The sequence below is a fragment of the Pogona vitticeps genome, chromosome 4 (assembly GCF_051106095.1).
Source record: "Pogona vitticeps strain Pit_001003342236 chromosome 4, PviZW2.1, whole genome shotgun sequence".
Lineage (NCBI taxonomy): Eukaryota > Metazoa > Chordata > Lepidosauria > Squamata > Agamidae > Pogona > Pogona vitticeps.
Window position 1 is genome coordinate 106,052,850 of NC_135786.1, and position 72,089 is coordinate 106,124,938.

The 72,089-nt window shown below is 40.6% G+C and overlaps 1 long non-coding RNA gene across 1 annotated transcript; it reads left to right on the top strand.

Moving 5' to 3' along the window:
- Positions 1-29,375: 29,375 nt before the first annotated feature.
- On the top strand, positions 29,376-53,688 carry LOC144588838 (uncharacterized). Its single transcript, XR_013544569.1, has 2 exons — positions 29,376-31,851; positions 52,722-53,688. It is a non-coding gene; the product is annotated as an uncharacterized LOC144588838 (long non-coding RNA).
- The last annotated feature ends 18,401 nt before the right edge of the window (positions 53,689-72,089 follow it).

Consider the following 72,089-nt stretch of genomic DNA (forward strand, 5'->3'; position numbering starts at 1 on the left):
GTACAATATTCATTTTGATTGTAGCAATTTTACCCATCATTGACAATTGTAAATTTGTCCAGTTAGAAAGGTCTTTCTTAATTTCCTCTATCAGTTTCAAATAATTACCTTTCAAGAGAGTGCTTATTTGTGAAAAATATGTCCAAGTATTTTACTTTCCTTCCTTCCTGGAAGTTTGTAATTTATAATGGTTCATCAGTCTCCAGTTTTTGAATATTTTTAGTCATAATTTTTATTTTCTTGTGGTTTATTTTTAACCCTGCCATTTCACCAAATTCTTTTAATTCCACCATTAGAGCTTCTATTGATTCCTTGGGGTTTTCAACTACTATGAGCAAGTCATCTGCAAAGGCCTGAACCTTGAATATTTCTTCTCATATTTTGAGTCCTTTAATTTTATCTGATATTTGTATCATTACTTTTTTTTAAAAAAGTAATGGTGATAATGAGCAGTCTTGTTGTGTTCCTTTCTCCATTTCTATTTCCTGTGTAATTCTCCATTAATTCTTATATTTGCTATATGTTTGGAATAGATAATCTTTATTATTTCAGTGAAATTCTGACCTGTCCCCATTTCTTCTAATTGTAATATCATGAAATTTCAATTTACATTATCAAATGCTTTCTCTGCATCGATGAAGAGAATTGCTGTCTGTTTAGCTGGGTGTGCTTCATAATATTCCAAAAAGTTAATGAGGTTCCTCACATTGGATCTTAAATACCTCTTCGGATGGAATCCTACTTGATCTTGATGGATAACTTCGACCAATACTCTCTTTACTCTTGTTGCTAATATTGTTGCAAATATCTTATAGTCTACATTCAAGAGAGATATTGGCCTGTAGTTCGAAATTTTCTTCACTTCTGTGTCTTCTTTATGTATAATCATAATGACCACCTGCTTCCATGTTTTGGGTACTTTTCCCTATTGATGTATTTTATTTATTATTTTTTAAAGGGGGTAGCCAACACATCCTCAATTTTTTTTTGTAGTATTCTGCAGGTATCCCATCAATTCCTGGAGATTTCATCAATTTCTGTTTTGTAAATGCCTCTGAAACATCATACATTGAATATGGCTGGTTCAGAATTTCCTGTTGATGTTTTGATAGTTTAATGTGGTTTTTCCTTTGGATGTACTCTTTCTGCTTCATGGATGGTATGCATTCTTCTGTATATAACTTTGCATAGAATTTCTCCCCAATTTCCCTAAGTTCTCTAGGTCCTGTGACGAGTTCTCCTTTTTGGTTTCTGAGGCTTAAGATATAATTTTTTGTTCTTTCCTTTTTTAGCTTGTATGCCAGCCATCTCTCTACTTTACTGGCATTTTCAAAATATGTTTGTTTTGCAAATTTTAATTTATTTGCTAATTTCTCAGTTATTAAGATATTCAATGTATGTTGTATTATCTCTATCTTCCATTTTAATTGTGTCACTGTTGTGTTTTGTTTCAGTTGTGCCTCATCTTTCTTCAGTTCTGCCTTTAGTTCTTTATATTATTTGTTTCTTTCTCACCTCTTTGCTATTGTAATTCTTATAGCCATTCCCCCAAACACCGCTTTGCTGGCTTTCCAAATGGTCTGTGATGACATCCCCTGTGTTGTATTTCTTTGAAACTAGTCTATCATCTCTTTCCTAATCGTCTTCACTACTTCCTCATCTCTCAGTATATTAGTATTCAATCTCCATAGGTCTGGATCTTCAATGTAACTGTGCAGTGAGCTGAGATTGTCCTGGGTAATATTTGTGTTTCTTGTACCTTGTCCACCCATGTTCTAAGGATCCAGTATGCATCAATTCGTGACCATGATTGGTGTCTGTTTGAATAGAAGGTATAATCTCTAGATTTTGGATAGCATTTTCTCCATACATCCACGAGCTCTAATTCATTTTCCAATAAAAGGAATGCTTTAGGAATTAATGTGCATTTTTCTTTATTCACTTTAATAGAATCCAAGTCTCTATCAAAGACCACATTGAAGTCCCCTACAATATAGCATTCCTCATAATCTCTAAATCTTTTTTCCTTATAAAGTTTTTTTTTAAAAAAAGCTTTCTGATTATCATTGGGAGCATATATGTTAGCAACCAATATTCTCTCGTTTCCTTTAGAAACCTCAAACATAATTATTCTTCCATCTTGAGAGGCATATATTAATTTTGGTTGGAGTCTTTCTTTTACATAGATTCCAACCCCTTTCTTCTTTATCCCTTCCACATTGGATGCTGAAAATAATATTAACAATTTTTTATTTTTGATTAGTTTTTCCTCTCCTCTCTTAATATGTGTTTCTTGAAGGCAAATCAGATCCATTTCCAGTTTATGCAAATAGTAAAATAATGTATGCCTTTATTTTAGGTGAGTTGAGACTATGAATGTTCAGGTTACATAGTTTCCATTCCCCCCTTAGACATCTTCAGTTTCTTTACTATCTTTATATTTCTGTCTTTGTTTTCTCCTTGTGGTCATCAGGCTCACAGTTTTTAGTGGGGTTACTGTTCCCGCACCCTCTAGTTCTTCTTCTGGTTCTGAGTCTTTAGCTTGTGCTTCCTCCTCCTCTTTCTCTGTTTCCAGGACCGTCTTTGTCAGTCTTTCCTCTTCTGAATCTTTCCTCTTGTCTCCAAATTGATTAAAAAATTGTTCAACCTTCAGTGTCGAGTTTATATAGCACCTTTTTGCCAGAAATTCAGATTCCTTCCAGAATTAGCCATCTGTAGGTAATTGTATTTGTTCTTAAAAAGGTGAATAACTTCTCATACATTTTCCTTTTACAGTCAACCCTCGACTTACAAACTTAATCTGTTCCGGAAGGACGTTCGTAAGTTGAAAAGTTTGCAAAACCTCTGCCCATTCTCTCCTTCCTGGCTGACCAAGCCTCTCACATGGAGGTCACGGCACCAACACTGATCTCGTGAGACAAACACAGAAACAATCTCCCCCGCGCTCATGTCTACCACAACAACCGCTGCGCTCCCCACACGTCCCCTCACCCCCGTCATCTTGGCCTGAAAGAAACAACGAGAGTGAGGCTGTGGGGGGGAGGGGGCTGACGTGCTCAATCCATATGCATATGCATGCCATGCCCTCGCTCGCCTCTCTCCCTCAAGGCACCAGATCAGAAGTGCATTGTTTTTGTTGATTTGGTTTGGCTGGCATTTGCCAGCATTTTCCATTCCGTGGGCCACTGCAGTCAAGCTTTCCATTCGTAACCCGAAGCAAAGTTTGCAAGTTGAGTCAATATTTTCCTATCAGAGCAGTTTGTAGGTTGAAATGTTCATAACTAGGGTCGTTCATAAGTCGAGGGTTGACTGTATTTCTTATTTTCCAAGGGATATGTTTCAATGTCTTCAAATTCCTTCTATCTTTCATATATTGCTTGTCTTGTGTTGCTTTCAGAATTTTGTCTCTATATGTGGTTTTAATGAATCTAATTTGGATTTCTCTTGAGAGATGATTTTTTAAAAAAAATAAATACTGAGATAGTTCTTCTGGCCGTATCTATATTCCACTTAATTTCATCCTTCTTAAAGTCCACCCAGTCTGATAATAAATAAGTTGTGACTTCTAAGAGGTCTTCATTTTGAGTTTCTGGTACATTCTGTATTCTCAGAATATGTGTTGCATTCTCCATCTGGGTTTGAGTCCTTGATCTCATGTTGGTTTTGTCTGGTTTCAACTCTTCGTAAGTCCTTCTGAAGTTCTATTACTTTCCTCTCCATTTTCTTTGCTAATCTCACTGTCTCCTGTATTTCTTGATTTTGCTGGGTCACATCCTCTTTCATTTGCCCCAATTTTAAATTTATGTCCTCCTGTTGTTTGGAAAGGTCGGACACTTTCGTTTTCAGGGCTGAAATATCAGACTTAATTTCATCAAACTTTCTATCAAAGTGGGCTGTCTGTTGGCTGAACACGGTGCTCATTAGATTCTCAAAATGTTCTTTCATTAATAAAGAAAACTGAGTTTCTTGCATCAATCTCAGTGGTGTAGTTTCTGGTGCCAGACTTCCTTTCCCCACCTTAGGTTTTGCAGCCATTTTTGTATTTCCAGGGGAAGAAACCCTTTTATATGACAGTTCTACAATATTCTCTACTGGTATCTGCTTTTCCCCCCTTTCCCTTATATAGACTTATATAATCTAATACTTTAGGGATATGAAAATATGGAGGGGTATGAGATCAACCAACAAACAGAGATCAAGCAACCAAATGGGGATCACCCAATATACACTGAATCAAACAAAGAGTCAATGTTATTAATGAAGAGGGGAAACTTTCCTTGACCACCTCCAAACAGGGAGAATATATCCTGAATATAATAAGTATTGTAGATATTACTCCGCTTCAAGGAAGCTATTTATATCTAGATTTGACAAAAGAAAAAAGAAAAAAGAGACAAAAGTCAGCTAGTTCAGAGTTCTGGGCACATTTCCAGACTTTGAGGAGAAAAAGATAAAGTGAGATAGTGGAAGAGAAGCTCCTTTTGTCACTGAGTTTTAGGAACATCAGGAAAAGTAAAATAATAAACCCCCAAAACTACTTTTCCAACTCCTCCCTCAACCATGCTCAACAAAATAAATAAAATAAAGAAGAAAGAAAAATAGAATGCAATCTATGCAGCTTCCATTTTCTACTTTCTTTCTTTCTTTCTTTCTTTCTTTCTTTCTTTCTTTCTTTCTTTCTTTCTTTCTTTCTTTCTTTCTTTCTTTCTTTCTTTCTTTCTTTCTTCCTTCCTTCCTTCCTTCCTTCCTTCCTTCCTTCCTTCCTTCCTTCCTTCCTTCCTTCCTTCCTTCCTTCCTTCCTTCCTTCCTTCCTTCCTTCCTTCCTTTATTAATTCATTAATTAATTCATTAATTAATTAATTAATTAGATTTTTATCCCACCCTTCTTGACTTATGCCTACGCAGGGCGGCTCATAATAAAATTATTCATAAAAACAATTAAAACAATGATTTACATTGACAATATTGGTATTAATCAAGATGGAAAATATGAAACAAAAGTTTAATGAAAATATGAAACAAAAGATTAGAAAGTAAAAGTCAAGTATTGACAGGACAGAAGGCCTGCCTAAAGAGCCAAGTCTTTAATTGGCTCTTAAAAGCACCCAGGGAAGTGCATGTAACTTTAAACTTTCATCTCTGTACCGGACATATTGGTTTCTTCAGGCATAAATAAACTTCAGGTGGGTGTAGGCACAATCTAAATGATTAGTATTGTTAGCCCATTCAATAACATTCAATAATATCCAGCAGGTCTCTAAGGGGGAACTTTGCAGACAGATAGTTCAGCAAGTCTCTTTTACGGAACTCCTGTGTTCCCTCCCATCCTCTCCAGCTGTCTGCTTCTGAATGCTTCCAGTGTTCAGTCTTACAGCTTACTACTCCCACCTATCTGCATATATCACAGTAGATTTCAAAGTGTTCAACCGCCTAGAGTGGTCTTGTAGACCAGATGGGTGGGGTATAAATCAATCAATCAATCAATCAATCAATCAATCAATCAATCAATCAATCAATCAATCAATCAAACAAACAAACAAACAAACAAACAAACAAACAAATAAATAAATAAATAAATAAATAAATAAATAAATAAGATGTAGTAATGAAAATAAAGTTGCTTACAGTGAGGCCTGTAAATATGGGATATAGTTGTGTATCCATTCTCCTCCAGCCTTCTGGACTGCATCAGTTTTTTAGACCTGTATGGAGTCCTGCCAAAGAGAATGCCAAAATTCTGGGATAGAGAGGTAGCACCAGGCTCCCCCCACCTTCTCAGATGGTGCTTCTCTTCTTTGGATACATTTTCCTTTCCTGGAAAATTTGATTAGGCTATCTCAAGCCTACAGAACTTCCATCAGTGGTTACAATTGAGATGGAGCTCTCAATTTGCAACCTCCATCCATCTTCCAAAAGGAAAACAAATGATGGGGGTGATCACAGAACAATAGGAAGACAATTAGCTTTAGAGAGTTTGCAAAGAAGCCAACCACAGATATCTGAGCCACCGGAGCTGAAAAGCCACGCCTTGAGAACTCTTTTTATTAACTTAGCAAGGGGTTATATAGAATGTTGAAAGAATTCAGATGGGATACTGGTTACCTACTCACCACTAGGATTGGCCGGAGAAAGTCTTTGCCCTAACTCTAATGGAAAAGGCAGAATAAGAGGTCACCCCACCCGCTGTCAGCTGCTGCTACTCTGCCAGGACAGTTTGCTCATCAATGAAAACAGACAGCAGCTAACAACCTTGAACAGGGTTTTCCCACAGATATTGGTTCTATATTTAAAATGAAGAGAGCATGACACAGGGACACCATTCCTCAGAACAGTTCAGCACTGTGTGTGAAAAAGTTACTTTTTTAGACTACAAGTAATGTTTTGAACCTCTGGGCAAGATGGCTGCCCCCATTGTGCCCAGGCAGCAGATGCAGTATTTGGTCATCAGATTCCCCGTGCCAATAGTGGACTCGGAGGCAAGCAACATAATATTTTTCTGTTTCACACCTGAACTTAGGAGAATGGGGAACCACACAACATATCAACAGGGTTGAAAGCAGATTGACTTTCCTTGGAAATTTGCTGTTCAGGGCTAAAACCTCCCCAAAAAGAACAATGTTATTTCTGTGCTTTTGCAATCCAGTTCTGGGCTGTTTCCTGGGAGGGAATTTCAAAATGTCCAGTCAATGACATTTGACTGTCAATAACATCCAGTTAATCTTAAAAAGTGCATGTAGCTTTAAACAGATGGTAACAGGTAGCCTTTAGCCCCCTAAGTGAATTTGCTAACAACACTCTTAACTCTATAATGTGCTACTTATAAATACAGCCCTGTTTACAAATTATCCTCAACATTATTATTATTATTATTTGGTAAACCTTTATTGGCATAAACAGTGTGAACAGGGAAATAAAACACAAGGGGAAAAGAATCACAGGGGGAATAGACATAGTCAACATTAAATGAGGGAATACAAAATAATAAAAAGTAATAAATAATACCCAGGGGATGAGGTAAAGAAAAGTTCTACATTATCAGACAACAGTGAGTTTCATAATTACAGCTAGATAATTATCCTCCACATCAGTGCTGGATAAACTGTGGCACTCCAGGTGTCGCAAGACTATAGCTTCCAGCATCCCTTGTCACTGGCATTGTTGGTGATTGACAGAAACTGGAGTCCAACAGCATCTGGAGGGCAGGGGCACAAGATCCCAACTCCTGCACCACATAATCTTAAAACTAGGGAGAGAGAAAATGATGTGAGGCCTGCGGGTCTGCCCCCAAATCCTCCGCTGGTCCCAGCCACTACTGTCTCTGCACTAAAAAAAAAGCTAGTAAAACACTGTTTGCTGCATATGTGATTAGATCTTCAAACATGCCTCTGTGCACGGACTGGTGTGGAAGAGAAGAGACTGAAAGGGGACACAAAAGGAAAGCAGCAGACTGCTTGAAGAATTCATTTAATTCATTTAATGTGCATTTGCAAATGAACCATCCTCGTTCCCATTGCCTGTGGCTTTCAGTTGAGCGGTCCCTCAGATGGTGCCCAGCTCCATGTTTTGTAATGTGGTCTTTGTATCTTTCTTTTTTTTTAATATAATGCCCTGATTTACATGACACATTGTGAGCTGATTGGTCCATGTCAAAAGTGTAATGTGCAATATTTATTTATTTTATTGATTGATTGATTGATTGATTGATTGATTTGATTTGATTTGATTTGATTTGATTTGATTTGATTTGATTTGTACCCCACCTATCTGGACCAATGGACCACTCTAGAGTGGAATCCTACTACATGTTTAAGACAGCTAACCTCCACCAGCATAGAATTTTGTGGGGAATTGCTGGAAACTAAGCCGCTAGCATAAGCATTTGCTGTTGTGCACAAAATTTAAAAAAATAGGAGGGGTAGGAAGGTGTTTTTTATTTTTTTATTCAGACATTATCTCTTTAAAATAACTTGTGTAATCTTCTTCAAATTTGGCACAGAGCAAGTCCATACTATCTACAACTATTTTGCCAGCTATAGTTCAGATTCAAAAACCCACTTGAAAATGGTATTGTTTTGTTCAGACTGCCCCTGTTATCAGAAATGGCGTATGGATTTTTTTTTCTGGTGAAATAGTCTTGTATGACTGACATAGGGGAGAAACAGACTGATCCATCCATCATTAGGGACAGCATCCAGGTGCAGCCCCAAACTCTTCCTCCATCTAATCATGAACACATAAATGTTTCTGGCTGAACAGAACTTTTGTTTGCACGCTAAAAAAGAATAGGAAAAGTGGCTGTCATCTTGGAAGTTGCTGGCAGTGTGATTGCTGTTTTAGATAGATGCTTCCTTCTGAAACCTAACCAAGAGGGCACTTTTGATTTTAAGTTTGGAGAAAAATAGATAGTTTCTCTTTCACTTAGCTCCTGCCTAGTAGAAAAATAGACCATTTATGGTGCAAAGAGATTCAGCCTCACCATTTTGCAAGCTCCTGTTCCTGTGACCAGTAATAGCATGTATTTCAAATGGATCCCATTTCAAGGTAAACAAAGAGCCATTTAGCATTCCTGCTTTTAGGTGAGTTTTACAATTGTCTTCTCTACAGTTTACAGCTTTTGTGTTTATACTAGAACGATGGCTTATCCAGGCTGCTTCCCCTCCATAAAATGAATTTTTATTTTGAACATAAGATGAAACAACTTCATCCATGCAATGACTAGATGCTAGAAAGCTTACCATTACCCTTAGACAAAATACCAATTTCAGGGCAGACGGATCTAGAGCTACCTTTTAAAGGCAACTGAAGCAGAAGGGCCCATAAAGATCAGCAGCTTCCAACCCCTCCATCCTGTTGTCAAAAGAGGCAAGCATCTGGAAGGGATGCCAATAAAGGCAAGCATAAAATCTTAGTCATTTTCAAAATGAACTGGCTCAGCTTTAAACCATGAGTGTTGCCCTATTTGGGCATTCTTCACTGTAATCTGTGTTTAATATCCAGCCCTAGCCCCACTCAATTCTGCTCTAAAGTACTTGCAGCACACATATATTGGAGTGTGCTAGCCCTGCCACCTTCCCTTAATCACTGAAATAGAACTGCCTGAAAGGAGCAAACTGATGTTCTTGAGAAGCCTCTTCATATCAAGTCACCCCCCTCATGAAGGTTATGGTCACTTGGAAAGGCTGTTGGGTACAACATTTCCCCCTCTTTAGACACTCAAGATTCCATGATTAAAGAGACAAAGCAGGATGAAGGCCTAGCACACCTCCTTCTATACTGTGGGTTCTATACACTTTAAAACATGGAGCCTCCCCCACCCATTATCCCCTTATCCTGGAATAAAGACGTGAGACAAATGTTATGGAATAAGCATGGGCCACACTTTATTAAATATTCAATTTATCCTCAATGAAAAAGGGGAGTCTTGCTGTAGAGAAGAATCAGGTTTTGCAGAGGGGTCTCAACGGACCCTTAACCAAACTATGGGTGAGTCCCAGGCCCCAAGATCTTGCAGTCGTGAAGACGAGAACCTAGCTGGCCCAAAGTTGACCACCCCCAGACCTCAATTCCCTTCCTTCTTGTTGACTGTTGATCTGGGAGCGGCCCCAGCAGATCATCTGCAGTGCTGGGAGATCAGATGAGCTATACATTACTTATGGTTGTGAGGGGACTCACCGAAACCTGCTTTATCCGCACTACCTGCCATGGCATAAGGGCAAGCTACTCTGAAGGCTTATGCCCTCCATAGAGCCTCTCGAGCTCCAAAAGCAGTCCCTCATCTGCCAAAAATATCTCCAAGCCTCTTTCAGAGAGATGTACTCCTTCCAGCTGAAAGATCTCAGGCCTGTTAGCACAGATCTCCCAGTTTCCTTAATATATAGATCCAAACCTCTGCCTGAGAGGTGCATTCCATCATGCTATAGAACTCTGAGCCATGATAATTTCTTGGTGATGATTCACCGATCCAGTCATTGAACAATGCACTTCACTGTTAACACTCCTCCACGCAGTGTTAGCCCACTGGCCATGCCAGCACAGCTCAGGCCTCTCTATGCAAATTCTGGTGATGATTCACCAATCCAAGGCCATTGAGCACTGCTTGATACACTTCACTGTCAACACTTCCATGCAGTGTTAACACGCTGGACAGTCCAAAAGAGCTCGGGCCAAACCATGTGGATTTCTTGGTGACCAATCACCAATTCATGGCCATTATATCAAGCTATGTGTTAACTCGTTGAACTCAGCATTCTGTTCTCCACTCAAGCCTCAGGATGGCCATGGGCCATATAATGCCCATCACAGGGTCATTTACCCTTAGCCACCTGAGATCATGTAGTACATCAAGATCAGGCCATTCAACTGTACAGGCCCGACCATTACATCCCAAGTGTATTAAACACAATTGTGAGTTGCAAGCCAAATGCTGCTAATCACCATGACATGTAGCCACCTTGCCAACACTACCAAAGCAATGTCAAAAGGAACCAGGCCCCTACCCAGACATGAGGGAATGTTCTGGCATTATATCATGATAAGCTATTGAATGACCACCTCCCAATTCCCTTGAAAGTAAGTGCTGCAGCAGGCCCTACTGTTTCTTCCCCAGCTAATGACAACTCCAACTCCTGCACCATTCTTAGGAAGGTTTCCAATATAATTCAGCAGTGACCAGTGTTGTGTTCATCACAAAAGATAGTCCTCCAAACAATGAGAAGTGTTCTTATAATCCTTCCCACTCCTGAGCTTCCATTCCAAAATAAACTGAACTGCTCAAATGCAGTGCAGGAAAAGGAACAGCTCTCAGGCAAGGCCCTATAAATATAATAAGAACCTTGAAATTAAAAGACCCCAAAAGGTCAAAGTCTAATGGATGGACTGGAGGAATATGAAATGCTGATGACTGTTGCATTTCTCAAGCTCTGCCCCAATTCCACATCTAAGGACCATACGTGCTGCCTCATCAAGGAGGTGTAGCACACATTGCAATGCTCCTGTGGAAGGGCATCGTGCCTTGACTCCCCTTCTGGGTAAGACAAATAGTGAATGAGCCTATATTCTCCCTTATTTTTCTTGGGTACCACACCCCAGGGCAATACCTGAAGTGTCTCCAATGAGGAATACTTATAAGGTCCCAAAACACTATCTCATAATACTTCTTTTCCAGTTTTATCCTAAACTATGTTTTCCGTGCCATTCACTGACCTTAGATTTTTGGCAAAGAATGCTTTGCACTCACTTAAAGCTGGTTTTCTAAAACCAAACCACAAACCTTCCAATAAATACTGTGTGTCTGTGTGCCATAGATAGTCCAGCAACCAATTCTCCAATACTTCAACCTGAATTGGGCTGGGTCCCGTTGCTAAGGGAACATCCTGCCCTGTTTGCCTTTATGTTACCGCTGCAGTCCTATTGACCTTTCCTTGAGGCCTGGCTCTAAAACATTAAGTACTGGAGTGCTGGACCCCACAGATCGAGCACTCATGCCGGAAACAACATCCCTTATGCGAGTGCATGCTCTTGGCATTATAATCCAGCAGAGCAAGTGGAGCTGAACCACTTGTCCCATACCAGCATGGGAGCTCACATTCAGTCCTGGTTTATGGATAAAATGACCACTGTCGAACCTACCTCCAGGTTTTGGCCTGGCCAATGTCATAATTTGTAACCAAAGGCCTGGCAATGGCTTGTCCCACCACAAATCTGGATGAATCACATTCCACATATGGAACAATTCATCCTAGATCAACCATGCCTGCCCCGTGAAGTCCACGTATTCCCAATAAATCAAATCCAAATACTGGAACAATGCCTGGGCCCTCCAAGGCTGAGCTCTCATGAGTACCCCAGCATAGATCAAGAAACCTGTAACAAGTTAGGCCAGGTCCTATCTGGCTTACGCCTCCTGCGTCTTTCCTTCTCCCGCTCATCTTCCCTATCTGTGTCCTTCTTATCTACTTCTCTATTGAGGAGCTTGAAGAGATCCACATAATTTTTACACTAGATTTTTCCCTTTGTTTCTGTGTTAAGATGATATCCTAAAGGCATAACATGGTCCCCAAAGGCAAAGCCTACAAGAGAACTGTGCTATAGTCTGTGTCCAGGACAGCCAGATATGGCCAGACATCTACACCTGCAGTTGGGCCTAAGACTATTGAGAAGGAAGCCTGTGAATGTGGTGAGGCCCAAATACCTAACAATGTGCTTGCACTCAGCCATGGGGTACTTGTAGCCCCTGGACCCAGCGTGCCCAGTGGTGTGTATATTGGCAGAGTGAACTGACCACTGCCTCTCCAGGGCCAAGCTGGGAATGTTGTGTGTTTTGTGCTTTCTAAAACTCACGTGCCCCATCTGTGATAGTTGGTTCGAGATCCTCTACACAAGTGGTTTCCTCCCCATCATTCTCCCGGCACTGCCTCCGAGCAGCTGACCGTCCCTTTCTGCTTGAGCCATGCCCTGCTCCTCCTCCTCACTTCCACATATAATAGTAGCTACTGAAGCATCCGCTCCCTTCCTGGATGTTTTTGATGCTGCATGATCCTCCTCTAAGGCTGAAAAACGAGACAATAAATCCTCTGTAAGAGCCTTAAGGTTAGCCTTCCTGTGCCCCTTGGCATCCCTGGCTGAACGCGAGGTTGTTGCACACTGAGCGGCATGGTGTCATAAGCTGTTTTCTTGGCCTCTTAATGCTGTTATTTTATTCTGGAGCTGCTGCCATATGGGCCATTGCTCCTCATCAAAAAATGATGGTGGAGGGAAAACTTGAGGAGCCACATGGTTCTTCACAGGCTGTTTCCCCTTATTACCTTGGCCTCTCCCAGAGAACATCCCCCCTCTGAACCACACTCCTTTTAAAGCTAACCACTAGTCTCTACAGCCACACACTTCTCCACCAATTATGTATTACTCAACTAGCCTCACTCTGTATCTAACTATATAGAAATATGGATATAATATCTATCTATCTATCTATCTATCTATCTATCTATCTATCTATCTATCTATCTATCTATCTATCTATCTATCTATCTATCTATCTATCTATCTATCTATCTATCTATCTATCTATCTATCTATCTATCTATCTATCTACAGTGGTGCCTCGCTTAGCGATGTTAATTGGTGCAGCAGAAATTGCTGCTAACCAAAAACATCGCTAAGCTGTTTTAAAAAGTCCATAAGAATGCATTGAAACCCCTTCAATGCGTTCCTATGGGCTTAAAACATACCTTTAAGCGGAAATCCTCAATACGGTGGCCATTTTCGCTGCCCATTATGCTAGGAATCCATCCCTAAACACAGCGGGCGGCCCTGTTTTTTCCTGTTGGCCATTTTGGAACCACCAATCAGCTGTAGGAAAAAGATCGCTATGCGATAATCGGTAAGCGAAACAGCTTACTGATCGTCACAAAGCGATTTTTTCCAATTTAAATTGGGAATTTGTCCTTGGAGAAAACCAGGCGCTTGACATGGAACCTGGAAAAATGAATTATTGCCAGTTGCCTGGACACCTGCAACTCCTCTCTTGTCTCTTCCTTCTCCCTACCCCTTGTCTTCCTCTTCTCATTTAAACTTATAAAAATGTATACTTGGTATCTGAGGGATGTTTCTTCACATGTTTTGGTGGGTGAAGTTGCATCTATTAGTTTGCTTTCAGCTGAAAATAAACAAATATATTGGATCTCCTTGTCTCTGGATGATTGATTAATGCATCAGAGACAGGCTAAAAGTCAGGAATTAGTCCTGGCACCCTTCATGATGTAACATGTCTCATTCATTTAATGGCTCTAGTCTAGTTGGGATTATTAACAGAATACAGTTGGAATGATTTGAAGTCTACTTTTCACAGATACTACCTAAGCCACAGAACAACATTTTTCCTTATACAAAAACAATTCAATGCACATTGACAACAGGGCAATAAGTATGAAAGTAGACTAGCCTATACTTGATATAATTTTCTCTTTAGAGAGATTTTGATATAAAGACTAGCTTAATGAGCTATCCTGCCAACTTGGAATGATCAAGCAGCCCTCACTCTACTGTTTGCAGAGGACAACATGACTATAATAAAATCATTTCAATTCATTTTATTTCATTGGCTATTGTGTTTAGTTCAGAGAAGGTTGAGAAAATACTAAAATGAACTCCGCTCACATTCATTTTCAGCTCCTACAAAATAACTCACATAATGCATATTCTTTTCTTTGCTTAGTGGGAAATTATAAGAGTGCCTTGAAACAGAAATCTATTGATGTTCCAAAGGCCACTTGGAGCTATGGCACTGGAGATACAATTCTAGGATTGGTTCATTCTCGTGTGAGAAATGAGAAAGTGGAAAACAAAATTCTCATGATTTCTCTTTGTGCATTTGCAAAATTAATATTTATGCATCTCTGTAAATGTGCAACATTTAAAACTACAGGAAGTGCTACCTTGTTTAATGGACTCCAAAAAATAGAGAAAGGATGTTTCTATTTTTTTAAGCAGTTAGTCTGGTCTTTTTTGTTTCCCTAGACTGTATGCTTAGCTTCACAGAAGGAAAACTTGCTGGAAACATTTTGTCCAAATTGTACAAAATATAGCTCCCCAGATAAAAAAGCGCATGATTGTCTTGGTCTCATTCTGGAGGCAGGATCTGGTACGGGAAACTATTCCAACCACCAAAAAAAATAAAAATAAAATAAAAGACTTTGATGAAGTGTCTTCATTAGTAACTAGTCCTACTTACATGTTATGGCAGGAATTATGACAAATCTAAAAGGGTAGTGAGCATGTGGGATACATGCAAACTCGACTCATGTGATTCCGCCCACCCAGAAATCATAGAAACCTTCATCAAGCAGCAGGAACACAAAGTTCTACAGCAGCAGTTGTAAGTGCATTTAACTGTATATTCAAGAGCCACAAGGTCAAGCCACTGATCCTGCAAGCACTGTAAGTACACTGAGCTAAGCATACTTAAAGTCTGTGCTTCAGATTTTGGAAGATTCAGGGACTTCTGGTGGGGTGAAGACACAGTGTGAACCTTATGTGGTACCTTCCTGTGTGTCCACCACCACCCTCATACATAGTTTTAGGCATAACACATGAATAGGTCAATTGCTATGTATTGTGGCCAGGTAAACCCACTTGGGAGCACTTATGCATGAGTATTTTTACCTAGAGAAAAGAACAGAGGAAGATGGGCAGAGTTGAGTAAAGTTATTTATTTGAACTACAACTCCCATGATACTCTAAAGAGTATGGCCAGTCAACAACAACAAACACTAGTCCAAAAATAGTGTCTTATATGTTTGGGAAATTACTCCAATAGATTTAATGGAAATTTCTACTGGAGATGGATGAGTTGTGTCCAATTTTTACTTTTCAATTTCTGTTTGCCAACTCTAGTACAGAAGAATGGCCTACTGACACAGTAACACTTGTAATGACAACTGTAGTGACACAGTAGTACATAATAACTCAACTTTACTTCATAACAAACAGTCAGGGTAAAGTGTAAAAACAAAATCCCAAGTAATTCACCATTTTGACATTTTAGATCTGAGTTAGAGGCTACAGGATGGCGTGCTCTGTGGGGAAGAAGCTTTGCTGTGTGGAGCATCTTTGCCTTCTCCCTCAGAAGAGCGCGAGACATGGTTTCACATCCTGGCTATTTGGGAAGGGAGGCGGGAGGTTTACTAGAATGTTTAAAACAGGCACTCCTCCCCCATTCGGCCTCTTTGGAGACTTGCAGTCCTGGGAGAAGGCTGCCTGCTGCTGCGTCAGAGCAATTCTGCTTTCAGTTTTGCAGTGACGCAGCAACACTTTCAGTCATCTGCGGAGGACTTGGTGGGGGGTTTGAACCCATGCAGATACAGACATGAATGTTCAATTTGTGGAGTCCAGCATGCAGGCTCCGATTGCTTTAGGAGAGGGCAGAGAGCCGGTGGAAAAGATGGAGGCAGAGGAAAGAAAGCCAAGGGGAGCAGGCAGCCCCCTGCAAAAGGGCCCCAGCCCCATTAAGGTACCAGTTTTGGAAAGGTGGTTACAGGATTATCTAAGGAGGGATGATGCAACATATTTACTAGAAGGATTTAAATTCAGCTTTAGAATACCAGCAGTGGGAGAGAGGAAAGGCTCATGGGCTGAGAACCTAAAATCTGTAAAGGGCATGGAACATGTAGTGAGAGCTAGTGTTTGCGGCTCTTGAAGGCCTTTCAGGACATGGCTAAGGAATTGGAGCTGCCATTGACAGAGGAGAAGACAGAAGGACCATCATCCATTCTGACTTTCCTGGGAACAGAATTGGACGCAGAGGCAGAAGAATGTCGCCTCCCATTGAATAGGCTTAGGGAGCTTAGGGATAGATCGAAAGTTCTTTTAGGCAAAAGGAAGATCGCACTTAGGGAATTACAACAAATAGTGGGACATTTGAACTTTGCTTGTAGGATGATAGCTCCAGGTAGGGCTTTCCTTTGGATGCTTTTGTGATGCCATGAATGGATTATGAAGGCCTTTACATAGAACAAGAGTCACGAGGGGTATGAGGCAGGACATGTTAGTCCTGACCAAATTTTTATATGGACTTAATGGGGTGTCATTTTGGAGAAGAGACCTTTGCTTAGGGGCTGACTTCCAGGTGCAAATGGATGTTTCAGATTCCTTGGACTTTGGAATTTATTTTAGGGGTAGATGGTGTGCTGGCCAGTGGCCGGAGAGTTGGGCAGAAGTGGGTCTCACTAGAGACCTAATCTTTCTGGAATAATTACCCATTGTAGGAGTGTTATGGCTCTGGTCAGAAGAGTGGTCTAATTCAGTGGTGCGATGTTGGTGCGATAACCAGACAATGGTTCATGTGATTAATACACTTACCTGTCAGAGTATAAAATTTACAGGCCTGAGCAGAACAAATATATTAATGAGCAGCCATGATATTCAGGTGTGTCAAAATGCTGAGTCACAGTGACTCAGGAGGGCTGGCTCAAAGATGATACAAAATCTGTGCTGATTGGATACAGCCAGATGCATAAGTGTATATATGTGGACTGTGTAGAGAAGATGTGTTCCTGCTCTTCTGATGAATTAATGGTGTCATGCTGTTGCTCTGTATATTTGTAAATATCCTGTAAATACACGTCTGGTGCCGGAAGAAGCTGATCATGTCTGAGTGAGTCATTTTGCCATCAGGATCTTGACTCTGCTAAATTTCCGCGTGTTCACGCACTAACATGACCTCTAACTCAACGCATGTTATGAGGTTGCTCAGAGCCTTCACATTGTGCACACTGCAATTTAATATAGTAGTTCAGGCCAGACATATCCTGTGGCCAGATAATAGTATAGTTGATGCCCTGTCATGTCTGCAGATGGAACGGTTCAGGGAGTTAGTGCCAGGAGCCAGAAAGTGTCCCGAGATTCTTCCTCTGGATGTCTGGCTAATTGGCGAGAAGAGGCCGAGCATGCCATAGGGCTGGCATTGGCTCCCAGGACTCGTAAGGTGTACACAGCTGTGAGTACTAAGTTTTGAGGATTCAGGTCTACCGTGGGTCTACAATTTACATGGCCAGCCCCAGTAGAACATTTACAACGATTTGCAACATATCTCAATAGGTAAGGCTTATTGCCCGGCTCAATACAAGCTAAGATGTCTGCTGTGGCATAGTACGCAAAAGTTCAGGGATACCCTGACTTCACAGGAGATTATTGGGTTAAGAAAATGATTGAGGGATGGAGTAAGGAAACTGACAGGTTGCCTGATGTTAGATCCCCATTCACCCCTGAGATTTTGGTTTAGCTTAGCAAAAGTTGGGAGGACATATGTAGGAATAATTTTGAAACAGTTGTTTAAGGCAACATCATTGGCGGCCTTTTTGGGCACACTTCAAATCAGTGAGGTGGTTGCTGCAAGTAAGGCAGATAAGTTGGTGGCAGCATTACAAAAGGAAGATATATAAGTGGTGAAAAATAAAAATGTAATTCATATTAGGTGTTTGAAGACGTACCAAAGAGCTAAAAGAATGAACATCATGCTGGGCCAGTGTTTAATTAGTCACATATGCCCTGTTAGGGTCGTGGTACCTTATCTGCAATTGAGAGGGGAGCATAGTGGACATTTCTTTTGCCATAATGATGGCCTCCCCCTTACTAAATACCAGTTTTGGAGGCTAACGGAGCTTGCGCTTCAATGGTTGGGGTTGCAGAGATGGCATTTTGGGATACACTCATTCAGGATAGGAACAGCATTGACAGCCGCTGCTTTAGGATATGGACCGGAAGCTATCAAAAGGATGGGGCATTGGTCATCAAACAGATACAAGTTGTATATTCATAAATTATTACAAGTGTAGGATGGTTGCTGGCCATCTTTGTGTTGTTTTGCAGATCCAGGGGCCAATGGCAAATGGATGAGGATTTGGATTGTGGGCCATAGCTTTGTGTTTTGGGCAGCCCCATTACACCAAAAAATCATCTTGGAGGCCACTTCATTCCACTTTCATAGAATGGAGAGGCTGAAGTGGAATGAGGTGGAAGGATTTTAAGGGTGCAACATGGGATGATGCAGAGATACGGCCTCCGGATGTCTTGGTCTTACACCTGGGTGGTAATAACCTGCAATCAGACAGACAAATCACTGAGTATGGAGATTGTGGAAGGTTTACAGGCATGGAAAGTGGCTTACTCATGGACCAATATTGTGTGGTCCATGATCATATCCAGGATGGTCTGGAGGGCAGATTGCCCCGCTCCTTGCATTAACAAGGCTCGGAGGATTGTAAACTGGGAAGTGTGCAGAGTGTGCAGCACAGTATTCAAGGAGCTGGGAATGGTGATTGGTCATCAGGCAATAAGTGTGAGGGCTGAACTATTTCAGAATGATGGGGTCCATTTGTCAGAAGTAGGTTTGGAGATCTTTTTGCAAGATATTCAAAGAGGCCTGCTGTACGACTTGGATCGTATGGCGGGCAGGGGACATAGCTAGGCTAGTTTCTTGTGGTGGTGGGTAGTGGGGAATGGAGATGGATCAGTGAGTTCCCCATGGAGTTCAAGTGGGGTATAGGGCATCTGAGCCCTCAGAGCCGTGGATCACGAGACTGTGGTCCGGAGGGGGGGAGAGACACTGGGAACACCTCTGGACCAAAAGCTGCCAAGAGATAGGAGGCCAGAGGCCCGGGGGTGGTCAAACAATGGCCGGCTGAGGACACATGGACATATGGGCTGCACTACCTCGGGGCTGGACACTCACCCAGTGTCATAAAGTAAGGGTCCTGTGAGACCTTCGCTTCCAGCATCATTCCGCACTACCACAGGCCCCATTTGATTACTTGAAGGGCCAGTGAATTGAAAGTGATAATCAATAAAGTGTCGCCCTGTTTCATCCCATTATTGGGTCTCACCTCATTATTCCAGGGTGGGAGGGCAAAGCTCACTGGTATAACTGGCAGTTCCTTAAGCATTTACAGTCAGCTGTTCATAATTCCACAAACCAAGCTCTGCTGTTTGTTTTGTGATTGGCCATCTGGAGGTAATCCCTGGCACAATAAGCATTCTTATTACCCTCCTATGACAACGGGAGAAGACTATGTGGCTAAAACATCAGGGTATTGTCTACTAATTGGCTAACGGTGGCATTTGTATAGAAGGAATACCGTTCAGACCAAGAAAACATTTGATACCAGTTACACCTGTTGAAAATGTTACAATAATAAATGATGATGTATTTTTCTATAGAGCCCTAAGTTTATTAAATGTAAACACCTGAACATCTTCATCCCTACTAAAGGCATCATAAAGATGTGCCGCCAGGTTTATTTGGAGAGTTATTTAGAAGGGCAATTTTAATTAATTGACATAGCAAAAATGTCGTTCATTCTAACTATGCATACAAAGGTCAATTGCACATGTAGTAACCCTATCATTGACATCTGTGCAAGGGAGCATTTCCTATCCCCTTGCACATTTGGGAGCTGAGTTGTTTTCAGTTGGGTGAGCTTTGTATACTTGCAAAGCAAAGATCTCACAGGGCATGTGAATTGATACCATTGTGGAGCAGTTACACAACAGTAACTAAGATATTAATATACTGAAACCAGCACTATCATCTTTATGTGCCAGACACCATATCTCCCACACCAACAAACAGACTCACAGCTAGAAGTCAGGGGAGTAGTCCAAGGGACTTCTCTGCAGAGGAAGCAGAGGGAAGTGAGTTGTGTCTGGGATGACATTTTATTTGGCGTGGTATTTTTTTCCCAAGCTTGTGGATTTTTAGGCTTGCAAGGGGGTGTTTGCTCTGATGTTTGTTCTCTCTGACTGCATGGTCTGAGGCGATGGGGTTTTAGCTTTAAATAAGTGCTACCAGAAGCGTGCGCCATTAATGCATGAAATTCTCTGATTTTACTCTGAATTTGGCATGCAAAATTTTCTGATTTTACTTTTTAGACTCTAAATTGGTAAATAGGAAAGAAAAATAGGAGTGCATACACCTGGAGGAGCAGGGAAGTTTTATAGGGAGGATCAGACTTTTTCTTTTTTTTTTTTTTAATTCACTGACCAATCAGTCAAGATGGAGAGGGCAGGATCTGTTGTTCCATCTGGGGAGGGAAAGAATCCTGTCTCTGCAGCTCCACTCATCAGTGGGACCGGTCACCCTCATTAGTGCATATGCACCAACACTGTCATCTACAACAGAAGTCAAAGACAAATTCTACAATGATCTGGCAGCTACTATCAAAAAATCCCCAAGAGAGCCATTGTTCATTCTCGGAGACTTTAACGCTAGAGTTGGTGCTGATCACAGTTCTTAGCCACTTGTCTAGGCCATTTTGGCATTGGGAAGATGAATGAAAATGGCCAATGCTTGTTGGAGTTTTGCTGTTACTATGTTCTTTGTGTCAGCTTCAACACAGAGTTTCTTGGAGACATCCAAGATCCAAGCATTGACATCAGCTCGATTTGATTCTCACTAGACACTCTAGCCTTCCTAGTACAGTGGTGCCCCGCATAGCAATGATAATCCGTGCAGCAAAAATCGCTGCAAAGCAATTTCGTCGCTATGCAGAAATAAAAAGCCCATAGGAATGCATTAAAACCCGTTTAATGCATTCCTATGCGCAAAAAACTCACCTTTAAGCAAAAATCCTCCATACGGTGGCCATTTTCGCTGCCCGGTAAGCGAAGAATCTGGGCAAAAACACAGCGGGCAGCCATTTTATTTACCTGGCAGCCATTTTTGAACCGCCGATCAGCTGTTGGAAAATCATCGCTATGCGATGATCGGTATGTGAAACAGGGTACCGATCATCGCAAAGCGGTATTTTCCTATCTAAACGATCGCAATGCGATCGCAAAAATGATCGCAAAAAATTCGTTGCTATGCAGATTCGTCATTAAACGAGGCACCCGTTAAGCGAGGCATCACTGTATTACCATCACACACAGTTACCAGAGTGCTGATTGTGATACTGATCACTCCCTGATGTGTAGTAGAGTAAAACTACTAACAAAGAGATTGTATCACATGAAAAAGGAAGGAAAACCACGTATTGACATCAGCAGGACTCATGATCAAAGAAAAGTGGAGGAATTTGCCCAAGCCCTTGAGGAAACCTTTCCAAGCCTGGCTGATGCAAGTGCACCTGAATGTTGGGAACACTTCGGAACGCTGTTTATAACACTGCCTTGTGCACATCCTGAAATATATGTCACGTGACCCCAACACATGACTGCTCAGCAAGTACAAGACATGTGAAAACAGGGGGACATTTCGCTGGTATGACCACAGCTTCAGGCAGAGAGGCACAGGGTGCCCAACTCTGCCATCTCCTCAAAGGCTTCCTTTAATCAGACTAAGAAACATTCTATCCAGTGTAAGCCTAGGTTCTTTCACCAGTGAAATAATATAGCAATAAAAATATCAGAAGAAAGTCATGAACAAACTTAATTTTCAAGTTATGATAAATATGTCTCGATTCACACACTTCATAAGCTGTTGTTGCTAATGTTAATTGATGCCAACTGCCAGAAAAATTCCCTTGGAAAAATTCACAGTAACATGTGTTATTAGCAGAGATCTTATGCAGTCTTCTTGTACAACAACACACCCTGCAGTTTGAATGAATGTTGCCGGAAGCAGGGGATGACATACCATCAAATACAAATTGGGAAATTCTGTGGAAGAAACATATATTTTATTTGTATGATGACTAGAGTTGCTGCTGATACCCTGTCTCAGATGAAATTTGAAGTCAATATGGTAATTCTTCATCATGATGTGAATATCCCACCACACCAGAAACTCAAGGCACCGCAGCTATATCAATACAGTACCTGCTGTGTTCAAGTCAAGTTGCAGAGCTAGCCTGGTTTACACATGATATAGAATTGTTTGTGTTCTGTGCTATCAAGTCAGAACCGACTTACAGTGACCCTAACGTGGCTTTCAGGATAAGTAAGATACTTAAAGAGTGGGTTTACCAGTTACGCACCTCCTGTGAGCTTCCATGGCCAAGGTGGGATTCAAAGACTGTTCTCCAGATTCATAGTCCATCACTCTGTCCCCTGCACATACTGGGAATCCAAAGATATAGAATTATCACATCGATATAAAAATAGAAAGGGATAAATTGCTACTGATAGAAATAATTGGTTTATGATCACATTAATGAGGTGTTTCATTTATTTAAGAACATCTTTAACAGCTCCGAGAAACAACATTAAAAGAGCACTTTTATGATTGGGATGTGGCTAAATAGTGGGATATTGTCTGCAAACAATGTAAGCTGTATAACAGAATGGTCACTAAGAAAGCACTGTGGTCTGTGGTTGCCGTCTATGGAGACAAAGGATAATTGAGCATCACATTCAGTATATTTGTTTGTAGGAAAATACATTGTTTTTTAAAAAATAATACTAATAATACTACTACTACTACTACTACTACTACTACTACTACTAATAACAACAACAACAACGATGACGACGACGACGACGACGACGACGACAATAATAATAATAATAATAATAATAATAATAATAATAATAATAATAATAATAATAATAATAATAATAATAATAATAATAATAATAATGGTCTTAGAACTGCAGAGTTGAAAAAGATGCTATGGATCATCGAGTTCAACCCCTGTTGAGGAGGAACCATGACTCCCAACCTCTGGCTCCACAGCCAGATACCTAAACCACAGAGCTATTCAGCAGTTCTGGTTTGGTAAAAGCATTCTGAAATTCACAAATGTCTTCACAGGAGACGGGAAAGAAATTGGGATTTTTTATTTTGGAAAACAACAACATGATGAGTGGAAATGAGAACTGCTAGGTTTGTTCACTCAGTTGGAGGACTGTGAAATATCTATCTTTTAATTCAGTCACATTTAGGGTGGTGAATTCAGATTGCCACTTTTTTTGTTGTTGTTCTGACTGTCAACTCATCTTTTACAGCTGCCTGCCATGTAGGCATAACATGGGTATCTCCTGACTGAGAGTAGCTGTGCCTGAATCTTTTTTAATGTGGATAGTGTACAAGAGTGAGAATTTCATTTGGTTCACTTTTTATCCTATCCATATTTTCACAGTTCTTCAGAAGCATGGCGTAAAGAACTTGAAATTATGATAACGTTGAAATTTTGAGACTTCAGTTGATGGTCTAATAGTGGAAAGTGGTTTACAAATCACCCCCACAATTAAAATGCAAAGAAAAGAAAAGAAAACACAATTGTTTTAATTACTTAGCTAGTTAATATTGCCTGCTGTTTAAAAGTGATTAATAGTGTGCTGTGTTTTTGGTGGTGTTTTTTTTAAAAAAAAAATAATGAAGAAGTAACACTGAAAAAATATAAAAGGCCAACATTTACTCCAAGTGTGCCCTAAATAACAAATGATTCCAGGATACAAACACTTCTCAGACACTTAGGTGATGTTATGAAAGGGGGAACAAATTGTTAAACACCTTTGTTATTGTTGTTACATTTTGTTGCCAAGAAGATTGCAGATTTTCTACCTCGTGTGACAAAATAACTTGGCTTTCCTTCAGATTTTATGTACCCTGGTTTTGTGGTTGGTATGAGGTACACCAACAGGGAAATATTCTGCCCTGCTTTAGGGGTAATGGCTAAAAAATGAGCATTTTATGGTGCTGTGTAAGACGCTGTGCTACTTGAACAGTTTGAGTATATATTCCTTTTGTTTAATGGTTTTCTATTACGGCTTTATCATTTTATTTTAAATCCTGATAAGCTGTCATGCCTATTCTTTGCATAGATACATACAGTATACGTATTTGGACCGATGAACAAATGTGCCCTGTCATGCTGGAATGTGGTGATCATAAAATACTATCACCAATGTGAGCTGCCCTGAACTTCTTGGAGAAAAGAGAGTGGGTGGAGGAAGGAGAAAACAAATATGATAAATAAGTGCTAATGAGAGAAAGCTTTGTAGCATCTACAGCATATGAAATTTCACCATCCTACACCAAGTCAAATGTCACTATTATTTTGATAGTGTGTCTTTAGAGGCCTTTCAATGGCAAATGATTGTTTTATGATTAAGCTTCCTTCTGGCTTGCTAAAAAGTCAAAAAGAAGCAATATCCGATGTGCATTATAAAAGCCAGTGGGAGATTAAACCCTGCTCATCAAAGATATGTAAAATAAGTCTCTGCTTGTCACCGTGGAGACAATTTTCTCTTGCTCAGGACTTACCTCCTCCCTCTCTGTTCATCATGCTAGATTGTTCTAAGTGGGCTTCTCCTCTCACATGAAATGTGAACGGTAAGTACTAAAAATAGTCTCATTAGAATAGCTTGTTCAAAGTTGTACTGTATTAAGAATTCTGTTATGAGAAAGAAAAGGGGGGAAAACACGCACACACATTTTTCCCAGCTCATAACCAAAAGCTATCACACCTTGCTTTGGCTATGGAACAATTAACATATCCTCATGTTTCAAAAATATATCACTAAAGAGGGTGACTGAACCCCTTCTTCCTCCGTCCACACAGAGCAGGCTGCAGAGCAGGGCCTGCACCAAGTCTAACAGCTCTCCCTGCAAAAGTTTGGAATACCATTTTTAAAGTCACAGTTCCCAGTATTCTCCAGGCAGCATGGCTAGTGGCCATCCTAGTTGAGCTGTTTTTGGAATCACAGTCCAAAAGACTAACATTTTAAAGTTGTACAAAATCTCTTCCAGTGAACACCATTCTATGATTGGTTGACCCCTGATAGCAGACTTCCCCAGCAGCGTCGGATGGCCATTTTGATTCCCACAATGGCACAAAGTGATGCTACAAGGGGTATTGGGGGAACTACCACTAGATGAACTAGTTTTAAATATTTAATTTTGCTACTGTCAGAAATGTGCTGGTCTTTCCTCTCTCATGCTGGAGTGCAAATTCTTGCAGCAACTGCCCATTTTTTCAGCAGTGTGTTTTGCTGTCTAAAGACACCCATTTTCTTTGAAGATGAGAAAAACTATGAGTTTCCATTATATCCTTATTCCATAGGCAAGCTTACTTTGCTTATTGACAGCTGGCAGAGGCCATCCAGCATTTAACGTGGATGGATCCATTTGAGCTGCACTTTCCAAGGCACAGTGGGCATGTATGATGGCTGTTAAATAATTGCCCTCATGGCACAGCCATATTTTTCTCTTTATAAAGTCCCTGTAAGTGTAGAAGATGTCCTGTTTGCGATATGTAGAGTACAGAGGGGCACTGCTGGCTAAGGATGACATAGATCACAACAGCAGATGAGCAAGTTGTCAAGGAAAATTGCAGGCCTGAGCAGAATGGAGTGTATTAATGAGAAGCCATAATAATCAGGTGTACTGAAACTGAGTCAGGATGACTCAGCATAGATGATGTAACCCAGGGATGATGCAACCCAGGGATGAGGTAATGTGTAACCTGATTGGTTCTGTATGTGCATATATGTATGACTGTACAGTTAGTTGTATCTTCACCTGCTTGAAGATCACATCTACTCGTTATGCTGCCAGACTGCTATAAATATTGCTATAAATACACTTTGCTGAAGGAAATGCTGCTGGACTATGTGTGAGTTATTCCTGGACTGCCTGAACCGCCAAATACCTTGCTAAAACCATGATTTCCACTGGGAAAGCTGACAGAAGGTTATGGGCCCAGCGCTATGCCCTGCGATACCTGCGTTATGTCAAGGAAGGTGGTGAGTACCAGTGGGTACCTTAGAGGCAAGAGAGAGTCCAGGGAAGTGAGAGTTCTGCCGTTTAGAGCCCAGGAGGGGAAGAAAAACGGAGGACCAAGAGAAAAGCAGCAAGATGCAGGTGTTTGGGAGTATGGGAGGTTTTCCTGTGACCAGACTGAATGAAAATAACTACCAGACGTGGTCAGTGAAGGCTGAGATGTTCCTGAGATGGGAGGAATTGTGGGAGATAGTATGCCATCCCCCTGCTGCCCCAGATGAGGAGGAACAAAAGAAAAACGAGAAAGCTTTATCTAGAATAATTCTTTGCTTGGAAGACAGCCAACTGTCTCACGTGAGTGGACTGACTTCAGCAAAAGAATGCTGGGATACATTGAAACGCATATATGTTCGGGACTCAGCAGGGACAAAAGTATCCCTAACCAGAAAGCTGTATAAGGCTAAGCTAGAAGAAGGTGAAAGCATGTCCCATCACTTGCAAAAGATGAAAAATCTGTTTAATGAACTGCAGCAGAGAAATATGGAGTTTACTGAGACACATAAAGCATATATTATTTTGAGTAGTCTGCCGGAAAGCTATGATGTGCTAGTCACTTGAATCTAGGCCAGAAAGAGACTTAAATCTTCAGTATATTACAGGCAGGCTTCTTGAGGAAGCAAGAAAAAGACATGAAAGATCAGAAGATAAAGTAAGACAAGCCAGCCCACAACGAAGGAGACGTGACAGCCCAGAGAGAAGGAGACAAGTCAGCCCACAGCGAAGGAGAACTGATTTCAGGAGAGGAGAAAAAGAAAACAAGGCATTTGCAGTGAAACGCTGTTTCATTTGTAACTCTGAAAGGCATCTTCAGAGGGACTGCGTACAAGCCTCCAGCAGGAGAAATAAAACTGAGAAAAAAGGGAGTACTTCTTTTGTGCAGGCAGATAAAGATAAGAACAAGGTCACAGCTAGCTGGATCCTGGACAGCGGAGCAGTTAGTCATTTAACTAACAATAAGAGATTGTTTTCTTTTCTAGGAGATTCAGAATGCAGCTTCATCAATTTGGCAAATGGAGAACGTTCTTCGGTGGCTGGAGAAGGAAATATATTTGTGCCAGGTTTGAGAAAAGAGCTTAAAAATGTTTTGTTTGTGCCCAATCTTGAATGTAACATACTCAGCATCTCTAAGTTGGATAAAGAAGGATATACAGTGGTTTTTGCAAACAGCACATGTACAATTAAGAAAGGGAATGAGGTTTATGCCACAGTAAAACAAGAAAATAATTTATATGTACTGAAGGAGAACAAAGTGGCAAATTTAGTTAGAAATGTACCCTATCATGACCAGTGTGCACATCTGTTACATAGAAGGCTGGGGCATGCAAATTTCAGAGTAATACGAAAGATGGAAAGCTAAGGGTGTAAAAGTGAAATCATGTAAAAACTACCTGGATTGTAATGTTTGTAAGTTGGCAAAATCTAAGGTTAGTCCAATACCAAGGGAACGTACTAATCAAACACAGAGAGCTTTTCAGCTGGTTCATGAAGACATAATTGGACCTTTAGCGCCATCTATGGGTGGAGCACGATATGTATTCGTTATTGTGGATGACTACACAAGATATGGATTTTGCTACCTAATGAAAAACAAATCAGAAGTATTCAATCATTTCAGAAATTGGTTGGCTTATGTGGAAAAACACTTTGACAAACAAGTGGCACAAATTCAGACGGATAGAGGGTCTGAATTTATGTCAGAAAGGTTTCAAAATTGGCTAAGAAACACAGGCATGTTTCATAGAAAAACCAGCCCATATTCACCCTTTCAAAATGGGGTAGCAGAACGTAGGAATGGGGTCCTACAAACAATGAAAGACGCTCTATTAGCGGATGCTGGTATGAGCCACACTTACTGGGGAGAAGCTATAGTTACTGCTTCTTATATTATTAATCGCCTACATTCTTCTGTTATAGATCAAACCCCATACTATATGCTCTATGGGAGGGAGCCCTCCATACAGCATATGAGAGTTTTTGGTTGCAGTGCGTGGGTCCATGTGCCAAAGGAAACAAGAAGAAAAGGAAAACCAAAAGCAAAGAAAATGAGGTTTTTGGGCTATGAAAGAGCGTCAAAAGCGTATCGTTTCCTAGAGGGGAACAAAAATGTAGTAATTTCCAGATCTGCAAACTTTTGTGAACACGAGAATTGGGATAAGATTCATGCAAACTCTCAGGTGTACATTCCCTTCACAGAAAGACAGAGGAGACAGGGAAATCAGGTAGAGCCAAAAGAAGAGGCTGAAGAAAGTTCCAGTCACAGCAACTCAGAAGAAGAGGAAGATGAAGTGTGTAGTGAGACAGGAAGTAAACCCATAGTTAAAGAAGAAAGACAAATCCCTAGAAGGTCAGAAAGGGCCAATAAGGGAATCCCACCAGAAAGGTTTGGTGTGGGAGAAATAAGAATGTGTCACATATACCAAGAACCAAAGAATTTTGAGGAGGTAATGTTTCTTCCAGAGATTGAAATGAAGAAATGGGAACAGGCCATGAAAGATGAACTGAAATCAATGGATGAACATGAGGTGTTCACAGAAACAAGATTGCCACCAGGGCAAAAGGTGATAGTCAGCAAATGGGTTTACAAGAGAAAATTGCAAAATAATGGTGATTATAGATACAGAGCTAGATTAGTGGCCCAGGGGTACATACAGAAGAAAAACATGCATACAGATGGCGACAACTGATGACATATGAAACAGAAGTAAACACACAGAAATAACAGAAAAGCTGGGAATACATTCTGCTCAGACCTTAAATTTGGAGGGGTGTCAAGGAAAATTGCAGGCCTGAGCAGAATGGAGTGTATTAATGAGAAGCCATAATAATCAGGTGTGCTGAAACTGAGTCAGGATGACTCAGCAGAGATGATGTAATCCAGGGATGATGCAACCCAGGGATGAGGTAATGTGTAACCTGATTGGTTCTGTATATGTATATATGTATGATTGTACAGTTAGTTGTATCTTCACCTGCTTGAAGATCACATCTACTCGTTATGCTGCCAGACTGCTGTAAATATTGCTACAAATACACTTTGATGAAGGAAATGCTGCTGGACTATGTGTGAGTTATTCCTGGACTGCCTGAACCGCCAAATACTTTGCTAAAACTGTGATTTCCACTGAGAAAGCTGACACAAGTAAATGTGCCTTTTTGGGTGACATTGTTGGAAACCATGATGTGCTGCCACAGCAAATATAAGCATACTGATCAGTTTGCCATAAGTCAAAATTGACTTGACAGGACACAGTTTTTATCATTAAACAGGTATGAGGCGAACTCTTGTTCCTCACCCTGTATCATGCTGAGTGTTGAACGAGGACAGCCTATGAACAATGAATGAAGAACCAGACTCTGAGTGAACAATATTGTGTGTTGAATAAGAAACATACCCTGTGTGGAGCCTAAGGCAAATCATGATATGCACACCCTTAGCAAACATGACTGGACAAAACGTATAATCACCCATGTGCATAAGTGTCCCAAATACATTGCTACAGGTGCAGGGAATATGATCCATCATTAAGGCAATAGCTTATAAACTGCCCTGTAATCTAAACTGTGGATTTCAGTGATGCCTATTTAAGTACTCTGATGAAGCAATAAGATTTTATGGAGTAGACTCCTTTTTCAGAAAGTCATTTTCTGACAAGTTGGATTTATGACTTATGTTTTATGTATTGAATCACTTTATGTACATTATTCATAGAGCCCATTACCTTGTTGGTACAAAGTAGAATGGTCCATAATTTTATGTAACGCACCAATTTTCAGTGTTCTGTATAAACAATGGGGGGCTGTCAAAGTTATTAAAATGTCAGAATTCTCTATTCCTTTCATCTTTCATCATATTTTTGTACAGAATTCATTTGCAGTGATCAATATGCACTTAAAAGTAGCAGGAAAGGGCCTTCGGTTATTTATCTCTCAGTAAATTTTCTGACATACTTGACAGTTTGCCTGAATATTCTGGGTTGTTCTCAGGTAGGAGATTCCCATGGATGCAAAGTGAAAAATAACAAAAGGATTTGGAGACTACCTAGCTGTAAATGTCGGCATTGCTACAATTGAGAATGGGAGAAGACCAGCATCAATGAAAACTGATAGAAATACTCAACTGATTGGCTTAGGGGGTAAAGGCCAGCTCCTAATATACCACTGTCTCTTCTGAGAGACAAAATCCCCCAGAGCTGGGGGATGGTTTTTGACAGGCGAAGGGCAGAGTGCCAGCTTAACTCCCAGTCACCATATTGTGAGTTCATCTTCTCCTCCCTTCTCTTCCTAGGACAAACTGATTTCTAGAAACACAGTGAAAAGATTCTTGATTTTTTTATTGTGGCCTCAGTCATAGTGTCAATGGATAATCTTAACACCAAAGCAGGCTCATACAGATAGAGTCTGTTTCTCAAGCAAAACCAGTCCCAACCATTAAAAAAACTTATAAACATCACTTTGTACTTACTAAGGAGTGAAATAATGCTCTGAGAATTCCTCATTCTCATGAATTAATACTGCCTCAACTTGACAAGTGGTCTGAATGAGGAATTTACAAGTGTCTGAGGTAAACATTGATCCACAACAGCTCACAATGAAATAAAATTGCTAGGTTTAAATATATATATATAATATCCCCCCCCCACTTGCCAGTCCTATTCATATCTTGCAAACTGAAGGTTATGGCTTCTTTGGTTGTATCAATTCCTATCATACTAGTTTCCCTCATTTCCTATTGTTATCCACATCCCCCAGCATTATATCTCTAGGGTTCACAAAGAATTATGGAACAGTTTCAAAAGTCATTCAGTAAGTGTAGCCTTGGGCAAAACAACAATACACCCACAACAAGACACACTAATCACCCATCCCCTGAATAGGACAAAAGCCTATCTCACAGCCGTATATACTCCACTGGCAAGCAAACTACACCAGAGCACAGAGTGCTGTCCTCTGAAGATGCCAGCCACAGAGATTGGCGAAACGTTAGGAAGAACAACCTTTAGAACATGGCCAAAGAGCCTGAAAAACCCACAACAACCATTAGATCCCAGCCATGAAAGCCTTCACGAGTACAAATATTCATCCCTTCATATTTGTGGTGGGGTTTCTGGAACCCACAAATACAGATTAACAAATATTTAATGAATCAGCTATATTCGTGAGAAAAAGCGATCCGTTTTTATATTCATCCCCATCTCTATTCTGTACCTTCACGAGAGTCAGTGAAGTTTTGGAAGGGAAATGGGGTTCCATAAATGAAGGAAAAATTGTATTCTCGAAGACTTTAATGGCGGGGATCCAATAGTAGTTGTAGGTTTTTTTTTCAGGTTGTTTGGCCTTGTTCTGAAGGTTTTTCTTCCTAATGTTTTGCCAGTCTCTGTGGCTGGCATCTGGTTATATATCCGGGGGGCAACACCGTATGTATAATTGCATTGTTTATGTGGTTTTGTTTTATTAAGGTTTTTTAGGTATGCATTTTTGGTTTACGTCTAGGTGACAGTAGCTGGCTCAATAGCTCAGTGAGTTTGGTGCCTGACTGGAGATAGAGGTTCAGTTCGGTACCTTGAAGAAGAAGAACCAGCCTTTAACCCCTCAGGCAAGCTGAATAGTCCCTTAGTATCCCAGAAGTCCTGATGATGGTAGGTGAAAAGCATCCTTTTTAAACTGGCTTTTGATATGTGAATGTTCTGCAGGATTGGAATTTATACAGGAATATGAGTGCACCATATTCTATATTTCATTATGTGTTTTAGAGTTGTTTAGATTTGTTTTAAACTAGAAGCATTTCCAATATTGTTATAAAGTTTAATTGTATTTTAATATTAATATTCTAACATTGTGGAAAAGCAAAATATAAATGTAACAAATGAATAAATAAGCTAAATAAATAATAAACCACTTCTGAGTACTGTATACCTAGAAAACCCAGGAAAGGGTCACTGTAACTCAGAAATGACTTCAGAGTACTTAATGATGATGATGATGATGATGATGATGATGATGATGATGATGATGATGATGATGATGATGATGATGATAGACTAACCATTGGATTTTGCCCACTGGTGTTTGTGGGTGTGTGGTAAATATACTCTAAATCTTGGTGCAGCTCACTATTTTTTTGTAATGAAGTCATTCAAGGTAATGTGTAGAAGACAAAAACTCAATTGCTGTTTTTTTTAAAATCACATATTGGTATATTTTGTGGTGATTGGGTACCTTGCTCTGAGTACTTAAGCATGCTGGATGATTATATGGTTTTAAAATGAAATCAAATAAACTGTAGAGCTTTTGGAGCAATGTAGAGTCTCAGGATTTTTTTGCCAAACAGTCCAGATGTTAGTCAAGGTCTCCAAAAGCATGTATGCCAGAATCATGCAAACACATTGGGTTTTACCATGTTTGTTCCTGCTGAATTGCAAATATCCAGTAGAGAAACCATCTTCTATTCTTGCAAGGAAATTGCATAGGCTGTAATTCTCCTAGTCTGTGTCTACATTACTGCTGCCAGTACTAAACAATGCCCAGTACACAGTTTGTGCTAATTTGCAAGCTTTTCAGCCAGCAGTTTACATCACAATATTTTTCCCTTCATTATTCAAGAATTTGTAATTTTTCCCTATCAGCATGTATGCTGTTGCTGATAAAACTCCTTGGCTGGCTATTTGGGTCATAAGAGTCATATTCTTTTGAACGTGCCACAGATAAGATTTCTAAATATATTTTTATCCAGCTATTCTTGCACAAAGGATTGCTATCTGCAGTCTACAAACACCTTCTTTCCTTGCTGCATAGTGTATTTATTTTCTCCCCCAATAGCTTGTTCTCCATCAGAACAAAATTTCTGAGTAAACTAGCCCGAGCAGTTCCCCTTAAGGTTGCTTAATAAATATTTGAGTGAACACTTGTTTGGAATCCTACACACATATTTTGAGAAGAAAGCTGTCTTCAAGATAGTGGGGTTTACATCCAAGTAAATATACATACAATCCTGCAATTAATGTCCCTTTTTAAAAGTTGCTTTGGGTATAACAAAAGATGAAAACATTAAACACATATTATGTAATAGGAATGATGAATGACAGCAGCCGGGGGAATGATAAAAACTCATTTAGAATTAAAAGATGTACCTTGTACATATGTGACATCCTTTTCGGAGGATTCACCCCAGAATCCGCCCAAGAAATATTGAGGGAGGTGGTTGCAAGGCAGATAAGCCCTTCCTGGTGTTGGCATATGGTTGTGGGACTTTCCTGGACTGTCTCACCTTGTGCCTTTTCCATTCTTATATTAGTGCTATAGAATCTTTTTATTATCCAAGACTTTTTAAATTGACAAGTTAGGTTTATGGATATGGCTTCTTTGCTAATCATGTGCTGCTGTTCTTCTTCTTTAAGCAACCTTTATTGGCATAAAACAGTTAAAACATACAATCCAATAATAAATTAAAATAGTGGGGGAAGTTAGGTTAGTTTTTTTGAAGTTTGGAGAGTGAGCACTTTAGCTGCTGTTTTTTTAAGTGAGGCTGTACAATGTGGTTTTCTTTTCGTCAAGTCCTCTTCTAGTGTAAGGTCAAGGGGAACAGACCTATTTTTGACCTAAGTCATGTCATGCAAAGCAGGACAGGCAAAATGTGGGCAATCATGTCTCTGGGTATCATACTGTCAGAATTACTGGTTAGAGCAGTGGTACCCAACCTTGGGTAATCCAGGTCTTCTTGGACTCCAATTTCCAGAAACCCCAGACAGCAAAGCTAGTAGTGAAGGCTTTTGGGAGTTGCAATCCAAGAACACCTGGGTTACTCAAGGTTGGGAACAACTGGGTTAGAAGATTCATTCACAAGAATTGAGCATGGTACGAAAATGAACTAAGAGTTATGACAACAAGCTTGTCCAGCTTTGTCAGTGGCTTCTGTGGCCAAAAGTGCATTGTGGATTTATTTGGGGGTAAGTATATTATCATAAATCCTGGTAGCTAATAATTAATGAGTTGCCACTTGCACTCTAAGTCAAACTCCAAAACTGACACATGTAACAATTTGCTTCTACAATTTATGACATTTTGCTTATGTTGGCATTAATCTTCAATAAGATACTGGTTTGTGGCTTCTAAGAGCCTATCCGGATGCTTAAAGCAGAGATGGACAACATGTGACTATTTTTGGAGCCACTAATCTTCTCTCTCCTATTGCTCAGTGTGTCAATCAAATCCCCCAAAGCCAACATTATTCAAGCAGATGGCTACAGATGAGGGTAGGAGTAGTAGACTGATTATGATTTTGCTACTCACCTGAGCCCTTGGCCTGAGCTACATAAAAACAAACAAAACATTGGTTCACAATTTGAAAAAGCACACACAAGGACAATGAATATAACCAGATGTTCCTACTGCTACCATATTGACCATGAGAATCATTTTAATTCATTTGTATTAGGCATGCGAGCCTTTGAGCTTCCATATATTTTGGTCCATATGTTTCCCACCAAGTCTATCCAGCATATCCAATGGCAAGCAACTGTGGGAGCTGGAGTCTGAAATATCTGGAGCCCCAAAGATGTATCACCTGAATTTACTGTATTTTTTGCACCATAAGACTCACTTTTTTCCCACAAAACAGGGGCGTGGAAAGTCTGTGCATCTTATGGAGCGAAGAAAACAGATTATATTTTCCTGTTTTCTTCTCCTAAAAAATCGGTGCGTCTTATGGAAAGGTGCGTCTTATGGAGCGAAAAATACGGTATATGATCATCATAAGTATGGCTTTGTATCTTAAGTGATGTTATAAATGTCAGTTACATCCCTTTAGTTCCCATATTGGTTATAAGTGCATGTATGAATATGAAGGAGGAGAAATATGTCCTACCATTCCCCATCTGTCTTTCTTTAGAACTACTCTCTGAACCCTAACATACATGTAATTCATCATTTATTTACCTGACACCACTCTGTTCTTTGTCGTTTACTCTGAAACACATAAATTCTTCCAAATTTAATATAGTGTTCAGAATAAAGCTATTCAGGAATAGGGCTGAGAAGGACTTAAGAAAGGATCAAATGGAAACAATAAATAGACTCCATTCTCCCTTACTTTAAACTTAAGATTTTTGGTAATTATTGGTTATTCTTCTTTAATCCATTCAATACATGTTAATCCAGTTTATACATTGTGCACTAATATGACAAATGGAGTTTCATTGTTGACTGGGTTGCACATTCACATATGATCCCATATGCTAAAAAACAAACCAACCACCCAACAACATCAGAATGCATTCAGAATGTATATTGTGAAAGAAAACATGTTTAGAGATAGCTAAAAGAGTAAGAGGCTGAATCACAGATTTATGTTGAAACATTTTTAAGCCTTTTGGGTGAGCACATAGTTGCAGGACTGCTGCATTTGAGCACATGCATTGCATATTATTCCAGTGCACAACAAGGCCAAGGAATTTTAACATCTGAGATTCCAACTTCAAATAGGTTATCACACAGACATACCATTTAATGTTGTTTTCTATCTGCAAATGTTCAATCCCTTGAATGTTTGTCAGGCAATAAAGCAATATTTTGTTTTTCTTTTCTTTTGTTTTTGTTTGAGCAAAAAGTTACATAAAATGTAACTTTTCCTTTCTAGTCACCAGAGAAAACCTCCACCCACCATTAAGGACTAAACAAATGGAAATTTCCAGATTTATATTATGATTAGAGACAGCTATTATCTGAAGGCCAACCTCTGACAATGCTTCCATGGATCTCAGTAGAAAAGCATAATGAGGCTACGGGCCTTACATTGAACTTCATCAGATTCCCTTCCTATTAGCTTTTCCCCCTTATCCTTAAATTAGAGGGTGCATACAATGGCCCATAAATAAAAGGATTGCTTGCTGTTATTGTTTTGCTCTTAGAGATATTTGTCTCTGTAGACTGCTCCCTGACCTACATGTCAAATCAGCAGTGGGAGCATTTGTATTTAACCTGATTGAAATGCACAAAATTGGCTGGGACAAAATAGTGGGTCAGTGTTTTGCCTTAATTAGACTGCAGATCAGTTTGCTAGTCTGTAAAGTGATGAATTACATGAAGAACCAAGGCCTCTGTTCATAAATAAGTGGCTTCCTCCATCTCATGTAAATATCTATTGTACTAAAAGGTTCTTTTTTGAATTTAAGAGACCAACTCTAATTTAGCTGTGCAATCAGCAGTAAATCGTCTCTCTGCCCTATACATCAAGAGCCTGCAAAACAAGGAGTTGGCATGTAATAATCTCTGGATGAGAAAGACAAAGAGCACCAGCCATCTGTTGACCACTTGGAAACTGGCCTAACAATGTGAAAACATGAGCCAAACACTAGACAAGCTTCCAACAATCCAGTAAAATTGTTTTTAAAAATCAAGAATAATGGAATAATAGCATGATTCACAAGGCCCCAGGGAGGTCCTTCGGACACAATGGTATGGATATCAATCCTTTATAAGATGAGAAATTTGGGACATAATAAATCTAATTTTGAGTGTGGATGCAGCAGTAGATTCAGCTGAATATACTCATTTGAAAACCTTTAATATAATAGCAAATATTGTTTTCTAGCTTCAACAGTCATGGCAGATGGGATGAATTGCTTTATTCAACAGCACATTGAAAAACCAAAGACATGCATTTGTGCTGAGATATGAATGTCTTGCTGCTTTTGTCTGTGTGATGATACTTACTGTCACTTGGCATTTTCTGCTTAGCATGAATACCTGTGTAAAAAATACACTTAAGGGTAAATGGTGAATATATATGTTTTAACCACTTCTGCATGCAAGTGAACAGAATACAGAGCCTCATTGCAATTCTTTACCTTTAAGGAAGTTTCATCCACCAAACAGCATCACTAAGTTTATGCACATAACAACTGTACCGCACCTTCATACTTCCTTATGTTAACAAAGATGGAAGGTGGCATTTGGAATTACCCCTAAAAATTATCTTCATTGAAGAGAAGAAAAACTCATATTTGAGACTGAGAAAAAATGGGATCTGGCACCCCTTGCTACATAGGTGAGAAAAGAAATGGAAGAAAAATAAAAGCATGAGAAGAAGGGAAGATACGCCAGGGCATATGAAACAAGGAAGCATCAAATGTGTTGCAAAAGATACATTGCATTCAATGTTTCCACTAAGCTGGGCACATGTTCATGACTCTGCTTCTCTTGTTAGATTCCCGTTGCAATGGAACCCAGCATGTGGGGGGGAGTCACCCACTCATGCAGGGGTGGAGTTGCATGCAAGAGAGGTGGAGACCCATCCAGCAGGGCTGAAAATTAGAGAGCATGTTGATTGCAATAGCTGGATGGATAGCTCAGTGAGTTAGGGATGGTTGGTATTTTGATCCTCTGCTGTGCCTTGTGGGAGAACAGCAAACCTCTGTGGTCTTGGGGAATCTGCCCAGTCATCCCCCAGAAAAAGGGTATGGTAAGTCACGTCTGAGTATTCTCTACCTAGAAAACCCTGAAAAGGGCCATCATAAGTCAAAATTTACTTATTACAGTGATACCTCACTTAACGACGATAATCCGTTCCAGGAAAATCGCTGTTAAGCGGAAATATCGTAAAGCGAAATTAAACACCCCATTGAAACGCTTTGAAACCTGTTCAATGTGTTCCAATGGGGTAAAAACTCACCATCCAGTGAAGATCCTCCACACGGCGGCCATTTTCGCTGCCTGTATAGCAAGGAATCCATCCCTAAACACAGCAGGGAGCCATTTTAATTACCTAGTGGCCATTTTGAAACCGCCGATCAGCTGTCATAATAACATCGTTTTGCGAAGAATTGGTTCCCGAAGCAGGGAATCGATCTTCGCAAAGCGAACAAAATCTATTTAGACCATCGTTTTGTGATTGCAAATGCGATTTCAAAAAGATCGTCGTAAAGCGGATTCGTCATAATGCAGGGCAATCATTAAGCGAGGCACCACTGTATTATTATATTACAATAGTCATTTTATTATAATAAGTATGGAGGATGTAGAAGAGTCAGGAGGTGATCCCTCCAGCCTCTTCTACATCCACCATGCTTATTGTAAAAAAATGACTATTGTAATACAATAATGAAAGAAAGAGTTACAGGCACTTAATCATTTTATTTCCCCTTTAGACATTTTCTTTTGCCTCAAGACTTTGTAGTCACACCAGCAGATACTACTGTCTGGTGAAATTGCTGTTGAACATAAAGTCTTTCCACAACAAAACACTGGTCATTCATGATCTGATTGTGAACTGATGCATGATATAATCACAGATGAGGTGTCTGATTTATCCTGTATAACTTAGACCAGGAAGAATCAAAGGGTATGGTGGCCACCTGTCACCTAGCTCTTCCTGAAAGGTTGTTTGGTGCAATTGCAAACTAAGTTGGAAGAAGAGGGGAGGGAGTTGCTTAGAAAGAATCTAATCTTTCTCATCAGGAAGTCAATCCATTTGACAGATTCAAGAGTTTGTAGTACTAAGTCAGAGAAACAGAACATGGATATTATTCATGCCCACCAACTTATTTGTCACATGTTTTTCCCAGTGTGGAGATAGAGAACCCCAGGACTGTGGTGCTAGGAGACTTTTTGGGGAAACACCTTGGTGGGGCAAGCTTATTCAAGACTTTGTGGCCAACGTTGTTATCAATGCACTGTGTCAGTACTGCATCATAGACTAGAGATGGGGATGAATAAATTTTTTATGAATATTCTCTGAAGAACTGATGAATTGATTCATTAAATCATTTTCACTTTAAAATGCTATAAAACGGGACCCCAAGCACCTAGAGACAACAAATATGCAGGGAAGCTTCCTCAGATGGTTTTCTTAAAGGGCAACAGGTTTGGTGGACATCGGGTACTGGACTTCTGAGTTAAATAGTCACAAGAAGGATACCCCCTGGAAAGTCCACCCCAGTACCTTGTTAGTTGATTAGTCATTTATTAGTGTCCGACTCTTTGTGACCCCATGGACCAGAGCACACCAGGCCCTCCTGTCTTCCATTGCCTCCTGAAGTTGGGTCAAATTCATGTTGGTTGCTTCACTGACACTGTCTGACCATCTCATCCTCTGTCACCTCCTTCTCCTCTTACCTTCACACTTTCCCAACATCAGGGACTTTTCCAGGGAGTATTCTGTTCTCATGAGATGGCCAAAGTATTGGAGCCTCAGCTTCAGGATCTATCCTTCCAGTGAGTACTCAGGGTTGATTTCCTTCAAAATGGATAGGTTTGTTCTCCTTGCAGTCCAGGGGACTCTCAAGAGTCTCCTCCAGCACCACAATTCAAAAGCAGCAATTCTTTGGCGGTCAGCCTTTTTATGGTCCAGCTCTCGCTTCCATACATCACGACAGGAAAAACCATAGCTTTGACTATTATTTCCCACTGTTTCAGTACTTAGGACGTTCTGAAGATTCTGTGTCACCACAACAGATAAAGCAATGGCTAGGCACAACTCACTGGTGTTCACTAACCTATCTTATTCAAGTAATTTAAAAAAATCTTGGTTAGGCTGCTAGTAGCAACTATACTAGTAGCAACTATATCCACCAGTTTCTACTGGCCTCCAAGGCTGCAATCCTAGCAACACAATTGATAGTAAGCTCCATTCAATTCAGCATTATTTATTTCTGAGGAAATAGAAAGAGGTTGCATGAGTGCAATCCTAAAGACATGTTTGGAAGTAAATGACATTGAAATGAATGGTATTTACATTTGAGTTTACATACTATGGACTGAGTTGTTGAATTGTGAATTCTTTCATTCCATTGTTGTTTAGTCGTTTAGTTGTGTTTGACTCTTCGTGACCCCATGGACCAGAGCATGCTGGGCCCCACTGTCTTCCACTGCCTCTTCATTTTGGTAGCTTCGATGACACTGTCCAACCATCTCATCCTCTGTCGTCCCCTTCTCCTCTTCCCTTCATACTTTCCTAGCATTAGGGTCTTTTCCAGGGAGTCTTCTCTTCTCGTGAGATGGCCAAAGTACTGGAGCCTGAGCTTCAGGATCTGTCCTTCCAGTGAGCACTCAGGGTTGATTTTCTTCAGAATGGATAGGTTTGTTTTCCTTTCAGTCCAGGGGACTCTCAAGAGTCTCCTCCAGCACCACAATTCAAAAGCATCAATTCTTCGGCGGTCAGCTTTCTTTATGGTCCAGCTCTCACTTCCATACATCACGACAGGAAAAACCATAGCTTTGACTATGCGGAATTTTGTAGGCAAGGTGATGTCTATGTTTTTTAAGATGTTGTCTAGGTTTGTCATTGCTTTCCTCCCAAGAAGCAGGTGTCTTTTAATTTTGTGATTGCTGTCCCCATCTGCAGTGATCATGGAGCCCAAGATAGTAAAATCTGTCACTGCCTCCATATCTTCCCCTTCTATTTGCCAGGAGATGATGGAACCAGTGGACATGATCTTGGGTTTTTTTTGTTTGCTTTTTTTGCTGTTGAGCTTCAGAGCATTTTTTGTACTCTCCATTTCACTCTCATTAAGAGGTTCTTTAATTCCTCCTTACTTTCTGCCATCAGAGTGGTATCATCTTAATATCTGAGATTGTTCATATTTCTTCCAGCAATCTTAATTCTGGGTTGTCTGGGACACCCAGATCTTTCTGGTATAATTCCTCTGTGTATTCTTGACACCTCTTCTTGATGTCTTCTGCTTCTGTAAGGTCCCTATCATTTTTGTCCTTTATCATGTCCATCTTGGCACAAAATGTTCCTTTAATATCTCCAATTTTCTTGAAGAGATCTCTGGTTTTTCCCTTTCTATTGTTTTCCTCTATATCTTTGCATTGTTCCTTTAAGAAGGCCCTCTTGTCTCTCCTTCATATTCTTTGGAAGTCCGCATTCCATTTTCTGTAACTTTCCCTATCTCCCTTGCATTTTGTTTCCCTTCTCTTCTCTGCTATTTGTAAGGCCTCGTTGGACAGCCACTTTGCTTTCTTGCATTTCCTTTTCTTTTGGATGGTTTTTGTTGCTGCCTCCTGTACAATGTTACGAGCCTCTATCCAAAGTTCTTCAGACACTCTGTCCGCCAAATTGAGTTCCTTAAATCTGTTCTTCACTTCCACTTTGTATTCATAAGGGATGTGGTTTAGATTATACCTGACGAGCCCAGTGGTTTTTCCTACTCTCTTCAGTTTAAGCTTGAATTTTGCTATGAGAAGTTGATGATCAGAGCCACAATCAGCTCCACGTCTTGTTTTTGCTGACTGTATAGAGCTTCTCCATCTTTGGCTGCAGGGAATATAATCAATCTGATTTCGGTATTGCCCATTTGGTGATGTCCCTGTGTAGAGTTGCCTCTTGTGTTGTTGGAAAAAAGTGTTTTTGATGACCAGCTTGTTCTCTTGACAAAATTTTATTAGCCTTTGCCCTGCTTCGTTTTGAACTCCAAGGCCAAACTTCCCTGTTGTTCCTTTTACCTCTTGACTCCCTATTTTAGCATTTAAGTCCCCTATAATGAGAAGAACATATTTCTTTTATGTCATTTCTAGGTGGTGTTGTAAGTTTTCATAGAATTGGTCAATTTCAGCCTCTTCAGCATCAGTAATTGGTGCAAGTAGAGTTTGGTCCCATCGGGCACAGGCATTTGGCAGCGAAGTACAGTTTGGGCCCCCATTGGTCACTGAGGCATTTGGCAACGAAGTCAAATTTGGGCCCCCATTGTTCAATGAAGCATTTGGCAGCAAAGCAGAGTTTTGTCCCATTCAGCAATGAGGAATTCGGCAGCAAAGTACAGTTTGGTCCCATTGGGCACTGAGGCATTTGGCCCCAGCAGGCACTGAGGCATTTGGCAGTGAAGTATAGTTTGGCTGCAGCAGGCACTGAGGCATTTGTCAGTGAAGTAAAGTTTGGTCCCAGCAGTCACTGATGCATTTGGCAGTGAAGTAGAGTTTGGCCCCCATTGGGAACTGAGGCATTTGGCAGATAAGTAGAGTTTGAGCCCAGCGGGCATTGAGACATTTGGCAGTGAAGTAGAGTTACCCCCCATCGAGAAGGGGGGGAAGGGATCAAAGCAATCTCCCATCTGTGCTGCCTTTGCAAAGGGAGTGGAGTGATGTCTTTGGTCGGGACTTGCCTCTCTTTCTATGCCTAGCAGTGGCATAGTAAGATGGGGAAAGGGATCAAAGTGATCCGCTCTACTGCCTTTGCAAAGGCATTGGGTCTTGGCAATGGCTTCAGTCAAGCTTTCCCCCTCTTTCCCCAGTGGCATAGGAAGAGAGGGAAAGCGATCAAAGTGGTCCCCTGGCTCCTGATCATCTTTGATCCCTTTCCCCCTCTTCCTATGCCGTTGGGGTAAGAAAGAGGGTGAATGGCCAATCCAAGCCATCCCCCAACTCTGGGGGTAAGTTTCTCTTCTGGCTGGCTTTAGCAAACCCTCTTTCCTTATGCCTCTGAGGAACAGCTGATCCACAGGGTATAAGCAGATAGGGAATGAAGGGATGGATATAAAAGGGTTATATTTATTGCTTCGTATTTGTTGGGGTCTCTGGACTCCAAGAATATGAAGCAATAAATATCTGATGAATCAGGGATATTTGTGGAATAGCCTGATTCATTTTCATATTTGTCCCCATATCTACTCCAGACCCTTAAATCTGAGTCTACTATAGGATAAAATGGAAGTAAGCTAGTAATGGGGTTGCATGTGATCCCCTCCAAAACTGGCTTTGATGGTTCTATAAAGTGCTTTGTAAGCAAAATTGTCCACACATGTACCAAATGGGATTGGCATATATTAAATGTATATTTATTATATTAAAGGTGTACATTTTCATGTTTAAGGGGAAATCTTCATCATTTGCTGCTCAGAGTGGGTGACTGGGATTCACGGAGGGGGTGGACTAACTGTGCCACTGAACTTAATGTTTACTAGAAAACACTTGGAGCATTTCAGACTTGTTCTTAATTTTGTCTTGTTTTTGGTTGCTCTGTTAAAAGTAAGTCTCTTGGTGTGCTAGTGCCCGACTAGTTGTTTCCTTTTTTTTTCCTGTTGTGTTGCCCAGGCTCTGAAGGTCTCTTGTGCTCAGTGGGTACAGTAAGTTCATATTATTATTGTCTGTTTTCTATTTTTTTGGTGCTTTGTTGCTGCCATTCTCAACAAGGGCCATATAATTCTACTGGGAGCCGGAACATTTGAAGGGGTCCACAAACTAGAAATATTCTTCACACATCACCTCATAAGGTTCTTTGTGTGACTTATACAATCCTGATTCAGCCTATATTTCTTTCATATTGGGCTTATGGCTGTGGGGGAGGGAGGTTGTGGCTGCTTTACAGATTAATTCTCTGTTGCCATGCCCCTGATTTTTGGAGAAGTTTTAAAGAATTATTTGGGGCTCTTGGAGTGACAGAAAACAAAGAGATTTGTGTGAAATGAAAGGACTAGTGCCTGAAAAATGCAAACTATGGAGGAGGCACCCTTGAAAGAACTCAGAATGAAACAAATAGAAAAATATTCACAATTCATATCCCTTTCTGAAATCTAGAGTCATTAGGTAATTATCACCCAATTCAAACATCCAGTTCGTAGAGAAGATAACGGAGATGATAATGTTTGATCAGCTATACTTGTCCCTTCATGAATTAGATTTTCTAAACTCATTTCAATCTGGCTTTAAAGAAGATACCAAAACAACCTTAGTCATATGGGTTTATTACTTTCATTAGGAAAGTGATGGAGTGAGTGGTATCCCGTAAATTCTTCCTCACTACTCAAAAGCCTTTAGTACCATTGACTATGATATTGCCCTGAAATAGTTCAGTGAGGGTTCATCTAGACAGTCTAATTATCCTGGCCTGGATTGATCTAGACTGGAGATAGGCATGAATCACCAGTTCAGCGGTTCATGCTGGTTTGTCCATTCGTTCAACAGGTGTTCTGCATTTCCTAGCCCTGCCTCCTCTAGCAGGCACCCACTCAAAAGCAGCACTTGGAGGAGGTGCGGCAGGGATGCTCAGGGAAAAAAAATCAAAATAAAGGAAAAGAAAAGAAAAACAAAACCCATTCTCTATCCTCCTTGCTCCGGACACCTACAGTCTTGAGAAATGGAAAGTTTCCTTCCCACTTCACCATGAAGTAGAAGGGAGATGAAGATTTCCATCGTTGCTAACCAACACAGCACGTTAGTGATGAAGGTATCACTGATATTCTGTAACAATTAAAAAGAAATGGAAAACATCCTCTCTCCTCCCTTTCACAGGGGAATGGGAAGGGAGCTTTTAATTCCTCAAGATCCCTTTAGGCAAAGGGTAAAGCTTAAGTCATCTGCTTTGATTCAAGCCCTGTGATTATACACACTGGAATGAAACAAAATTGAGTGATCCTACACATACTAAAAAAAAAAACAAAAAAACCAGTAGACCCTGACAGGGACCCAAAAAGGTTCAGGTAGGCATTCATCAGGGATGGGATGGTTTTCAATGGAATGCACTGTATGTCATATAGTCACTGGGAAAAGGAGTGAACTAATCCATCCTCAGCCTGGGCCAAACCATGGGACAAATCCCAATCTGATCATTCTCAGTGTAAGATGTAAAAGGCACACTATAATATGGTTCTGCCATTACCATAGCTAGGAGACTGTACCACTAGGAAAGATGTGGTTAATTCTATGGAACTTATACTTTGGAGTTCCTTCTTTGCTTGAAAGTAGTCACTCTAACAAGGAGAAGGTAGAGAAATAGCTCTCTTAATATTCAACATATGAGTTCACTAAAGAATGAGATATTCAATCATTTTTTGGAAATATCTCTAAGATAAATGTAATAATCAGGATTTTCAACAACAGCTGGCTACAGTGTTAATATTTGGGGACAGATTAGTGAAATGCATCTACAGTTAAAAAGATGCTGAGCAAATGTCAGTGGCATATAACATAAAACAAAATAAAACCAGCCTCGATTTTGAATAAAATGTTTAAACCCCATGGAGAAATGCAGTAATTGAAACAAAATCCATTTCCATCTTGCACATTTGAATAGTAGAATAAAATTATGCTAATCTAATGTATCTGCCCTATTGTGCTTTTCTGTTCATTATGCCGCATGCATAAATATAAGGTGGTTATTATCCCTTTGATAATATTCCATACTTAACTGCTTCAAATTGGGTTGTTCTCCTTACACCATGCAAATACACTGTTTGAAGGATCTTGTTTACTGAAGAAGCTTGCTTGGCTTGTTATATTGTATTTTAATTTAGGTCTGTTTACAACATGTAGAATGTATTACAAATTACATTTACTGAAATGTGTTGTGAGTTCTGTAATACTTACATAGTGTTCTTGGAGCCCTCTCATCTATTCTTTGTATCACTAGGTTTCTCTACAGAGTGTGTGCGTAGCTGAATATTTGTGGGTCTAATCTGGCATACAGATAGTAGATCAGATCAAGTTTAATACGGTCATAGACCAATATCCAAATGTACAAATAAATGTACAAAAACAGTAAAACACACATATAAAACATATTCTAAGTTAAAAGCATCCTTAAAAAGTAATACATTATACTACTTTAGTCTCCCTTACAGGTTTCCAGTAATAACTAAAATCAAGTAACTTTTAAAACCTTCTTTTCACAGATTTTAACAGCAGCTGTAAGAAATTTCACCACATTGTACCAGATATCTATATTGACCCAGACAGCAATAAAAGCATGTAAAAAGCCTCAGAGTGCGCAGGGAATAATTTTAGATTTGGTTCAATAAAATTTCTCCAAATATCAAAATAATAAGGACAGGCACGTGGTACCTGCAGAATCATTCTTAGAAATCTTTGGGTCCAGACTACACAGAGAGTAGTAATTCACCTGCAGGAAGTTCCACCCAACCTCCCGATCCTTGATCCCTAAGTGAGAACAATTTTCAGGTTATCACCAATCAATGGGTGGTTGAAAATCACCAGAGGGGTTTCATTCCCACTGCTGTCTCTTCCAAGTCACATAGAGAGCAGCATGTGACACTGCCATCTCTCAGCTAGCTTTCACAAGTGCTGGTTGAATCTTTATTAAGAGTCTGCTAGAGGAGTTTGGTAACTCTGATTTCAGGCAGTGTTGGCCATGAATCTAGTCTTGTATTCCTTTCTGCCCGAGTTCACAGGTGCTATCCAAGGTGCTGAACCTTAGACTCAAGATAGGGGAAGCAGTTAGAAATGCTCAGCAATCTGGATTAAAAGCCAGAATGGATTCATTGGACTTAGGCAGTGCAAGGTTGGGTGAGCCCCAACTGGTTGAAAGCGTTTTGCTGTAATTGTTTCTCCCCAAGCTGTGCACCTGTGTTTCAGGAGGAGGTGATTCCATTCAGTACAGGCTGCAACCCCATTACTTGATCTGCCTTTCCATTGACCAGAAGCACCTCTGTCTTATCTGGATAAAGTTTCAGTTTATTTACACTTTATTAGCCATTTTAGGGGCTATGATTGGAGGATGGCTAATGTTGTTCCTATCTACAAAAAGGGCAAAAAGCAGGAACCTGGGAACTACAGACTAGTCAGGAACCAATCCTGCCAGACTAACCTGATCTCATTTTTTGATTGGCTAACCTCCCTGATAGACAGAGGGAATGCTGAAGATATAGTATATCTTGACTTCAGCAAAGCTTTTAACAAAGTGTCTCTATTTGGCATTGGTTAAGCCTCATCTTGAGCACTGTGTCCAGTTCTGGACATAACACTTCAAGATGGATGCCAACAAATTGGAACCATTTCAGAGGAGAGTAGCAAAGATGAGCAGGGGGCTGGAAACCAAGCCTTATGGGGAAAGACTGAAAGAACTGAGTAAGTTTAGCCTTGAGAAAGGAAGATTGAGGGGAGATATGATTGCACTTTTCAAATACTTCAGATGCTGTCATACAGAGGAGGGGCAGGATCCATTTTCCATTAATCCAGAGTGCAGGACATGCAACAATGGGTTTAAGTTAAAGGAAGCCAGATTTTGGTTGAATATCAGGAAAAACCTCCTAATTGTTAGAGCAGTACAAAAATGAAACTAATTACTTGGAGAGGTGATGAGTGCTCCAACACTGAAGGCATTCAAGATAAATTTAGACAACCATCTGGCAGATATTCTTTGATTTGTATTCCTGCAATGAGCAGCAGGTTGCATTCGATGGCCTTACAGGCCCCTTCCAACTTCATGATTCTATGATAGATATATAAATATATATTAAAATTATCTAAAAGGAAAATCATAAGAATCCATAAATACACTTTCCATCTCACATATTGAGCATAATATATAGTTCTGCTCTGAAGTAATTGTCACCTGAAAGTCACAGAAATTGAGTTGAATATAAAACAAGTACAATAAGAAGAGGGGGAAAAACACAAAATTATGCTAGATTGGTCCCTGTTACCTTACAATCAGGACTAGTCTGCCTGTAAATGAGATGTTCATCCTTGCTAATCTAATTACTTATTGAAATCACTTCCACATATGTAAAATAACTAGGCAGCAAGGGGCTAATAAAACTATTAAACCAATAAACATAAAAGCAAATAAAACTACAATTATTGCAATCATACACTTGCATATTTCCCTAGATTACAGCTTTAGATTCTGGTCTAAATGCATATCTCTTGGAACAGCATCCTTGCACGATAGGAGGAGATAATCTCATCTCTATTTCCTGAGGCAGTCAAGGCTACATGGCAATAGAAGCTGAGATAGCCAATTATTTACCATGCTAAATAAGATTTCCTGTGCTACTTGTTTTGTCTATGAAAACATGCAGTTTCTCATTAGGTGACATTCAGCAATTGGCAGTGTATGATTTGGCACAGCTTCAGAGTTTTGCAAAGTAAAATGTAAGAGAATACATTAAAATCTAAGTCTTTCATCACTATGCTTGTTCACATGTTCTCCATGATGGGTTTTTTTTTTGGGGGGGGGGGGCTAGTTAGGAATGGTTGATAAATTCATTTCATTTTTAATTTTAGAACAATTTACCAAAATTTGGACAACTGATGAGTGAAACGACTTGAATTTTTTCAAAAGTTTTATGTGTAACACTTGACCACCTATGCCCAGGACTTTGAATGCTCAACTACCCTACTACAACAATTGCACTGGCTACCAGTTCATTTCTGGGCCCAATTCCTAGTGCTAGTCATTACCTATAAAGGCCTATATGGCTTGGGCCCAGGCTACCTGAAGAGCCGTATTGCTCTATATGAGCCTTCTTGGTGCTTCTCTTCGGAGGAAGCCCTCCTCACAGTCCCATATACAGTGCAGGAACAGTTGATGGGGACACAATAGAGGGCGTCCCAGATTATGGAATGATCTCCCTTGGGAGGTTAGGTTGGGTCCCTCCCTCTTATCCTTCTGCTGATAGCTGAAGACCCACCTTTTCAGGTAGGCGTTTAACAAGCATGACTGAATCCCTCAATGCCATTTTTTAAATAGTTCAGATAGTTTCTGATGTTTTACGTGTTTTTAATCATTAAATGTATTTTGATCAGTTTTATAATGTAAATGTTTTTAATGTATTGTTTATTGTGTTTCAAATTCTATTTTTCTTTATGCTGTGAGACACCTCAAGTCTGGGAGAAAGGTGGCTGATAAACAAATACACTCTTAAAAGTCTGGCTTTCATTTATATGGACAAAACTTTATTGACGTTCACATCACTTGCTCTGGCTAATTGTGGTTAATTAACAAGGTGCCAGGAGCATGTCAGTCATGTGCCTGATCATGTGTCCAATCTTGCTCATGTCCCAGCACCTCATCAATCAGTTTCAATTAGCTTTGGCAACCAATGCAATCTCTTCATGAACGCCAAAAAGATTTGCCATGTACATGTGGTCCTGTTTTATTTTCCAACAGTCTTCTCATCTTTAATGCCAGGCAAGCACTACCTGGTCTTCTCTATGTCTTATAGTGCAGTGATTAAAGTGCAGTACTGCAGCCAAAACTCTTCTTACAACCAGAGTTCAATCAGGTAGCCGATTTCAGGTTCATTCAGCCTTGCATCCTTCTAAAGTCAGTAAATTGAGTACTCAGCTAGCTGGGGGAAGGTGACAATGTGTAACCTGCATAATTACATTATAAACTGCCAAGAGAGTGCTATGAAGCAGTATATAAGCACTACACTTTTCTTTTTTAATCCTTCCCCCTCCCATTTTTGTTTGTTTGTTTGGGTTGGTTTTTTTTTTTTTTGCTACAGATTGCCCTACCCAATAGAATTAAAAATGGACTATCATGTTGTTTGGGGTATTTCTGGAGAACTTACACCTCCCCCCCCCCAAAAAAAAAGTAAATCACTTATCCTGGACACAAAAACATGAAGTTTAAAAGGTTGGAATACAGGAGAAAATGAAAGTGACATATTTTTCTATTCCTGGTGGCAGTGAAGTGTTTAACAACATTTATATTCCTACTGGAGAAGAAAAAGTAAAGGAGAAAGACACTGATGATGGGGAAAGAAAAAGATGAAATCTCAAGGATGCAGGTGAAAAAAATTATTGGTCTGCCAAAATTTGAATTCGGATAGACTTTATTTGGCAAAAGTTTTGTGCATTATTCATGTACACAAACATTCTGGCAATACATTTTTGTTTAGTCAACTTCCCTTAGTTTCTTTCCTCACCACGTGTGAACTTTCCCTGAAAAAACTGTTGGAGTTTTAGCAATCATATATCATGCCTTATTAGGGTTGTCTGGGTGAAACATTTCTGAGAGTACAGTAATTGTCAATCAGTCTCGTTCGTTCGTTTAGTCATTTAGTCGTGTCCGACTCTTCGTGACCCCATGGACCAGAGCACGTCAGGCCCTCCTACCTTACACTGCTTCCCGTAGTTGTGTCAATTTCATGTTGGTTGCTTCACAGACACTGTCCAGCCATCTCATCCTCTTTCATCCCCTTCTCCTCTTGCCGTCACACTTTCCTAACATCAAGGTCTTTTCCAAGAAGTCTTCTCTTCTCATGAAATGGCCAAAGTACTGGAGCCAGAGCTTCAGGATCTGTCCTTCCAGTCAGCACTCAGGGTTGATTTCCTTTAGAATTTATAGGTTTGTTCTCCTTGCAGTCCAGGGGACTCTCAAGAGCCTCCTCCAGCACCAAAATTCAGAAGCATTAATTCTTCGGCAGTCTGCTTTCTTTATGGTCCAGCTCTCACTTCCATACATCACGACAGGAAAAACCATGGCTTTGACTATTCAGACTTTTGTTGGCAAGGTGATGTCTCTGCTTTTTAAGATGCTGTCAAGGTTTTTCATCACTTTCCTCCCAAGAAGCAGACATCTTTTAATTTCGTGGCTGCTGTCTCCATCTGCAGTAATCATGGAGCCCAAGAAAGTAAAATCTGCCACTGCCTCCATATCTTCCCCTTCAATTTCCCAGGAGGTGATGGGACCAGTGCCCATGATCTTAGTTTTTTTGATGTTGAGTTTCAGGCCATTTTTTGCACTCTCCTCTTTCACCCTCATTACAAGGTTCTTTAATTCCTCCTCACTTTCTTCCATCAGAGTTGTATCATCTGCATATCGGAGGTTGTTGATATTTCTTCCGGCAATCTTAATTCCAGTTTGGGATTCCTCCAGTCCAACCTTCCACAAGATGTATTGTGCATAAAAGTTAAGTAAGCCGGGGGAGAATATACAGCCTTGTCGTACTCCTTTCCCAATTTTGAACCAATGAGTCTAGCAGTAACCAGTTGCTCAGTTATGCAGTTGTACTCTTAGTGTGCAGTAAGAATACAGTCTACAATAGTCTACTTGAAGCAGTCAACAGTGAAGCTATTGAAGCATGTTTCTGTATGCAGTCATGTTTGTACAGTATGCTGTTTTTTAACTGTGAGTTTTCTTACTAATATCTCTAGGTGAGTTATTGAGAATGTAAGTGCCAGTTGATAAGAAGCAAAAAAAGATGGCCTCCTTGGAGAGAACTGAAGCTAATTCTGCTCTTTTAGTCCCTGCACATTTGCTGCACATCTCTCTTCTCCATCAAGCAATATATGGAAAGAAATGCCAAATACTGGCAATGAAGATTACTAATGAAGCACACACACCTGAGCTGCCAATTTGACTTAGTTGGGCTTTATCACTTTACCACTTAGGGGTGAAATACAGGTTTCTTCATGATCTGCAATGGCACTCCAGATATTTTCTGGCCTACAAAGTTCGTCAGTCTTATCCAGCATAGTCAATGTGGCAGTTCTCTAGAAGAATCACACAAGTGGTTTCCTTGGCAAGCTGATCTGTCACAAGACTAGTTGTGCACCAAATTTTCCAATTAATACCTGATCTGTTGAACAAAGGACAGTCTCCAGAAGGGAGAAAATGCTTATACTGTATAATTGCCTTTTGGTCCTTATTTCCTCAGAAGGATTCTGGCTGGATGTTTTTATTTATTTATGTATTTATTTATGTATGTATGTATGTATGTATGTATGTATGTATTTATTTATTTATTTAATATGCCGCCCACACTACCCAAAGGTCTCTGGGCTGCTTACAACAATTAAAATACAATACAATTTAGAACAATTAAAATACAATTAAAATGTATATAAAAATTGCCATCAGGCCCACAGCTAATATTATTTCAATTAAAAGCCTTCTGGAACAGGAAGGTTTTGACCTGGCGCCGAAATGTCATCAACGTTGGTGCCAGACGAATCTCAGTCGGGAGGACATTCCATAGTCTGGGCATTCCATAGTTTGTAGTGATCCCTGAAGTATTCCATGCAGACATCTACTAACTAATTGATATAGTCATGCTTGTCCTCATCCTTTTTATTAATATGCATAGCTTATCATCCCCAAACACATTTTTTTAAAAAAATTAAAGCATTCTAGTTACTTCAGTAAAAGACAGCAAATCAATGACTTCTTGAATATAGATATCAAAAATTAATAGTTTCATATCAAAGCACAAGAATCTTATTTCTTCACAAAGATTTTTTAGTGAAATGCAGATTTTGATCTAGTCTTTCAAGATTTGCTTTTGCTTATTCAATGCAAATTTATGAAACTGAGGGCAAGTTTTGTGACTTAAGTTAATTGACCTATATATCATACCACCTAGTGGATTAAGATGCCCTCTGGAGCAGCTCAGGTGGCAAACAGTGTTACCAGAGGCAGAGCCAAGAGGTCATAAAAAGAAAACACACTTCTGAATTGAAAAATGTGGCACATGAACTTTATCATTGATGCATGCAAAGAGGTGGAGAGAAATCCATAGAGCTGCACAAAGAAATTCCAGTGGCCCACAATCTACTGAAGATCAAAAGATTTTTCAGATCACAAGTGCAAAACATTTTCAATAAATAATAACATCAACAACAACAACAATAATAAAACCCCTGCGCATTTCACTGGGAAAAGAAACACAATATAAAGTATAGCTGCACAGATACGTAAGTATGAACTTGAGGAATTCTCCTTCTCCAATGCGACATAGAAAAGTGGTTTTGAGCATCATTAAACAAACTCTGAGAGTATCCAATATATTCTATGTACATGATGAAAATTTTATCTTTTTTTTCTTTTCAGGTTGTCTCTTCTTTTTGTGCACTGCTTCTTTCATTCTGTAGAAAACGGAATGACTCTTCTAGGTTTCCCGACTGTACTTCCACTCTGTGTTTTGCAGCACTACAAAAGCACTAAAGGACCCTAAAAAAATCTCCAAAAATGCAGAGGCAAGGCAACAGACAACAATCTACTTCAAAAGCAAGAAATAATACAAGAGAAAGAAAAATAATCCCCAGAGATATGTAGGCATTAGCTTATATTATTTTATTCAACATCAAACACACCAAGCAAAAAAAATATCTTACTCACCCGCTAGTTAAAAAAACAGCAAAACAGACAACATTTAGAAAAGAGAAGACAGCAGTATGTGTTCAGTGCCATTCACCCTGGGCAAAACAAAAGGAAAAAAAGGGAAGGAAACAGCAAGGTAAGCAGTGACCTTTGCCTGGCATACAAAGGTCATGTGACAGATGGAACATGAAAGAAACACAACACTTACATGTACCCCCTTTTGTAAGCATGACTCATTTGAGTATTTTAGACTCTCTATGTGAAGAACCTCTTTCATAATTTTAATTTTTAAAAAATTTGCAAAGTTGAATACATTTGTGCAAGAGATCGCAGAAGGGTAAAAAGCTGGCATTACAGTTTGTCTCTAACTGCAAATAGCATCAAATGAAATCAGGACCAAGAGAGTGGAATCTCATGCCAGAATAAAATTAAAACTGTGGTCAAAAAGGGAGGAAATATATCAGTGCCTGACCCACAATAATATTATTCTCTGATGTCACACACTAGTTTTTAATGATACGGTACTTTAAAATTTTGATTTTGATTTCCTGGCCTGTTGTTCCCCATAACACAATCTCAACTAGATACTTAGAATTATTTGATGATAACAGAGAATAAAGGAATAAGAAAATCAATTCAGCATGTAAGATGGAAGTGGGAAGAATCCTGACTGGTATTACAAAATGGGACTGAATGCACCATCCATTAATATAGCACAATCAGATTCAGAATATGGACCTATGTTTCCATTTAGTCCTGAGCAAATGGAAATGCAGATCTGTATCCTGAATCTCACACGCCATGCAGTCTGCACAAATACTGTCAAGTTGGTAATATGGGAAACTATCTTGTCCTCTGCTCAGCTGAGGAGGGGGGGAAAAAGCAATGTCTTGCTCTCACCTGCAAGAATTAGAAAAGTGAGAATACTGAAGAATCCTTCAGTAAGTCATTTTATACTTCCTCTACCTTCTCACAAAAGCTCCTATGTTGTAGTATGGACAGTAACACAAATCAAATGTCACTATTAATGAACAAACAGTAGAGAATTCTTCCACTTTAAAAAAGGAGATTGAAGTGAGAACCCTAGAATTAATCTGTCAGAATTATGTCACATTTTATATTTTAATCAGTGGATTATGCCCAAAATACCATTGTTTGCCATCTAATTTTAAGCATATTCACACTCTGACATAGAAGTTCTCTTTCTCTTTGCCCCCCTTCATTAAACTGAAGGTTTTCATTTGAATATTTAATTGTCTTGTTTATTGGAGCTTGGGATGTTTTGATTATCATTCTGGAGAAGACAACTGAGGAAATTTGTGTTTATAAAATATAATCTGAAATGAAAGGTAAAAAAATTGGAGAAAGCTTGCTAGTGACAGAAGGCAGAGTAAATGCTTCATAAAACAGAAGTCCCAAATGTTCTGGCTCATCAGGCTTCCCTCTTTATCCCTGTTTTGGGAAGAAGATACAGTTGGAGTCCTCTTGTTCTGTAGATGGCTGGCAGGTGGCTGATTTGGCTAGCATTCCTGCCACACAGCAGGTCAGAACCAGCTGAGGCACAGGGATGGGAAAACTGAATGTGTGTTTTCCTATGAAAGTATTAATTTTGCACCTCTCTTTTTGCATTTACAAGTTCTGCAATATTTTTCAGTAAAGACAAAGGCACACAAAGATTTCAATATATCTGAGGAAACAGGAAATGTGCACAACATGCTTCAGTCAATGGTAAAAAGATGTCTCTCTGTGAGTGTGCCTAATGGCTGTGTGGGCAGGGACTCTTTGCCAACCCACTCCCCTCCGTCAGTGCCCCTAGGCTTCCTGGACCTTGCCTGATAGAGGGTGATCTGGGCTGCCATTATGGGCCTCTTGCAAAGTTCAGCAACCCACCAGCTTGCACAACCCTATGGGTCCAGTGCAAGAGTAGCTGGTCGCTTTGGGGCTGGGTGGGAATTTTGGACACATATTGCCTGACTGGTGTATTGGACAAAAGTGTATTTATTTATTTTATTTATTTATTTGATTTATACCCCGCCCATCTGGCCTAAAAGACCACTCTAGGCGGTCTTTGTGAGTAATTTTTGTGTGAGCAATTTTTGCCTATCTCATACCAATCACCCAGAGGGGAAAATATGGACAAATCATGGTGTGATGTTGCATTTAAATTGGTCACACTGGCAGAGAAGGAGATCAGCAATGGTGTTCCCAAGGATTGTTCAAGGACAATATTGGACCCAATATCTTGGCACTGTAGACCCCTAGATTCAATTGCTGGGATGGGGTTGCACTAGGGGCTAACCGTGGCCACCAAAATTTTGCAAGTGTGTGGCACTTGTGAAAGGGGGTGGGCAATTGAGTGTTGGCTGGCTGGAAACAGGCTGTTGACTCAACATCATGGACCCAGGGCTTGGGACTTGCCCAAGGGCAAAATAGGAAGTGTAGGAAGATAACTGGCAGATTGCCTTCTCCCACCTAGATCTACCCGAATCACTCACCATAGCCAGGAGGGACGATTGAGGGGCCTAACGCTGAGAGAGGTCCGGAAAGAAAGAATAAGAAACCGGACCTTCTCGGCAGTGGCCCCTCAGCTCTGGAATAGCCTCCCATCAGTGATCCGTCTGGCTCCCTCACTGGGTGCTTTTGAGAGCCAATTAAAAACTTGGCTCTTCAGGCAGGACTTCCCTCCTGTCGATACTTCACTTTATTCTTATTATAATTTTTGTTTTCCCATCTTGAGTATTACTATCATTGTTGTTTTGAATTGTTTTAACTGTTTCAGTTTATAAAGTTTAATGGAACCCATCCTGAGTAGACTCTGACTAAAAGGGTAGGATAGAAATCTAATAAATAAATAAATAAACAAATAAATAAATAAATAAATAAATAAATAAATAAAATAAGATTATGCTGGATTCATAACTGCCCATAAGATCTCTCATAAGCAATACCCTCTGATTTTCCCAGATGCAATGTTGAAAAAAACAACAACCTTCCTTTAGTATTTAATTTATTTATCTCTTTAATTTACAGATGCTGCAGTATTACCAGACACTAATTTATCTCTAGGTTCATTGCAAGAGTAAACTGTATGGGACTGCTCTTGCATATTTATGGAAGAGAATTTTTGAACTGCACGAGGAATCTATTAAACACAACATAAATACTAGAAATAAATCAAGAGTAAATAGAGTCTCCTGTTGATTTACTAAGCTTATAACTTCTTCAAGTATCTCTTACCAAACAGGGTGAGTAAGCTTAGTTTTCTGTAATCTATTAAATGTTATTACAGTAGTTATGCTGAACACTCCTATAAAACGTTCATTACTCAGACAAGCTATGGGCTATGCAGTGCAGGGACACCCAAGATGGGCAGGTCATAGTGGAGAGTTCTGATTAAAGGCAATCCACCTGGAGTAGGAATTGGCAAGCCACTCCAGTATCTTTGCCAAGAATACCCCATGAACAGAAACAAAAGGCTAAAAGATATGATGCTGGAAGATGGGCCCCTCAGGTCAGAAGACATCCAACATGTTTCTGAGGAAGAGTGTAGGACAAGTACAAGTAGCTCCAGAGCTAATGAAGTGGTTGGGCCAAAGCCAAAAGGATACTCAGCTGTGGACATGCCTGGAAGTGAAAGGAAATTCTGATGCTGCAAAGAAAAATACTGCATAGGAACCTGGAATGTAAGATCTATGAACCTTGGGAACCCGGATGTGGTCAAACCGGAGATGACAAGAATAAACATTGACATCCTAGGTATCAGTGAAGTGAAATGGACAGGAATGGGCGAATTCAATTCAGATGATTATCATATCTACTATTGTGGGCAAGAATCCCATAGAAGGAATGGAGTGGCCCTCATAGTCAACAAAAGAGTGGGAAAAGCTGTACTGGGATATAATCTCAAAAATGATAGAATGATTTTAATACGAATCCAAGGCAGGACTTTCAACATCACAGTAATCCAAGTTTATGCACCAACCACCAATGCTGAGGAGACTGAAATTGACCAGTTTTATAAAGACTTAAAACACCTTCTAGAACTGACACCAAAGAAAGATGTTCTTCTCATTCTAGGGGACTGGAATGCTAAAGACCAGCGTGCCTGCGTGAGGAGGAAGCCAGGGACCATCGGCCGGCCACAGCCACTGGGTGAGAGGCAGTGGACTGTGGTTGGGCCCCTGCTGGATGCCAGCCCTCTTTTCCAGAAGAGCTGCTCGGCCTCCTCTGTGTCTGCAGGACCAGGTCCTGCTGCTCTGGCTGCCTCATCCCCTTTGAACACCAGCCACCTGGCTGAGGGAGAGAGAGAGCTCTTAGCCAGAGCTGCTTTTGGGACCTGACCAGACCAGCATGCCTGCGTGAGGAGGAAGCCAGGGACCATCGGCTGGCCACAGCCACTGGGTGAGAGGCAGTGGACTGTGGTTGGGCCCCTGCTGGATGCCAGCCCTCTTTTCCAGAAGAGCTGCTCGGCCCCCTCTGTGTCTGCAGGACCAGGTCCTGCTGCTCCAGGTTGCCTCATTCCTCTCAACATGAGCCACATGACTTGGTGGGGGGGAGAGAAGGGACTTTAGAAATGTTTTATTTTATATATGTTTTAAATGTTTTTTAAATTGTTTTTAATTGCCATCAATTAAGAAGAGACCCACAGCGGATCTAATTGAACAGGAAGGGGGGAGGGCGTTGGAGGGGGCAGCCATTGAGGTGGGGCTGGGTAGGGGAAGGAATGGCGGTGCGGGTAGCACATGCCCGCGTAGGAGAAGAGAGGTTAGATATCTTACATCTATCCCCTCTTCTAGTCCTACTCCCAACCAGATGGTATCAGGTGACCATATCAGCAAACCCTCGAGCCACACGGTGCTGTTGATGAACGCCAGGTCAGTACAAAATAAAACTGCCCTCATCCATGATGTAATTCTGGATGAGGGGGCTGACCTGGCGTGCATTACTGAGACCTGGGTGGGAGAGGAGGGTGGTGTTCCCCTCTCCCAGCTGTGTCCACCTGGGTACTCGGTCCAGCACCAAGGTCGCTCGGAGGGTCGGGGAGGGGGAGTTGCTATAGTCTATAGGAGTTCTATCTCCTTGACCAGGCTTCCTATCCCTTTGAGAGGAGGTCTCGAGGGCCTGTATTGTGTGTTGGGCTCGCGAGACAGGTTAGGGATTCTGTTGGTGTACCGCCCACCTTGCTGCGTACCAACAGTCTCCCTGCCTGAGCTGACGGAGGTAGTCTCGGACCTGGTGTTGAGGACTCCCAGGCTGTTGGTGCTGGGGGACCTCAACATTCACGCCGAGGCTCCCTTGACTGGGGCAGCTCAGGACTTCATGGCCACCATGACAACCATGGGGCTGTCTCAATGTGTCATCAGCCCAACGCATGAGAAGGGCCATACCTTGGACCTGGTTTTCTCAACGGGACTGGAAGATGGTGGTTTGGATGTGGAGGGGTTGGTTGTGACCCCATTGTCATGGTCAGACCACTTCCTGGTCAAGTTTAGTCTATTAGCTTCTTCTTCCCTCTGCAAGGGTGGGGGATCTATTAAGATGATCCGCCCTCGGAGACTAATGGATCCAGATGGATTCCTGAATGCTCTGGGGGATTATCCGTCTGATATGGTCGGCGCTCCTGTCGAAGCTCAGGTCACCCTATGGAATAAGGAGATGACCCGGGCTGTTGACACAATTGCGCCTAAGCGCCCTCTCCCTGCTCGCCGAGCCCAGACAGCCCCTTGGTATACTTCTGAACTGCGGGCGATGAAGCGAGAGGGGAGACGGCTGGAGCACAGGTGGAGGAAATCCCGCTGGGAGTCCGACTGAACACGACTTAGAGCCCATTATCGGGCCTATTTCGTGGCAATACGGCTGGCGAAACGGCAATATTTCTCCAGCTGTATTGCTTCCTCAGAATGTCGCCCAGCCGAGCTGTTTCGGGTGGTCCAGGATCTTCTTCAACCGGGAAATCCGGTGGAGGTCCTGGACTGCTCATCAGCTCACTGTGATGAGTTTGCCATCCATTTTGAGGAAAAAATCGCTCAGATTCGCAGTGGGTTGGACTCCACAGTTACTGCAGAATCAGAGGATGTGTCCAGCGCACCGTGCTTTTGTCAGGTATTAATGGATGAGTTTCAATTGTTGAGACCTGAGGATGTGGACAGGGTGCTTGGATCTGTCCGTTCTACCACAACTCCGCTCGACCCTTGCCCATCCTGGCTAATTAGAAGATCAGCCAGGGGGGTTCGCACCTGGGTCCAGGAGGCCGTGAACGCCTCTTTGAGAGAGGGAGTGGTCCCTACCACCTTGAAAGAGGCGGTAATTCGACCACTCCTTAAAAAGCCAAACCTGGACCCAAGGCTGGTGGCTAACTACCGACCAGTAGCGAACCTCCCTTATTTGGGCAAAGTGTTGGAGCGGGTTGTGGCTGGGCAACTCCAGGCGCTGCTGGATGAAACGGATTTTCTGGATCCATTTCAATCGGGTTTCAGGCCGGGTTTTGGTACAGAGACTGCCTTGGTCGCCCTGTATGATGACCTTTGCCGGGAGAGAGACAGGGGGAGTGTGACCCTGTTGATACTCCTGGACCTCTCAGCGGCTTTCGACACCATCGACCATGGTGTCCTTCTGGATAGGCTGGCTGGGTTGGGAGTTGGGGGCACTGTTTTACGGTGGTTCCGCTCCTTCCTGGCTGACCGTGTCCAGAGGGTGGTGCTGGGGGACAGTTGCTCTGCCCCATGGCATTCATGTCATGGGGTTCCTCAGGGCTCGATACTGTCCCCCATGCTGTTTAACATCTACATGAAACCGCTGGGAGAGGTCATCAGGAGGTTTGGGCTGAGGAGTCAGCAATATGCTGACGACACTCAGCTCTACCTCTCATTTTCCACCAATCCAGGTGAGGCGGTTTCTGTCCTGAACTCGTGTCTGGACCTGATAATGGACTGGATGAGGGTCAATAAATTGAAACTCAATCCAGACAAGATGGAAGTGCTGTTAGTGGGTGCTTTGCCAGACAGGCTGGAGGGCCATCTCCCTGCCCTGAATGGGGTTACACTCCCCCTAAGGGACAGGGTCCGCAGCTTGGGGGTGCTCCTGGACCCCAGTCTAACACTGGAAGCCCAGGTGGACTCGGTGGCCAGGGGCGCCTTCCTCCAGCTGCGGAAACTATACCAGCTACGGCCCTACCTGGACGAGCGGAGTCTCATGACAGTTACACATGCACTGGTAACATCCCGTATAGATTACTGCAATGCGCTTTACGTGGGGCTGCCTTTGAAGACGGTCCGGCAACTGCAACTGGTTCAGAATCGAGCGGCGCGGCTGGTGAGTGGTGTGGCCACCAGGGACCATATCAAGCTGATTCTGTACAAGTTACATTGGCTACCAGTTGCTGCCCGGGCCCAATTCAAAGTGCTTGTTTTGACATATAAAGCCCTAAACGGCTTGGGCCCTGGATACCTGAAGGACCGCCTCCTTCCATATGAGCCTACCCGGCAGTTAAGATCTAGCCAGGGGGCCCTTTTGAAAGAGCCATCCCTCAAGGAGGTAAGAGGGATGGCTTGTAGACAAAGGGCCTTCTCGGCAGCTGCCCCCAGACTATGGAATGCCCTCCCGACTGAGATTCGTCTGGCGCCGACACTGATGACATTTCGGCGCCAGGTCAAAACCTTCCTGTTCCAGAAGGCTTTTAACTGAAATAATATTAACTGTGGGTCTGATGGCAATTTTATATATATATTAATTGTATTTTAATTGTACATATCTTTATTGTATTTTAAATGCTGTAAGCCGCCCAGAGACCTTTGGGTAGTGTGGGCGGCATATAAATTAAATAAATAAATAAATAAATAAATAAATAAATAAATAAATAAATAAATAAATAAAGTAGGGGGTCAAGAGATAAAAGGAACAACAGGGAAGTTTGGCCTTGGATTTCAAAATGATGCAGGGCAACGGCTCATAGAGTTTTGTCAAGAGAACAAGCTGGTCATCACAAACACTCTTTTCCAACAACACATGAGGCGACGCTACACATGGACATCACCAAATGGGCAATACCGAAATCAGATTGATTATATTCTCTGTAGCCAAAGATGGAGAAGTTCTATACTGTCAGCATAAACAATACCTGGAGCTGATAGTGGCTCTGACCATCAGCTTCTCATAGCAAAATTCAAGCTTAGACTGAAGAGAGTAGGAAAAACCACTGGGCCACTCAGGTATAATCTAAACCAAAGCCCTTACGAATAAAGAGTGGAAGTGAAGAACAGATTTAAGGTACTAGATTTGGCAGACAGAGTGCCTGAAGAACTTTGGATAGAGGCTCGTAACACTGTACAGGAGGCAGCAACAAAACCATCCCAATGAAAAGGAAACGTAAGAAAGCAAGGTGGCTGTCCAATGAGGCCTTACAAATAGCAGAGAAGAAAGGGGAAACCAAATGCAAGGGAGATAGGGAAAGTCACAGCAAATTGAATGCAGATTTCGAAATAATAGCAAGGAGAGACAAAAGGGCCTTCTTAAACAAACGATGCAAAGAAATAGAGGAAAAGAATAGAAAAGGAAAAACCAGAGATCTTTTCTGGAAAATTGGAGATCTTAAAGGAACATTTTGTGCAAAGATGGACATGATAAAGGACCAAAATGGTAGGGACCTAACAGAAGCAGAAGACATCAAGAAGAGGTGTCAAGAATACACAGAGGAATTATAGCAGAAAGATTTGAATATCTTGGACAAGATAGTGTGGTTGCTGACCTTGAGCCAGACATCCTGGAGAGTGAAGTCAAGTGGGCCTTAGAAAGCACGGCTAACAACAAAGCCAGTGGAGGTGATGGCATTCCAGTTGAACTATTTAAAATCTTAAAAGATGACACTGTTAAGGTCCTACACTCAATATGCCAGCAAGTTTGGAAAACTCAACAGTTGCCAGAGGATTGGAAAAGATCAGTCTACATCTCAATCCCAAAGAAGGGCATTTCCAAAGAATGTTCCAACTACCATACAATTGCACTCATTTCTCATGCTAGCAAGGTGATGCTCAAAATCCTCCAATGTAGGCTTCAGCAGTATGTGGACCGAGAACTGCCAGAAGTACAAGCTGGGGCAGAGGAACTAGAGACCAAATTGCTAACATGTGCTGGATTATGGAGAAAGCCAGAGAGTTCCAGAAAAACATCTACTTCTGCTTCATTGACTATGCAAAAACCTTTGACTGTGTGGACCACAGCAAACTATGGCAAGTCCTTAAAGAAATGGGAGTGCCTGACCACCTTATCTATCTCCTGAGAAAACGATACATGGGACAGGAAGCAACAGTTAGAACTGGACATGGAACAACTGATTGGTTCAAAACTGGGAAAGGAGTACGACAAGGCTGTATATTCTCCCCCTGCTTATCTAACTTATATGTCGAATACATCATACATAAGGCCAGACTGGAGGAATCCCAGCCAGAATTAAGATTCCTGGAAGAAATATCAACAACCTCCGATAAGCAGTTGATACCACTCTGAGGGCAGAAAGTGAGGAGGATTTAACGAACCTCTTAATGATGGTTAAAGAGGAGAGTGCAAAAAACGGTCTGAAGCTCAACATCCAAAAAACGAAGATCATGGCCACTGGTCCCTTCCCCTCCTGGCAAATAGTAGGGGAAGATATGGAGGCAATGACAGGTTTCACTTTCTTGGGCTCCATGATCACTGCAGATGGTGAGAGCAGCCATGAAATTAAAAGACACCTGCTTCTTGGGAGGAAAGCAATGACAAACCTAGACAATATCTTAAAAAACATAGACATCACCTTGCCTACAAAATTCCGCATAGTCAAAGCTATGGTTTTTCCTGTTGTGATGTATGGAAGTGAGAGCTGGACCATAAAGAAAGCTGACCGCCGAAGAATTGATGCTTTTGAATCGTGGTGCTGGAGGAGACTCTTGAGAGTCCCCTGGACTGCAAGGAGAACAAACGTATCCATTCTGAAGGAAATCAACCCTGAGTGCTCACTGGAAGGACAGATCCTGAAGCCGAGGCTCCAGTACTTCAGCCATCTCATGAGAAGACTCCCTGGAAAAGACCCTAATGCTAGGAAAGTATGAAGGGAAGAGGAGAAGGGGACGACAGAGGATGAGATGGTTGGACAGTGTCATCGAAGCTACCAACATGAATTTGACCCAACTCTGGGAGGCAGTGGAAGACAGTGGGGCCCAGCGTGCTCTGGTCCATGGGGTCACAAAGAGTCAAACACAACTAAATGACTAAACAACAATGGAATGAAAGAATTCACAATTCAACAACTCGGTCCATAGTATGTAAACTCAGATGTTAATACCATTCATTTCAATGTCATTTACTTCCAAACATGTGTTTAGGATTGCACTCACGCAACCTCTTTCTATTTCCTCAGAAATAAGTAATGCTGAATTGAATGGAGCTTACTATCAATTGTGTTGCTAGGATTGCAGCCTTAGAGGCCAGTAGAAACTGGTGGATATAGTTGCTACTAGCATAGTTGCTACTAGCAGCCTAACCAAGATTTTTTAAAATTACTTGAGTAAGATAGGTTAGTTGTGAGTTGTGCCTAGCCATTGCTTTATCTGTTGTGGTGACACAGAATCTTCAGAACGCCCTAAGTACTGAAACAGTGGGAAATTTCAGTGACTATAATGCTGACCAATATTTAACTTCTTTGAGAGAAGCAGAATGTCACCTTGTTCCAGGCACAAAGTGTTAGCAGGGTATTCTGTGCACTCTAATACTGTATAGGAAATATTTTCTAATGCAGGTCATCTGAAGGAGGGATTTTAGTCCCACACACAAGGTTCCAGAAGGCAGAAGAGGTAACAGATGGAAGTGAGAAGGCTAGAAGAAGCAGGAGGATAGGAACAGAGGAAACTGAAACCAGAAATCAGAATAAATGAAAAGGCCTAATGTAAAAAATTTCATGACAGCATCAGACTGCAATCAAGGAATGAATTAGGACAGGAGGAGATGGGAAGAGTTGCAAGTTGTTGGCAGGAAGGCAACTGACAAACAAGACTGCTTGGGAGGTAGTCACCAGGCTCACTGGAAGCAGACAGATCAACTACAATTTAAATTAACGAGCTGCAGATCTCTGGTGTCAACAGCTATCAACTGCAGTCTCACAGAATTTAAAAGTAACACATTACTTTGAGGTGGAGGCAATAAGGAGGGTATTACACTGATACTTCTGTGAAATAGTGAAATAGTTAGTTTCTTCTTTCCAAGTAATGATATTATTTCTCATTACTTGATTGGAAAGGATTCCTTCCCCCAACATATTGGCTCTTGTTTTATACTGATTTTCCCTCCAAAAGATTATTTTCTTTATTTGACTTTTAGTACCAATGCCATTGCTCTGGGAAACATACATACATAAAACATAAACCTAAAAACACCAAGAGAGAAACTAAATATAAATGCATAGCAGAGTAAGTAACACTGTAGGGTGTGGTGCTCATTCTTGTTTCCAAGCCGTAGAGCCAGCGTTTGTCCATAGACAGTTTCCATGGTCATGTGCCCAGCGTGACTAGACACAGAATGCTGTTACCTTCCCACCATGGTGGTACTTATTTATCTACTCACATTTTTACATGCTTTCGAACTGCTAGTTGGCAGGAGCTGGGAGACGCGATGGGAGCTCACTCCACCATGTGGATTCGAACTGCTGATCTTATGACCTTGTAGCCCAAAGGCTTTGTGGTTTAACTCGCAGTGCCACCATGTGCCAAAGACAGTAACAATGTACCACTGCCAATAATGCTAATATTAACAAGTCCTTTTGGAAGAAAAACACAAACTTTCCTAGCTACTTTATATCCCTCATGTATATATATTTAAAGGCTATCTACCCTTTGCAAAGATGGCGGCTGCAGTTTCCTTAGGGTAGGGAAGCTGCAGCTGCCATCTTTGCAAATGGCAGCCAGTCTCCCTTTTTACATGCCATGGCTTGGAGGCCAGGAGACCTTGGGAGCAATTAAGGTAAGGGTGTGTTGGTAAGGGTGGGGGAGGGCTAAGGTAGGGAAAGGAAAGGGGTGGAGGCTTGGATGGCTGTGGAGGAGTGGCTACCTTTCTGCCGGGTATCAACTGATCGGTGGTCGGTAGGCAGAATGGTTTTTTAAAAAAAAATTACAAAGGACGAATAAAAATGGGTAAATATTCATCCCTTTGTATTCGTGGGGGTCTCTGGAAACCTCAAATATGAAGAGAAGACTATTTAACGAACTGGCTATTTTCGTCAAAAAAGCTGATACTTTTTTTTATTTGTCCCCATCTCTACTTGAACAATTATTTATTCTAAACAAGAAATGGTTTTCCAAGAAGACTGGGAACGAGGACATGATATGATAATACTGCTTTGAAGAATTCATTTATGCCTGCCAGTTTAGTGTGGAAATAAACAAAGGGTCAAATTTGAAATAAATGCTGTAATGGGGAGAATTATTCTGTTCTTAATATGAAAATATGAAAGGTTTGTAGGTTTTAATGGCGCACCTTATCAGTGATCATTATAATAAGATTTTACAATAATCTGGTGTCTCAGGTCTTGGTACTATAAGAGTTTATTGTCCCAGGTTCAACTAAAATTGGTAGTCGTAACAATGGTATAAATGTAAGTAATGGCATCTAACCAGAGATTAGTTACAGTTATTAAGTTATTAAGTTACAGATCCCTAGAATCACAATATGTGTAGAAACAATACAATTTCCCATTAAAAATATTCTTGGAATTTCATACTCCTGATTCATAATTCTTATCTTGCAGATGAGGTTTGTTTACAGATTGGAGGGAAGAGAAAACAACTTAAAGAGTTTTTTTAAAAATATGTGGAAATAGAACACACATACACAAGGCATTAAACTCATATATTTTACTTAATGTATGTTTACTTTGTACAACTTTGATTTTTTTTAGATGTATTCTCTGCCTTTTGTTTTTAGTGTGCCATATTAGGCTGTAAATGGCTTTATTTTCACGTGATTATTATATTTACTGCAACTTAGGTTTTGTATAAGAATATTTGCAACTTTTCATAGATGTAAGATTTTTGGATTTCCTTTTAAGTATTTGTGCCTACAGTTTTCTTTGAAGCTAAGACTTTTGAATTTTGTGCATATGGAACACAGAAGCAACGTAGATAAATAAAACTTGTAGAAAGAGACAAGCTGATGTGGCCTAGAATTACTCAAACAATGAAAGGACTTACAGTGATATGATAGTCACTGATATTTTGTTTTATTCTGGAATTAAACCTTTGTTGGGAATATTGCCTGCTGTGACAATCACCAGCTTCTGTTTGCTTGTTTTTCTTGGGAGATCTATAAAATTCCATGGGACAGCTAGAAACAAGCATCAGTTATCTGATTTGACACTGGGACTTGTGTTTGTCCCATGGAAACACTAGCTGTGAAGGCAGTTAAAAGTTTAAATAGGACAATGTATTTGCGAAGGCTTTCACGGCCAGGATCTAATGGTTGTTGTGGGTTTTTTGGGCTTCTTGGCCGTGTTCAGAACACGGCCAAGAAGCCCGAAAAACCCACAACAACCTTTAAATAGGACAGTTAAAAGTGCAAGATGTTTATGCTTTTAAAACACAATGCATGTCTACCATTAATATACTATTGTTTCAAATAGCAGTGATCACTTCAATAAACCTTAGCCCAAAGACTTTGTGGACAGCATTATATTTCATATTGCATTGGAGCTAGGGAAGAAATGGTGGATTTAATAAGACCACTTGCTGAGCGTATAGCTAAGGGGACATAGTGATATTCCAGAACATAAGGTAAAGGTTCCCCTTGACTTTTAGTCCAGTCATGTCCAACTCTAGGGCATGGTGCTCAACCCCATTTCTAAGTCAGAGAATCAGCGTTTGTCTGAAGACAGTTTCTGTGGTCACGTGGCCAGCACAACTAGACACAGAATGCCATTACCTTCCCACCGAGGTGGTACCTATTTATCTACTCGCATTTTTATATGCTTTCGAACTGCTAGGTTGGCAGGAGCTGGGACAAGCAATGGGAGCTCACTCTGTCGCGTGGTTTCGATCTTACAACTGCTTGGTCTTCTGACCTTGCAGCACATAGGCTTCTGTGGTTTAACCCGCAGTGCCACCATGTCCCTACAATTCCAGAACATAGTTCACACCTTATTCACTGCAGTGCTCTTGTAGCTGCCTTACACCCACTCAGAACTGGGAGAACCAGTGGGCATCTTGTTCTTTGTCTTAGTTTGCAAACTGTCTGGTGCTGTCAATATTGTCAAGTGCAGACAGGCAGTGGCTGTCCTGTATCTCAGGTTCTTTTCCACCATATGTGTCAATGCCAGAACTGAACTGTCAGCCTTTTGTTTTAGGGGCTATTCCTTTCTTACTAATGCTTGCCCAGTTGTTTTTAAAATATTTCTAAACTGAAGTCATTTTAAAACACAGGAAAGAGCTAGACACTTTAATTTCACTGTTGAAGGTCATTAATTAAATGGTTGGATATCCTCCTCCTCCACTACTACTACTACTACTACTACTACTTCTTCTTCTTCTTCTTCTTCTTCTTCTTCTTCTTCTTCTTCTTCTTCAGAGAAACTCAGGGTGGGGGAGATATATGTTTAATCTTTAGGCATGCATTGGGAGACTTTTATAACACATAGCTACTAAAGATCATACAGTGGTGCCTCGCTTAGCGACGTTAATCCATTCCGGAAAAAACATTGCTAAGCGATTTCATCGCTAAGCGATATTAAAAAGCCCATAGAAAAGCATTAAAATGTGATTAATGCGTCCCTATGGGCTAAAAACTAACCTTTAAGTGTCGATCCTCCATAGGGGAAGCCATTTTCGGTGCCTCTAAAGCAAGGAAACACAGCGGGCAGCCATTTTGTTTTCCCAATGGCCATTTTGGAACCGCCAATCAGCTGTTAAAAAAGGGTCGCTTTGCCATGATCGCTTCCCTGTGATCATCGCAAAGCGAAAAAAAACCCATAGGGACCATCGCAAAGCGATCGCTTTTGCAATCGCAAAAACTCTGTCGCTAAGCGATTTCGTCACTCAATGGAGTGATCGCTAAGCGAGGCACCACTGTATAGCGAATGCAGAGAGATAAGAGTGGAAGTCAAGCCAAAAAGTGTCAAGAAGGATGAGGACACTGTACACCCTGGACAGCATGGAAAGCTTAGATTGTAGCCGCCTGGACTAAACTTGGCTGATAAATACAAATCTTGGCTTCAAATTTACAAGCCTGTCAATCTATATGGATGAAACAGTCACAACTGAACCAAGCCAGGAGGTAGCTTCAAAATGTAATTTAGCAGATACTCCAAATGAATTACCTCTTGGCTAACTAACATTTAAATTAACATATCATGTATGAGAGGCAGCATGCCCATAACTCATAAGTTTGTTTGTTTTCTTCTACTGCTGGATAAAATACCCAGAATGCAAGCGACCTTTCCATCTGTCTCTACAAAAGAAGAGTCTAGCTTTCTGTCTTATTCAGTCTGGTGTGCTTGGGAATTAAAGAGGGCAGATTTAAGAGGCTCACGGTTAAAAACTCAGACAGTTGGAATTTTGTCATCTGCTTGCATAACCAGTTAGTTAAATGCCCTCATTTATCCCTCGCTGGAAAAAATGAAACATGATTTAAATGTCTGAAATTAAAATCACACACTTGACTGTCCAGAAATACTTCAGTCTCTCTCTCTCTCTCTCTCTCTCTCTCTCTCTCTCTCTCTCTCTCTCTCTCTCTGTGTGTGTGTATGAGTGTGAGAGAGAGAGAGAGAGAGAGAGAGAATTAATATGCAACTGTAAAGAAGGTTATCATTGAGAACTAGATAAATCCAGTATATCTCACTTGTTCATGAAGTTCATTCCTGCAAAAACCTGTGTCTTAGCTGTGCCTTGAGCCATATGAGGCCAAGATAGAGAATTTTTAGATCCTTCAAATGTTTTAGACTGCAACTCCCAGAATACTGATAGTCTGATGGGAATTGTAAACCAGAATATTAGGATGGCCATAGGTTTCCCCACCCATAAGAGCCTATGTTCTTGTCTGTCTATTAAAAAGTGAACACAGGTTTGCTAAAGGCTCCACAGTATTTATATATGGAACTGATACTTATACAAAGATTCTGATTCAGCAGAGAGGAAACAAATAGCCTGCAATTACATGACAGCATCAATGTTTTGCTCTTTAATTCCTTTCCTCCCTTCTGTTTCATCCGACACACCAAGAAGAAAGAATCTAATGAAAGGCATTTCCTTACTACCAGCCTAAGAGCAATTTAGATTGCCCTGCTTAATGGACCAAATCAAATGGCTTTCCCTTCCTATGAACAAGCCTCTAATAATGTGTCGAGGGTAAGGCTTTTATCTCAATTTCTTATAGTCCTAATTTTTCTTAAACAAATGTTTGAGCAGGAAGAAAATCCTTTCCTCACTTGTACTTTCAGTACATAAAGCCTAGTAGTTACACTTCTCATTTTGTGTGCTTAGCAGAGGAGATAATATATCTGTATTACAGTCAATTCTTGGAAAGTCCTAACCTTGCAATTCAGGCAGGAGAAAAATGAAACAATACATTTATGTTGTGCTATTTTGATAGGATTTTCTATATGGTATAAATTAAAAAGTCAATTTCACAACTGGAAACCACTTGTAGAATTTGAATAGCAGCTGGTCAAAGTTTTAGTTTTAGAAGGAGAGATCTCTCAATATGAACCTTAAGCCGTAAGGCAATTTTCAGCCTCTATCCTTCTGTCTGCCTGTGTCTGTCTGTCTCTTTTCCCCCCTAGTGGACTCAATGGCAGCTAATAATCAATTAAAGCAACTGTCCATAACTATGGCAAGTGGAGGAAATATTAATCTGAATTGAATTTCATGTCTTGAGATAGATGGCTTGTATGGTCCAGATTGTGATGACTACCAGTGCTTAAAAAATAACTTTAAAAAAAGTTACTATAAAAATTTTGGACTACTGTAAAAATTCCTTAACCAGGATGGCCTCATGGGAGGGTAGACAAAAAAAAATAATGTTTTTGAAGCTCTGCAGAGTAGCAACTGTAGACTTTTAATTATTTATTAGCAGCAACAGAGGGATCTGCTATGCTATCAGCTTAATGCACTATTTGCTTAAGGTTTTCTTAAAAATAATACATGGCAGAATTTATTATATAAAAAAGAGTGGAAGAGTCTGGTTTCAGAGGAGTATTGGAAACTAGGAGAGGCCTATTCTGCATGCATATACATGACATGGCATGAATGGAGACATGTACTCTTGCTTTATTACTGTCCAACATGGGAAGCTGGTGGAATTGTTGATATATAAAAATTCTTCATTCAAGTTATATTCATACTATTGGCAACCAGGACTAATAACAAAATGTGGCAGTAAACATTGAGCAGATGATAAAAAAGATAAATATTAAATATAAATATATTATATTATAATATATTATTTATCATCTATCTTTTTATACTATAATATAAATATAAGAATATAAATATATAAAATAAATGATAAAGATAATAAAAAGGGAATGACAAGGATGAATAATCTCATAATTTCTATTCACTTTATACTCTGAAAATATTTTTAGGAAAACATTTGCTTATTCAAATAGTAAATGAAAGTATCATTTTCAAAGGCGAGGTTATCAACAATGTCCAATACGCAGATGAGACGTGTTACTGGTTGAAGGTTCAGATGTTCCTAGTAAAATTAAGTAAGTAAAATGAACATGACTGGATAGCTTAGTGATTGAGGCATCGCCTCTGGAGGCAGAGATTGGGAGTTTGATTCCCCACTGTGCTTCCTGGTAGAAGAGCCAACCTTGGTCAAGCTCCACAGTCTGAGGGTGCCCTGAAAATGGTAAACCAGTTCTTTGTATTCTCTGATGAGAAACTGCTGGAAAGGATCACCATAAATCAGAATCAGCTTTATTGCATACAATTATTATTATTGAGTAACGAATGTGGTCTGAAAAGAAATATTAAGAAATCCAGGATCATGGTAATCAGTGAACTAGATTCAGAAAAAAAACAAAAACAAAAACAAAACAACACAAAACAAAAAACAAAAAAACCCACACCTTGTTCAATGTGTCACATGCTTATTTATGCATTTATGTGTTGCCATGCCCCTAGAAATGAGGACTATCTACTTTGGCATTTTGGGAGTTAGAAATGCTGAAATTAAAACAAACAAACAAGCAAACAAAACAAAAAACTGATGGCAGTAATGGTAGAATAGCAAAAGATGGGAGTGTCATGATCAGCCTCCTCTAGAGGAGTGCTTGACCGGTCGGACAGAGAGCAATTGGAAGTCTGTGCACCCTCATGCAGCTGGGTAGAGTCCTAGGTGACCTCAGCTAAGGCATGCAACAAACTTCTTCTTACAAGTCTGCCCTAAAAAGATACTTGCTCAACCTTAAGAAAAACAAGAAGAAATTACACATGAGTTTTGTAGTCCTTAGATCCACTTTGCTCAATAAGGTAGGACTCTGTAGCTTAATGTGGCCTTGCTTCCCCCTCAGGGTATTGCTAAGACAGCTTCACTTGAACAGTGAAGATTTTATAATTATTATTTTATTAAAAAATATAGATTTACAGAGACCAAAAGATTTTACAATTATTATTTTATTAAAAAATATAGATTTACAGAATAAATTCAATTTGATGCAAAAGCAAAGCATATTACCATTTTCAAGGCTTGATATACCAGATGGGCGGGATATAAAACAAATAAATAAATAAATAAATAAATAAATAAATAAATAAATATTGTTACAAAATAGAAATGAAGCAATAATTCCTTTTAAATACAATAGTTCTAAAAATTCCTAAAAATCTCTAAAATCTTTCCTAGGGTAGGCAAAAGGCATAAAGCCCCCCTTTTTCTTTCTTCCTGGTCCACCTACATTTCCCTTAGTCTTTTACCAGTGCAGGCAAACAGACCTATAAAAACTATGATGGAAAAAGTAGACCAAAAATTGTAGAACAAAAGAAAGAATCTCTGCACATAGTAAAAGTTCCTTTTTCAAGCTTCTTGGAACCCCCCTTCTCCTCCGTCTCTCAAGCTGTCATCCAGTCATGGCATGAGGTC